The sequence below is a fragment of the Schistocerca piceifrons genome, chromosome X (assembly GCF_021461385.2).
Source record: "Schistocerca piceifrons isolate TAMUIC-IGC-003096 chromosome X, iqSchPice1.1, whole genome shotgun sequence".
Classification (NCBI taxonomy): domain Eukaryota; kingdom Metazoa; phylum Arthropoda; class Insecta; order Orthoptera; family Acrididae; genus Schistocerca; species Schistocerca piceifrons.
In genome coordinates this window covers 788,486,107-788,558,195 of record NC_060149.1, presented here as the reverse complement: position 1 = coordinate 788,558,195, position 72,089 = coordinate 788,486,107, and the positions used below count along the sequence as shown (strand labels likewise).

General features: G+C 44.2%; 1 protein-coding gene across 1 annotated transcript; it reads left to right on the top strand.

Annotated features, from left to right (window-relative positions):
• The first annotated feature begins 15,294 nt into the window (after window positions 1–15,294).
• On the top strand, window positions 15,295–64,943 carry LOC124722706. Its single transcript, XM_047247843.1, has 2 exons — window positions 15,295–15,401; window positions 64,264–64,943. Exons 1-2 carry the CDS (start codon window positions 15,295–15,297, stop codon window positions 64,691–64,693), a joined length of 537 nt encoding a protein of 178 aa, XP_047103799.1. The 3' UTR covers window positions 64,694–64,943.
• The last annotated feature ends 7,146 nt before the right edge of the window (window positions 64,944–72,089 follow it).

Below are 72,089 nucleotides of genomic sequence, written 5' to 3'. Positions count from 1 at the left end.
AGCGCGCCTCCAGCCAGCTACCACATCGCTAGGTTCAAAATGGCTCTGAGCACTATGGGACTCAACTGCTGAGGTCATTAGTCCCCTAGAACTTAGAACTAGTTAAACCTAACTAACCTAAGGGCATCACAAACATCCATGCCCGAGGCAGGATTCGAACCTGCGACCGTAGCGACATCGCTAGGTGCCAGCGGTCAATGCTGCCCGTGGGCGTCAATGCTGCCGTACCGCTTCAACGCGTCACCCGATTAGTACCAATAAATATTCTTGTGGTGAAGGCAAAAAGTGACTATACAGGGTGGTCCATTGATAGTGACCGGGCCAAATATCTCACGAAAAAAGCATCAAACGAAAAAACTACAAAGAACTAAACTCGTCTAGCTTGAAGGGGGAAACCAGATGGCGCTATGGGTGGCCCGCTAGATGGCGCTGCCATAGGTCAAACGGATATCAACTGCGTTTTTTAAAATAGGAATCCCCATTTTTATCACATATTCGTGTAGTACGTAAAGAAATATCAATGTTTTAGTTGGATCATTTTTTTCGCTTTGTGATAGATGGCGCTGTAATAGTCACAAACGTATAAGTACGTGGTATCACGTAACATTCCGCCAGTACGGACGGTATTTGATTCGTGATACATTACCCGTGTTAAAATGGATCGTTTACCAATTGCAGAAAAGGTCGATATCAGTCGTGAGACTGCTGCTTGGAGGCGGCAGACCCTCGACTTTTATTTCACCGTCCTTCGCTAATGCTCCTCCTTGCCACCTACACCAGAACGACAGATGACTACAGCGTGCGAAGGCACAGATCCTAGCCCACATGCGCCGACACCGCGAAGTGATGAACGTCCGAGCGCGAACACAAGACAGACTCGCAACGGAAAGACCCACCATGTGCCACGTCATTCGAGAGGGTACACTGCGAATACGGGCGCTGATACATGCCATCACCACTGAGGACGGCCGTCATCACACCACACAACGCGATATTGGTACAGCCTTCTTCGACCATTACGCACGACTTTATTCTACTCAATGTTCTGACCCGACGACGGTAACAGGAGTATCACAACTGCTTTACGGCCGGCCGCGGTGGCCGAGCGGTTCTAGGCGCTTCAGTCGGGAACCGCGTGACTGCAACGGTCGCAGGTTCGAATCCTGCCTCGGGCTTGGATGTGTGTGATGTCCTTAGGTTACTTAGGTTCAAGTAGTTCTAAGTTCTAGGGGACTGAAAACTCCCATAGTGCTCAGAGACATTTGAACCATCTGAACTGGTTTACGGCATTGTCCCACAGGATTTACAAACTGAATTATTGAAGGACATCACGGAAGACGTAGTTATCGACGCCATAGATAAAGGAGCGGCCAATAAGTCTCCTGGCCCCGACGGGCTCCCGGTGGAGTTTTATAGAACTTTCCAGTATTTACTGGCTCCCAAGTCGACAGACATCTGTTGGGAGCTTATGTCCCCCGTGGTGCCGCTCCCCGCAACCTTCGTAGAAGGAATAATTATACCGGTTCACAAACCTAAAGGTGGGGCTCGAATACAAGATTACCGCCCGCTAACTCTCGTCAACTGCGACACGAGGACATTCGCCAGACTATTAGCAAACCCTCTACGTCATCTCACCAGATCAGACTTCCCTAGGGGGTATCAACAACATCCACATAGCACTGTGTCGATACCGTGACATACTAGCCCTAGCAGGGCACGCCTTATCCCGGGAGCGCTGGCATCACTAGATTTTGGCCAAGCTTTTGATCTAGTGGATCACGCGTACCTAACGTCCGTTCTCCAACACATGCAGTTCCCACAGAAATTCACAGACGCCGTGATGCGCCTCCTCCGAAGGGCGACTTCCAGAGTGCTCGTTAACGGGCGTCTCTCGCAGTCCCTCCCGATTTTCCGATCCGTGCGTCAAGGCTGCCCCTTGTCGACGTTACTGTATGCTCTGGCACTGGAACCGCTCCTCTGTGGCCTCCGTCATTGTCTCACCGGTCTCACCTTACCTGACGTCACATTTCGCAGTACAGCATATGCAGACGACCTGGTTCTCGTGTTCCGCAATCGCGACGATGTAATCAGCGCACTAGAATGGATTACCACGTACGGTGTGGCTTCCGGCAGCTGTCTCAACGTCACCAAATCAGTCGCCATGGCCATAGGAGACGGGTTGACCCCAGCGTGTGTCGACCCCCTACAGCTTCGTGGCACTATCAAATGTCTCGGAATATAGTTTCACGACCTCATACGGCGCACTGCGGCCCTTAACTACAGCCGCTTATTACAACAAATTCGGGTCCAGATCTTCAACCTTCGTCTGCCTGCGAACCCTCGACATTCTTCAAAGGACACACTTTGTCAATGTTTACCTCGCATCGCGCCTTCCACACATAGCTCGTGTCCTTCCAATACTGTTACTGATGGCTCGACGTCTATTAGCGGCATTCGGAGCGTACGTCAGCACAGGCATGCTCTTCAAAGTCAGTTATGAGTCACTGACCCTTCCTCCAGAAAGGGGAGGTCTTGGTCTAGTCCATGTCCACGACAGAGCTGTGGCCCTGCATGTCAGCTCGCACATCAAGCTGTGGCGCCACCACCAGGAAAGTCTGACAGGTTTGCTGCTGGAGTCCTTAGCTCCGTCCTCCCTTATGCCCCCACTGACGACGCAAGACAAACCCCCACCGTTCTACTACTTCCGGAACTTTTACATTGAACACAGATATGTCCGTATCGCAGTACCACCGACGAAACAGGAGTCGGCGCGGTATATATATCGTGTCGTGCAGCAGAGGCGCCCACCAAACATCATGGAGACCAAAAGCCCTCAGGTTAATTGGAAGGTGGTGTGGCGGACGATACAAGCGGTTACACTGGATACAGACGTCCGATCCACATGCTACATCACAGTCAACGGTAAACAGATCACCCGATCATGACTCCACAAGACACAAGATAAATATGGCGGAATCGCCTCTATGTGCGGAATGCCAGACATGGACGAACACCGTCTCACATGTGGCGCGACAGAAGACGTATGGCGCTTGGTGCGACAAATTTTGTCGTATTTTCTACGAGTGTCTTCGGAACACATTATACCTCGGTTTCTACTATTTACGGATAAACAGTATTTCCCGCGCACCAAAACCAACGCAATCACGTGGGTCCGTGTGCAGGCGGTACATTACTTATTTCACGATGGACCTACAGATGTATTCGACTTTTGGAACTACCTACAAGAACGTCATTGCAAGATCGTCCGGAACACAAAATAGGGACAGTACTTTTCTAATTACTTAGGGAGTGCCCTATGCGACCCTCCACGCAGCTGGATCATCAACAGGTAGGAGAAGACACCCATTGACTGAGCTGACAAGACTAAGTCTGATTCTCGTTGGAATAACATACGACATACGTGAAGACGTACCTGGATGATGAAGCGTAAGGAGAGTAGCGACACACCCTTCTGCATCATGTACGCAGCACATTTTTTTGTCTTCCCCATATATACTACCTCGGTGTAGGAACGTGCCGAGATATTGTTTTGTTTACTCAGAGCACGATGCGGTGCTATATATATATATATATATATATATATATATATATATATATATATATATATATATATATATAAGTGGTCAGCGTGAGGGAGTGCCGTCCTAAGGGGCCCGGGTTTCATTCCCGGCTGGGTCGAGGATTTTCTCCACTCAGGGACTGGGTGTTGTGTTGTCTTAATCATCATTTCATCCCCATCTGGCGCGCAGGTCACCCAATGTGGCGTCGAATGTAATAAGACCTGCCCCGTAAGGGGCTTCCCGGCCAATGACGCCAAACACTCATTTCATTTCCATGGCCGCCGAGACAATAAAACCAAAACCAAGGGTGGTATAAATGAGCATCACTTACACCTCTTCTCCTAGGTGGACTGCAGCCACGTGGAAGTTAATTTTGTGAAGAACGTGAACGGTGTGAGTGTGTTAGCAGTGCTAATGTAATATTGTTTTGCAAATATGCACCCTTGCTCTAACAGTCTGCAGTACAACGAAATCTTAAATTTTAGTATGAACTGTATAATTTGTATCTGACTACCGATTACTAACATTACACAGACTATGAGATTATCAAATTGTACCTAAATACCTAAATAAGTGGCAAATCATGGCAAAGATATAAGTAGGCTGTTACAATAAAAAAGTATATATGAGTCTTCTTTATTGCTGAAGAAAAGAATTTTATCTATATGTAATGTGCCTACAAGTTCCTTTTCAATTCACAAAAGGAGGATACATTCTTGCTTTGGGTTTTTCACCTGCTGCATCGTCATAGACTTATTATCAATTTGAAAATTTCACGATAACTGGCAAGAAAGATAAGCATAAGTGTAGTAATGAAGCTAGGTACAAAGTATAAACGCAAGTGTCCCGGTTTCGTCTCTTTGAAATGTGGTCAGACTACGTATAGTAAGATTCAACCATCTGTTTTTTATCAGAATGTTGCAAGGTCTTCCCAACTTCTTTATTCTCTTTCATCTTTCGCACTTCTGAAATAAACATTTCTTTGATGTACTCACTGCTAGCCTCTGGTAACCGTTACATTCCCAAAAAGTGTATGATATGGATGCTAATACACCATCCTTTGCTTTTAGTTCCTCTAATTTATACACTCCTGGAAATTGAAATAAGAACACCGTGAATTCATTGTCGCAGGAAGGGGAAACTTTATTGACACATTCCTGGGGTCAGATACATCACATGATCACACTGACAGAACCACAGGCACATAGACACAGGCAACAGAGCATGCACAATGTCGGCACTAGTACAGTGTATATCCACCTTTCGCAGCAATGCAGGCTGCTATTCTCCCATGGAAACGATCGTAGAGATGCTGGATGTAGTCCTGTGGAACGGCTTGCCATGCCATTTCCACCTGGCGCCTCAGCTGGACCAGCGTTCGTGCTGGACATGCAGACCGCGTGAGACGACGCTTCATCCAGTCCCAAACATGCTCAATGGGGGACAGATCCGGAGATCTTGCTGGCCAGGGTAGTTGACTTACACCTTCTAGACCACGTTGGGTGGCACGGGATACATGCGGACGTGCATTGTCCTGTTGGAACAGCAAGTTCCCTTGCCGGTCTACGAATGGTAGAACGATGGGTTCGATGATGGTTTGGATGTACCGTGCACTATTCAGTGTCCCCTCGACGATCACCAGTGGTGTACGGCCAGTGTAGGAGATCGCTCCCCACACCATGATGCCGGGTGTTGGCCCTGTGTGCCTCGGTCGTATGCAGTCCTGATTGTGGCGCTCACCTGCACGGCGCCAAACACGCATACGACCATCATTGGCACCAAGGCAGAAGCGACTCTCATCGCTGAAGACGACACGTCTCCATTCGTCCCTCCATTCACGCCTGTCGCGACACCACTGGAGGCGGGCTGCACGATGTTGGGGCGTGAGCGGAAGACGGCCTAACGGTGTGCGGGACCGTAGCCCAGCTTCATGGAGACGGTTGCGAATGGTCCTCGCCGATATCCCAGGAGCAACAGTGTCCCTAATTTGCTGGGAAGTGGCGGTGCGGTCCCCTACGGCACTGCGTAGGATCCTACGGTCTTGGCGTGCATCCGTGCGTCGCTGCGGTCCGGTCCCAGGTCGACGGGCACGTGCACCTTCCGCCGACCACTGGCGACAACATTGATGTACTGTGGAGACCTCACGCCCCACGTGTTGAGCAATTCGGCGGTACGTCCACCCGGCCTCCTGCATGCCCACTATACGCCCTCGCTCAATGTCCGTCAACTGCACATACGGTTCACGTCCACGCTGTCGCGGCATGCTACCAGTGTTAAAGACTGCGATGGAGCTCCGTATGCCACGGCAAACTGCCTGACACTGACGGCGGCGGTGCACAAATGCTGCGCAGCTAGCGCCATTCGACTTCTAACACCGTGGTTCCTGGTGTGTCCGCTGTGCCGTGCGTGTGATCATTGCTTGTACAGCCCTCTCGCAGTGTCCGGAGCAAGTATGGTGGGTCTGACACACCGGTGTCAATGTGTTCTTTTTTCCATTTCCAGGAGTGTAGAATCTCTTAAAACGCCTGATAAGACTTTCTTTAATAACTTCTATCAACATACTCCAGTACTTAACGTTATCCACTTTCAAGCTGGTTAGTATTCTTTCCATTCTCATTAGTCCCGACAGGGTACATCCGTAGCAGGTACCTATGGCCCCTTCTTAAGATCTGATGCCGTCAGTAATAAGTTTTGAACAGCTTATGAATTCTTTCAGGCATTTTATTTCAATTTATTTAAAAGCGGCTGATCCGATTTTCTTAGTAGTTTCAATTAGAGTATCACTGACTACGGGTAGATCTTGAACACAATTACAGTGTGAATTACATCGTGTTGGACATGGATAAGTAGGGCATTTTTCCAGTTAAGTCTAAATAAGTTTCATAAGCATTAGGAGACCTTGGACACAGCTTCTAAAATGATTGACATTTTGACACGGCTGTGTCATGAAGGTTTTTGTATGAAACAATGGAGAATCCAGGATGAAATAATGACAATGTTATGAAAACGATAGGTTGTTCCTCACCATATAACGGAGATGCTGGGTCGCAGACAGGCACTACAAAAGCACCACTAAACATGTAAGCTTTCGGCCAGAAGGCCTTGTTCTGGATTAGACAACATACACACACACGGTCACGCAAACGCATCTCACACACACGTGACAATCGTCTCCGGCTGCAGCGGTCCCGGAACGCGTGTGCGAGCTGTGTTTGCGTGAATGTGTGTGTGTATATGTTTTTTTTTTTTATTTCAGAAGAAGGCCTTTTGGCTGAAAGCTTACGTGTTTGGTAGACTTTCTGTTGTGCCTGTCTGCGACCCATCGACTCCATTGTATGATGAGTAGCAGTTTTTTGTATGAATTGTTTGAGACATTGCTGAAAACCATCGATAGGCATAGCTCCACGTGTACTCATTACATATGTCGACTATTATAGTGAACTGGTACACAAATCAGGAGCCTAATACTTCTGAGAGTAACAGTTGCAGAGTCGATCTGCACAGCGATAGCTTCTAAAGCCGATTGCACTAGGAGAAAAACATTCTGACACAAATATGCAGTAACTTGGGTCATGTTTGCAATCCTTATGGGATTCATTAAAGAGAAAACGTTCTTACAACGTATTTCGTGTATCACAAGACAGACTCACACATTCCTTCCTACGAAGAAGAAGAAAAGGGCTATGGTCAGCCAACGTGTTGTACAAGGTAGCCTGATCAACATCGTGGTAGTGACTCTATTGCTGCTTCAACACATTTTTTATGAACCTTTATAGGTCCCGACTGTCGTTTTTTTTAAGTAGAGTATCGACGTATTACAGCCTACCATCGCTGAATAATCCATTAAAACTGCAATCTTTCACAACACGAACACATCCAGCTAAAAATATAAGATGTATTCGAATTTTAGTATCCATTACCAGAAAATCCATCATGTTCGACTCCATCTCAGCTGGTATCCCCAGCAGACAAATTGCGGAACGTTTTTGGTAATTTTAAAGGGTCTGGTTGACAAACAATATCTCCTATCCGTATCAGAAAGGCATAACATATTCTACATCACAACCAACTAGACCCACTGGAGCGGATGCATAGTAGTTCTTTGCATTCTCAGATTTACTCTCACTAGAATTTTCGATACTGATTTACATACCACGAATAGACAGTCATCTGTCAGTACACCCCTTATCAGTCCATTTTGGTGGGGGTGGACATGCTTTTAATAGGTCATTTCTACATTAATTCTCTGGGTGGTGGTGGGTTGACCTCACCTCAGTCTGTAATTTTACACACATGTCATTTCGCTATTATTGTGTAGGCCAATCCCTGGAATGCATATTTTGTAGTTTGATAACTATAGGAATACAGTTCTATAACCGATTATTCGACCTGGTTGTCAGGAATAGATGTGACTTTAGACATGTCACTCCTATCTACCTCAACTCCCCGGAACGTGATGTTTTAGATCTCTCATCGCCTTGTGACTTTTCTGTTATGATGACGACGAACGAGTCGTTGCCAGTGTTGAATGGTGGCCAATGCTAAGTAGAAACATATAAATAACATCAGGTTTGTCAGTAACGTCGATAAGGTGCTGGCTGTATGGTGTGGATCTGCAACGACTAAAATAATTAGAAGTCGTTGGTAAAATATAATATATATTGTACTTAACTGGTTGTACAGGATTCTTCTTGGCTGCATACATATAATTATAAACAGATAGCTATTGAGGCCTCACTTAGGCCATACGTTACTAAACACCTTGTTAGAGGTTGCTTCCTATCAGCTGAAGGCTATGCTACTTAACTACTTGACCTCCCGATCAACAGTGGGCGAGAACTCGCTAGAAACTTGATAAAAGCCGCCGAGAGGCGCTAGCTGCGCTGGTCACGACTCGCGGATCCAACAATACTAATACGGACCGCGATCGATAACTGCAACCCCTAACAAGCGTGGTATCGAACGTTGATACCACATTTACCACTTCCCTCCCTCATGTGTCATGTTTTGCGTGTATATTGTGAACATAGGACAACGGTTATTCGTACCGAGGACAGAAAACAACATCCGAGTAGAAATGGAAGCACTTTGGATCATATAGGCTGTAAATAAAGTTGCACTAAGTACAATGACGTTACTTCCAACCACAGAGAATTAAGTCAATAAAACTGTCCAAATCTAAAAAATAAAAAGTCAGTAGTCTTAGATGAAATACTAATGTGGGTACTGAAACACTGCATAGGGATTGTACAAGGCCTCTTGACAAATATAATAAATGAATCCTTCACATCAGGGACATTTCCAGAGCAGTTAAAACATGCAAGAGTTGTTCCTCTGCTTAAGAAAGGTGATGCAGAAGACATAGAAAATTACCATCCCATTTCCCTGCTGTCAGCATTCTCAAAAATAATAAAAGCGATTATGAAAGACAGATTAACAAATTACCTCAATAAATACAATATTTTAAGCGAATCACAGTTTAGTTCCCGAAGAGGCAAAAACACGGAGTCAGCCACAGTAGAATTCACAAAAGCTGTACATAATGCTCTTGATAAATATTAGTGTGTCACAGGCATATTTTTGGATCTTTCTAACGCGTTTGATACAGTCGACCACAAGATTCTATTAAATAAATTAGAAGCATTAGGAGTAAGAGGAGTAGCTAATGACTGGTTTCAATCATACCTAACAGATAGGGTAAAAAGAGTAGAGATAACACATATTCAAATAGATCTAAACATTTAGTAAAACACTTATCAGAATCAAAATACATTAATATAGGGGTTCCACAAGGTAGCATATTAGGACCAATACTGTTCTTGATGTACATCAATGACTTTGCCAGTAGTGCTAATCATGGTGAAAAAATTCTCTTCGCTGAGGACAGCAATATTATAGTAACTGAGAAAACAAGAGAACTCCTTGCCGAGAAAGCAAATGAAACTCTCAAGGAAGTTATGATTGGTCAATAAGCAATAAAGTGACATTGAACATAAAGATAACTAATGCCATGAATTTCAGTTTGAAGAGGAAAAGTGACACTGTTAAATTAAATGTAGATGGCATCTATATAGACCTTAACAGTTGCAAAATTTCTAGGAATGAATATTGATTCTCATTTGAAGTGGTGTGAACACACAAAGGTACTTGCAAACAGAATATCATCAGCATTTTATGCCCTTAGAATCCTATCATCAGTATGTAACATCCAGTGTCTTTTAGTTACATGTTATTCACAAGTATCCTCAATTCGTAGCTATGGCATTCTTTGTTTTGGGGGGGGGGGGGGGGAACAAATGCACAAAATATGAATACAATTTTCAAACTCCAGAAAAGAGCCATAAGAATAATAATCAAAATTACTAGTCGATCTCATTGTAAAGATCTGTTCAAAACACTGGGGATTTTAACTGCTACATGTGAATACATTTACCAGTCAGTTTTACACATCAAAAATAAGATTGGCAATTACTGCACAAATAGCTCTGTCCATGACCATGCAACAAGAGATAGACTCAACTTACATTTGTTGTTGTTGTTGTGGTCTTCAGTCCTGAGACTGGTTTGATGCAGCTCTCCATGCTACTCTATCCTGTGCATGCTTCTTCAACTCCCAGTACCTACTGCAACCTACATCCTTCTGAATCTGCTTAGTGTATTCATCTCTTGGTCTCCCCCTACGATTTTTACCCTCCACGCTGCCCTCCAATACTAAATTGGTGATCCCTTGATGCCTCAGAATATGTCCTACCAAACGATCCCTTCTTCTGGTCAAGTTGTGCCACAAACTCCTCTTCTCCCCAATCCTATTCAGTACCTCCTCATTAGTTATGTGATCTACCCATCTAATCTTCAGCATTCTTCTGTAGCACCACATTTCGAAAGCTTCTATTCTCTTCTTGTCCAAACTATTTACTGTCCATGTTTCACTTCCATACATAGCTACACTCCATACAAATACTTTCAGAAATGACTTCCTGACACTTAAATCTATATTCGATGTTAACAAATTTCTCTTCTTCAGAAACGCTTTCCTTGCCATTGCCAGTCTACATTTTATATCCTCTCTACTTCGACCATCATCAGTTATTTTGCTCCCCAAATAGCAAAACTCCTTTACTAATTTAAGTGTCTTATTTCCTAATCTAATTCCGTCAGCATCACCCGACTTAATTCTACTACATTCCATTATCCTCGTTTTGCTTTTGTTGATGTTCATCTTATATCCTCCCTTCAAGACACCATCTATTCCGTTCAACTGCTCTTCCAAGTCCTTTGCTGTCTCCGACAGAATTACAATGTCATCGGCGAACCTCAAAGTTTTTATTTCTTCGCCATGGATTTTAATACCTACTCCGAATTTATCTTTTGTTTCCCTTACTGCTTGCTCAATATACAGATTGAATAACATCGGGGAGAGGCTACAACCCTGTCTTACTCCCTTCCCAACCACTGCTTCCCTTTCATGTCCCTCGACTCTTATAACTGCCATCTGGTTTCTGTACAAATTGTAAATAGCCTTTCGCTCCCCGTATTTTACCCCTGCCACCTTCAGAATTTACATTTACCAAGAAAAATTAAACATAACACTCAAAACAGCATTTTCTACCAAGGAATAAAGCTGTGCAATAGATTACCAAAAGAGATTAAAGAAATTGCAAAAATACACTTATTTAAAAATTCAACTAAAAAGTACCTGTTATGCAATACATTTTATACATTGAAGGATTACTTAGATAAAACAGAGTAGGGGTTAGATAAAAATGTTATACAAATAAATAATAATAATAATAATGATTAAAAACGTCCTAAATTCCACATAACATCTTCACTTTATGTTTTTTCCTTATTTTTTCCTTTCTAGAAATACGTACCCCCAAGCTATGCATAGCACAATACTAACACCTCTTCCTCTTTCTGAGATCAACATCTCACTCATTATGGTGGAATGCTGACTCAGTTTTTCAGGATAGCAAATGGGAAGTTGTGGTACAGAAAATAGCCCAGAGATCACCAGTGTGTGTGTGTGTGTGTGTGTGTGTGTGTGTGTGTGTGTGTGTGTAGTGAATGAAGTGTTAAGAAACAATGTGTGTATAGTGTGTGCAGTGACTGATAGTGAGATATGAGTGAACACTGTGGCATTACATTATTTAATAAGTTATTTGTAAAAAAAAGTATTGTATACCAGGAGTAAATCTAATGATTGTCTCTAACTAGAAGTCTGTAAATATATGTGTATACGAATTAACTTATTTTAAATTGATCTAAGCTTTTAAATGTTTTGACATGTCCTATATCCTTGTAAAAAGAGATATACGGATGAATAAAGCTACTACTACTACTACTGCTACTACTACTACTCTATCTTTTTATCCACCTAATATACGTCTGCAAGGCGCATTACAGCCCTTAGTCACCTATACCAATTAGGCATCTCCTTTGCATTATCATAGTTATACTCACTAGATTTTTCCCCAAATATTGTTAATGCATTATTAAGAATCTCTGGGAAAGGCGAAGCTTTTGACGGTTTTGGAAACCGTAAGTAACAGACGTGTCTCCCAGTAGCGCGTACCAGACCCCCAGCTGTGACATGCCTCACGAACGGACGATAATCTCATCCCTTTCGCACTGAGAGACGGGGAAAAATATGTGTCTACAGTATACTATATTATTGACGAGGAATTTACGGCAGTGTCTGGATAAACAAAGCTCGTTTATGAGCAATAATTTTTCAAGTATTTTTACAGCCGGTGGACTATGATCGGAGAATCTAACAGGATGGCAGATAGAGCTGCCGTCGATCCTGGACGAACGGAGTATCAACGCTAACACCGCCTTAGACCATCCTCGCCATTACGATTTCACTCTCCACAGAAACACTCCATTGCATATTTGTTGAAAGCAGTAAATTTGCAAAAACTGATTCAGCCGGAAAGTGCAATCAACAGAAAATTTAAATGTACGAAAAATAGGATTGTAAAATTTGACAAACGCCAAGTAATAGTATCGGGAGCTAATATAAGTAATGTAGATAAAAATTATGGATTTGTAGATAATAGATTTCAGCTATCAGTCATCCTTTGGAATTTTTATTGGTAGATCTAGATTTCAGCTAGAAACTAGCCATTCTCAATGCACTATTATTTTTGGTCAATGCATGTAATGCCTGTTGGTCGGACTTTGTTCACAGTTCATTGCATTATATTCATTGAACTGTGAGGGAGGAAGGAGAATGTTCCTGACTGCTCTAGAAGGAGAGGGCTGTTGGGATGGATTTCCTTGGCGCTTGAATTGCTGGCAGTGTTCATCTGCAAAACCTTTGGCAAGTTACGACAGGTTTTTGCTGTGATGGGACACCTCTCCCTGGACGACTCAGAGCCATCTTCTGACAGCTTGAAGAGCGGAGGTGATTACACATACACTGTCTAAATTTCTCTACCATGCCTGGGGAGTTGATGTGGCGTAGTGTTACACACACATGTGTATCTTTCCCATTCGCTACCTGGTGGCCACGACCGTACATGGAGTTTCATACCGTATCATCATTGTTCGGCTAATACAGGTGAGGAGTTGGCTAAATGGCTCTGAGCACTATGGGACTCAACTGCTGAGGTCATTAGTCCCCTAGAACTTAGAACTAGTTAAACCTAACTAACCTAAGGACATCACAAACATCCATGCCCGAGGCAGGATTCGAACCTGCGACCGTAGCGGTCTTGCGGTTCCAGACTGCAGCGCCTTTAACCGCACGGCCACTTTGGCCGGCACAGGTGAGGAGTTCCTCATACTCTAGGTGTGTACCGTTCTCTGATATTTTCACCTAGGACTTGAGATCCGCTTGGAATTATTCCAGCGAGTGCGAGATCTCTAGGCCATTAATGTTACGTACCAGCTGCAATCTGCTCGGCAATTGCTGGGTAATATTGTACCAGCTATCATCGGTGTTCGCTAACACCCACACACACGTCAGAGTCTGTGGAGGGGGAGGGGGGGGGTGATCTACTCTACAGCAGGCGAAATGAATCTCTCCATAGGTGTGCTACAAATACAATATCTTCGATTCGAAGCCTCCTAATTTTACCTTGACGTCTAATAATCTAGTAATGTAGTGCAGTATTTCTTATCAATATCTTTGTCTCATAGAATTCTCTGTGACGTTACTACGTATTTCTCCCATCGTGTTCGTTTCTAACACTATGGCGTCACACTCTAGTAATGATACAGAAACTGGGACCGAAGCCGACATCATCGTGACGTCGATACGACGCGACCCGACGTTCTAAAGTAGGGCTTCACAACATACGTGCTCGCGGAGCAAGCTGTGAGCAGCAAGGCGCGAGCATGGAGCAGCGCGAGCACGCTACCCCCACTACCGGACCAGAGCGCAGAGTGGGGAAAGTCACGTGGGGCACACAACAGCTGCCGCCAGTCAATGTAAATCCGCGCCCAGCTGTAGGGATATCACTCACGAATTATTACTGCGACAAATGAAACAAATAAAGGAGAATGTACACATGCCACATAATTTTATTAGCTTAGTGTATGCCTCTACATTCGAATTAATTTGTGAACTGTTACACAATAAAAGGTGTCACTGAAGTGTGGGATTCTCGGTTATCTTGTACTTTTTGCTCTTTACAATTGCGTCTATGTTCGGAGTAATTGTTCTTGTGCATTTTAGGCGCAGCGTGCAGTTTAAATTTCGATCAGACAATGCGTTTTTCAGGCGCGTCTTGTTACATTTCATTGCAGAGAACAGTTGTTCACAAACATACGTGGAACCGAACATTGATATTATTGTAGCCGCCAGTTTGTGCAAACGAGGAAATCTATCCTGAGGGAAGTGTCTGTTGAATTCCAAAATGTTTTTCTTGTTCTGAAATTTGTCTCTGTATTCTCTGTCACACTGCAGGTCAATAATTTCTTGCTGCAGCTCAGGACGAATCTCTTAAATATTCGCTGAATATGGAGAGAACAAATCAAAATCACTGTCTAGTGCTGTCAGATCTTGAAAGCGCTGATCAAATAAACTATGTGAATAACGTTCACAGTCTTTGTGAACATCTTGCATGGATGATAATTTAGGAAAATGAGCTAGGTTTCCTGTTTCCAGCTGACTCACCCAAAGTGTCAATTTCATTTTAAAAGCTCGTATTCGATCTATGAAATGAGTAATTAGCAGATCTTTACCTTGTAGTAAAATGTTCAAAGCATTCAGATGGCTAGTTAAATCTGCTAAGAACGCGAGATCACATTCAAACGTGCGCGCGCATTTCCCCTCCCTCCCCTCCCTCCCTACTCCGCGACCTTGCACCTGCTCGCGAGCACGTGCCTGAGCAGACGCGAGTACTCGCGCTCAAAACCGGCCACTTGTTAAGCCCTGTTCTAAAGCGATTCTCTCGAACCCTGTCGCCCAATCTCAGGTAATACTCACCTTGGGACGAGACAGAAAGAAGTAATTTTGGTGCCAGGAGTGAGATGAACCAAAGGTTTTCAGTTAGGCATTTGGAAGGTAACCGACTGACTCAGGTTGCTAGCTTTACAGTTTTGGAAAATTTCAGAAAGTTGTGGCGACTCCCAACCTTCAGCCTAGCAGAGTTCGAGAAGGAGTCCGAGCAGGTACTGAGCAACAGTAGCCGAGGCGAACGACGTGCTCGGCACACCCAAGTAGAGCAATGGCAGACGCATCACAGACCGCACGCAGAAGAGCATGCCTGATAAGCCGGAGGTCAACGAGTTTGAGGCCGGGAGCCCAGGCTCAGTAGCAGCGCTAGCAGCCAGGGCGAGTGACGACTCGTCTCGAAGTACCACAATAAGGTAGTACCCATCCGAAGTGACCTGTAGTAGTTGTAACTGTAATTCTAAGTTATTAACTGTAAGATGTTAAAAACGGCTCCCCCTGTTGAAGTTAAGTTACGCAGGAAACGGTAACGTAAACTCTAAAGAGGCATTTTGCATTTTAGGGTTCAAATGGCTCTGAGCACTATGGGACTTAAAATCTTAGGTGATCAGTCCCCTAGAACTTAGAACTACTTAAACCTAACTAACCTAAGGACATCACACACATCCATGCCCGAGGCAGGATTCGAACCTGCGACCGTAGCAGTCCCGCAGGTCCGGACTGCAGCGCCTAGAACCGCACGGCCACCACGTCCGGCGCATTTTAGGGAAATCTTTTGCGAATGTCAAGCGGGATCTAAGGGAATTTATTGAAAATGTATATTTCGCGTTTAATTTAGTGAAGCCAGAGGCACATGAGATTTTGAAAATTCCTGGCAGATTAAAACTGTGTGTCGGACCGACACTCCAACTCGGGACCTTTGCCTTCCTCTGGCAAGTGTTCTACCATCTGAGCTACCCAAGCACAACTCACGCCCCGTCCTCACAGCTTTACTTCTGCCAGCACCTCGTCTCCTACCTTCCAAACTTTACTGAAGCTCTCCTGCGAACCTTCCAGAACTAGCACTCCTGAAAGAAAGGATATTGCGGAGACATGGCATAGAAACAGGCTGGGGGATGTTTCTAGAATGAGATTTTCACTCTGCAGCGGAGTGCGCGCTGATATGAAAATTCCTGGCAGATTAAAACTGTGTGCCGGACCGAGACTCGAACTTAATCTGCCAATTCATGAGAGAACGGGTACGTGGGTAGAAGTAAAGTGTGGTTTTGGAATGGGACAATACACTATTGTTCTTGTAGAATATTGCAAGTGAGGCAATCCCTGATTGTGGGAAAATGATGAAATGCAGAGAGATTTTCGGGAAGTTGTAAATAGTGTTAAGAGTAGAGAGAAATAGGTAGGTGTCATAGAGCTGATAGACGCTTTAGGAAGAGCATGTTTCATACAATGGTTGATTAACGATAGAAATCAAATAACAGAAGTCGCGGTGACGACATTGAGTAAGCTGGAGCTGTGGAGTTAGCACTTCAAGAAGAATATGTTCTACTGTCACTGAGAGAATGTGTAATAGCCCCACGGACAAGGACTGAGGCTGCGAACGAACTGGTAACGTCGCCTAAGGAAAGGAAAGAATTGAAATATTTTACACGTGGCTTGTGGGGGCATATAGCAAGCAAATGTAGGAAAAACAGGGTGGAAGGGAGGATACCCACTATGACGGCAGAACACTTCATAAATATTTGCTGTGGTTGTGACAAACCAGATCACGAAGGAGCGGAATGCATGCCACAGACAAGAAAAGTGAAGGAAGTAGATTCCAGTACGTTAAAAGGAAATTGTAGAGATGTCAGTGCACGTTAGTGATGGGATGGAGATGCTTGCAGTGTAATCTACGAGGCGTGTTTTTTTAAGTAAGTACCGTTTTGAAATTAAAAAAAAATACGTGCTAAGATATCTTAATAATTTTATTTTTACATGAAATCCTGTACCTTAATCTACTTTTCTACATAATTTCCGTCAATATTGAGGCACTTGTCATAACGTTGTACCAGTGTCTGAGTACCCTCCTCATAGAAGTCTGCCGCCTGGCTTGTTAACCACTGCATCACCACTGTTTTGAATTCGTCATCGTCTTGAAGACGCTGACCGCTCAGGTGTTTCTTCAAGTGCAGGAACAGATGGTAGTCACTGGGCGCAAGATCGGGGTTGTACGGAGGATGATCTAGAGTTTCCCATCGAAAAGATGTGATGAGATCTTTGGTCTGATTCGCCACATGCGGACGGGCATTGTCTTGCAGCAAAACGATGGCCTTGCTCAACTTCCATGGACTGTTGCTTTGATTCTGGTGTGACGTAGGCCACCCATGTTTCATCGCTCGTAACAATTTGGCTTAAGAAATCATCACCGTCGTTATGGTACCGCTCGAGGAAAGTCAATGCACTGTCTAAACGTTTGGTTTTGTGCCCATCCGTCAACATTTTCGGTACCCAACGTGCGCACAATTTTCGGTAATTCAAGTACTCGGTCACAGTGCCGTACAAAACACTACGAGAAACATTAGGAAAGTCATCCCGCAAGGAGGAAATCGTAAGGCGTCTGTTTTCTCTCATCTTATTGTCCACTTCCTGCACCAAACTTTCATTAGCGACCGAAGGACGCCCACTTCGTTGTTCATCATGCACATTTGTGCGGCCATCTTTAAATGCTCTCACTCACTTCCTTACCATTCCATCACTCATAACGTTTTCTCCGTAAACTGCACAGATCTCACGATGAATATCGATCGCTTTTAGGCCTTAAGCACTAAGAAACCTTTTAGCAGCTCGTGGTCGTGCGGTAGCGTTCTCGCTTCCCGCGCACGGGTTCCCGGGTTCGATTCCCGGCGGGGTCAGGGATTTTCTCTGCCTCATGATGACTGGGTGTTGTTTGATGTCCTTAGGTTAGTTAGGTTTAAATAGTTCTAAGTTCTAAGGGACTGATGACCATAGATGTTAAGTCCCATAGGGCTCAGAGCCATTTTTGAACTAAGAAACCTTATAACAGCCCGTACTTCACAGTCGGCGGGACTCACAACTATCGGAGACATCTTAAACAATCAGTACACAACGTAAACAAGGAAGAATCAGGCTGTAATGGAGTAAGTGCGTAGATTAAGGTGCAGGCTTTCATGTAAAAATAAAATTATTGAGAGATCATAGCACGTCTTTTTTTAATTTCAAAACGGTGCTTACTTAAAAAACACGTCTCGTACCTGGTAATTGTGGTGTACGAAGTACCCAAGTTAGAGACATGACTTGCTTCAAACGTAAATGAAGTGAGCACTACGCTAAGGATTGTCATGAAACACCTTGCCATGCATGGAGGAAGGGTAGAGAGTCAGAGGGCCAGCGAAAGTAGTCTAAGGAAACTAAAAATTGACAATGGCGCACAGTCGGTCATTGTCACATGTAATGCCCCAAATTTAAATCTAATTACCTGGTATTATCGCCTCATCTCATAATCGGTTGACTGTTTCTTCCAAGAATCGAGTGTATTTATTAGTTTGTAAAGTTTTCTTATAAGTGCGTGTGTTAAGATATTGTACATTTTGTCGTCTGATGTACTTGAAAATCATATTCCAGTCAAGTCAGCAAGTTTCCTACGCCCAGCAGACTGCATGGTGCCACGCGGTCTAGCCGCGAGGTCTCGGGCACCTTGTCACGGCTCCCCTCGTCTGGGGTTCGAGTCCTCCCTCGGGTATGTGTGTGTGTTGTCCTTAGCGTAAGTTAGTTTAAGTTATGCTAAATGGTGTGTAAGCCTAGGGACCGATGAACTAAGCAGTTTGGTCCCATAGGAACTTACCGCCACCACCAGACTGCACGATCACAGCCTGTGGCAAAGATTACAGCTACAAAGTAGCTGGCCTCTACAAGAGTACGCCGGCGGCTGCTAAGAAGAAACACCTATTGTTAAAGAGAGTTAGCGTGGTATGTACCTTCAGCCGTCAGCTGAGGGTACAGCACCAGCCGACCGTAGCAGCAACATTTGTTTAGCCTACAACTTCAGCTTCACCTTCTGGTATGGCTCCTGCACAACCGACGCCTGTGGCGGCAGCAGACCGGCCAGAGTGGCCGTGCGGTTCTAGCCGCTACAGTCTGGAGCCGAGCGACCGCTCCGGTCGCAAGTTCGGATCCTGCCTCGGGCATGGATGTGTGTGCTGTCCTTAGGTTAGTAAGGTTTAAGTAGTTCTAAGTTCTAGGTGACTGATGACCTCAGAAGTTAAGTCGCATAGTGCTCAGAGCCAATTGGCGGAAGCTGCGGTATCAGCTTCACCTATGGATGCAGCTACGGGATAACCTGCGACAGCAGCGGCCACGGCTCCGCCTGCGTCTTAGCCAGCGGCATCCACAGGGTCTATGGCGATGTATCGTGCTAATTACGACAAGGAGGCTCGACCGTAACAAACATAAATATTACACTATTGGCCATTAGAATTGCTACACCACGAAGATGACGTGCTACAGACGCGAAATTAAACCGGCAGGAAGAAGATGCTGTCATATGCAAATGATTACCTTTTCAGAGCATTCACACAAGGTTGGCGCCGGTGGCGACACCTACAACGTGCTGACATGAGGAAAGTTTCCAACCGATTTCTCATACACAAACAGCAGTTGATCGGCGTTGCCTGGTGAACCGTTGTTGTGATCCCTCGTGTAAGGAGGAGAAATGCGTACCATCACGTTTCCGACTTCGATAAAGGTCGGATTGTAGCCTATCGCAATTGCGGTTTATCGTATCGCGACATTGCTGCTCGCATTGGTCGAGATCCAATGACTGTTAGCAGAATATGGAATCGGTGGGTTCAGGAGGGTAATGCGGAACGCCGTGCTGGATCCCAACGGCCTTGTATCACTAGCAGTCGAGACGACAGACATCTTATCCGCATGGCTGTAACGGATCGTGCAGCCACGTCTCGATCCCTGAGTCAACAGACGGGGACGTTTGCAAGACTACAACCATCTGCACGAACAGTTCGACGACGTTTGCAGCAGCATGGAATAACGGCTCGGAGACCATAACTGCGGTTTCCCTTGACGCTGTATCACAGACAGGAGCGCCTGCGTCAGTGTACTCAACGACGAACCTGGGTGCACGAATGGCAAAACGTCATCAATCCAGGTTCTGTTTACAGCATCATGATGGTCGCATCCGTGTTTGGCGACATCGCGCTGAACGCACTTTGGAAGCGTGTATTCGTCATCGCCGTACTGGCGTATCACCCGGCGTGATGGTATATGGTGCCATTGGTTACACGTGTCGGTCACCTCTTGTTCGCACTGACGGCACTTTGAACAGTGGACGTTACATTTGAGGTTTGTTACGACCCGTGGTTCTACCCTTCATTCGATCCCTGCGAAACCCTACATTTCAGCAGGATAATGCACGACCGCGTGTTGCAGGTCCTGTACGGGCCTTTCTGGATACAGATAATGTTCGACTGCTCCCCTGGTCTGTGCATTCTCCAGATCTCTCACCAATTGAAAACGTTTGGTCAATGCCGCCAGTCACTACTCTTGATGAACTGTGGTATCGTGTTGAAGCTACATGGGCAGCTGTGCCTGTACACGCCATCCAAGCTCTGTTTGACTCAATGCCCAGGCGTATCATGGGCGTTATTACGGCCAGAGGTTGTTGTTCTGGGTACTGATTTGTCAGGATCTATGCACCCGAATTGCGTGAAAACGTAATCACATGTCAGTTCTAGTATAATATATTTGTCCAATGAATACCCGTTTATCATCTACATTTCTTCTTGGTGTAGCAATTTTAATGGCCAGTAGTGTAAAAATTATTTGCTTGAATATTAACTGTTCATTTTGAAGGAGTTTGCATTGCTAAGTGAAGTGGATACTTTGGTGACTTAAGTGGAGGAGTAGTGATTTTTTAATATTAGGAAGTGTTATTAATATTAATGGTTTTGAATTTCAATGAGTAATTAGTGGTTAATATGTCCGTTGATCTAAACGATGACAAGCTTACGCAGATTTTAGCTAGTACAAAGCAGCTTAATGATAAGATCGAAGTTAATGCGAAGGAGACTAATGATAGACAGAAGGTGGTGTGTAGGAGACTAATGATAAGATAGAAGTTAGTACGAAGGAGACTAATGGTAAGATAAAAGATATTCTGAAGGAGACTAATGATAAGTTCGAAGCTAATACACAAAAACTTAATGATAAAAAAGACGAAGTTAAAAGTGATTTAAAGAAGGAGTTTAGAAATGGTTAGGAAGAACTGCGAAATGAAATTACTATTTGAAACAGCAAATATGAAGCTGTTAATAGCGAAGTATCGTCGGTGGAGGGAGCGCTATTGCCACTTCCTGAGGAATCGGAGAAACTTAAGGAATATCAGGAAATTTCGATTAGTTTGCTTAGGCAAGTTGTTAAGAATCAAATCGAAAGTAATAATGAATGGGTTACGGCTCAGTTCATAAGTTTTAATGAGATCGTAAACCGTAAGCTAAGTAGTAGTGCGTAGCTAGAACCTTGTGGGATAGTAGATGGTAAAATAACAAGATATTGAACAGGGTGGAATATTCCCCTAGGGATTTTGATGAGAGGAGATTACTGGAATAGTGAATAAAGATCTGGCAGTGCAAGTTACCTAGCGAGTTAAACGCTTTCATTTTAAATAGAAAGGTTTAGGATGGTAAGATGGTAAGTAGGAGATTGGGTGTTAGTCACATGCCATTTAAAAAGCAGGAAGAGCCATAGACTTATCAAGAAATTCTTTTACTTATATGATGAGTCTTATGTGATAAATGAGATTCCACACCCGTCTACAGTGATTCTTTAAGATGTAGATGAGAGCAAAATATTGGCCAAGTACCATGTGAGTGACATAAGAAGGTATACTATAAGTAGTATAAAATTAGAAATGAACAGCAAGCCTTAGAGGATTTTCTTACTGTAGTATTAAAGGATAATGTCGCAGGTATAGTTAAGAATCTTCACTACAGTACACCAGAGAGATCTTAACGTCAAATGACGGAGTACATAGTCGATAATGAAATAGATTGCAATAGAGTAAGAGATGCATTATCTTCAAGTGTATTGTATGAGAGGAATGGTCGATGGTTACGGAAAAACAAACGAAGATGGAATAAAAAAACATAAGAGTGTTTGGAGCTTGAGGAGGACGTGGTGTATACTAAGGATGACTTGATATAAAAAAACATAAGACTAGAGAGTTTGAAATAGAAAGAAAAAGGCCTCGGGTTCATCAGAAGGAGTTATCTGAGAGTGTGTCGTTACAGGCTAGGTTTGTATCCATGACTCAAAGGACTCGGTAATAAATTTTCCGCCCCTAAGTTGTTATTTAAGTGTTAGTTGTGTAAAATTATGTTTGATATATTATTTTATTGAATTTCTTTTCGCTGTCCTTCGGGAGAGAATTGGTAGTTTTTCTGTTGGAATGTTAGCTGAATAATTTCTTCAGTTACAGGCAGAAGAGCATTGATTTATAGGGATAGAGGAAACAATTTGATTAGTTTTGTTTTGGTTCTTGAGCCTTCACATAGTTAAGGAAAGGTTACTCGTTGCCGTGTATAAGAATAGGTTAGCTTATCAATGCCTTCCATAATGAACAAACAACTGAACAGAGTATTAGAGATTAAGAATTATAACTAAAGAATAAGGATGAATAACGCAAATGTTACAAGACATACCCTAAAAGACATGTAAAAGATTTACATTGGAAGATAAGTTTTATGGTTGTTAATTGGTGGATAATAAGTTGAGCCTAGGAGGCTCTGTAGTGAGCCAAATTTTAAAGAGCATTATCTGGTGCTATCGCCTCATATTATTACCGGTTGACTGTTTTTGGGAAGAATCGAGAGTTTATTTATTACTTTGTAATGTTTTCTTACGTGTGTGTGTTAAAATGTTGTAGATTTTGCCGCCTGATGTATGTGAAAAACAGATTCCAGTCAAGTCAGCGAGCTACTACGCACAGCTGACTGCAGAGTCGCAACGTGCGGCGAAGATCACAGATACGGAGTAGCTGTCCTCTACAGGATCAAGCCGGCGGTTGCTAAGATGAAACACCTCCTGTTAAAGAGAGAACGCCTAACAAAAATGCTGACTTGTAACTGTACGCGAATTAAGAACAGGCAATAAAGACTGAGAATATCTGTTTTAAATTATAAAAACGAGTTCCCGAGTATCATTTATCCCAGAATTATTAGTGGAAACATATTTGAAAGCAAAGTTCGATCTTCAAGAAGACGATTAATCCGCATATATAGTAAGATACATAAAGAAAATGGTTGGCACTGTGTCGAAGTAAAAGTTCAGAGATATTAAAACTCAAGAGACTGAAATAATAACTTATATTTACTAGCTTGCGACGAGAGGAAAGACGTTAACGATTTAAGGGGAAGGTGGATAGGGGAGGGGGGGGGGGGGGTTAGGACGTCAAACGGGCTGGCTTGGAGCAGGAGAGGCACCGCGGAACATTTTAATTTCCATTGTCTATACTTTTAAAAAAATTCATAAAACTTTATCAGCATGACTAGGAAGGATTGAGGATTCACACTCATATCAGTGGAAGTTCAAAAACATAACAAAATATTTATTTTTTTACATGTGAAAGTTCATCGTTATTTCACTTACTGTTGGCTGAATTTGTTGCTATAAACTCTTAGATGAATTTTGCACAGCATACAAACTATACTTACAGGTGTATGAAACTCTAGAATTTTCCAAATCTGTTAAAAACTGTAGTAAAAATTGAGACAATTAACTACAAATTTTGAGTTTTTTCTAAACATGAAGTTTAAAATGAAACAGCTCATACATTTTTTCGTAAATTAATTAAATTTTAGAGTTTAATACACCTGTAAGTATGGTTTGTATGCTGTGCAAGATTCATCGAAGAATCTCTCTTACTTATCAATGAAAACGCACCTATAGAAACAAATGCAGCCAAAAGTACGTGAAAAAATGATGAAATTTCACATGTAAGAAAATTTATATTGTTATGTTTTGAGTGTGAATCCTGAATCTTTCCTGGTCATGTTGACAAAGTTTTATGAATTTATTTGTAAAAGTATAGACAGTGGAAATTAAAATGTCCTGTGATGCCTCTCCTGCTCGAAGTCGGACCGTTTGACGTCCTACCCCTCCCCTTATAGGCATTCATGACTATCGTCAAGTCACCATGTCCAGTTTCAAAGGTAACTAACGCTCATGATCGTTACAGTGTGTATTTAAAACAAACCTGATTTGTGTGTGCGTGTGGCTAGGGGTTGGGGAGGGGGAGGGGGGGTAGTAAGCGTGCTGTTGTTTTCTTGGCGAGTTTGGGTATGATCGCGAAGTCGACATTAGGGAACCAGTACACTTTGTGCAAAGACGTTACAGTACAGGTTTTCACAACATTGACCACCCAACTTGGACTTGTAAGACAGGCATCCACCCAGCAGAAATGAGTACTGTCGTGTCAGGCAGATGAGAGATGAAATTACGAAGGGCGCGATGACCAGGGAAGGGAAGTGGCGGATACTTAACCCAGAGCCACCTCATAACCGGATGAATGATGGGAAAGAAATGACGAGAGGTGTGCCTGACTGGCATCCTTCGTTGCAGCAATCTTTGCCCTAAGTGCAAGGGAAACAAACATGTTATATGTTGATCTCCAGGAGCTTCGACAAACTGTGTTAGGGCAGGGTGAAGAGGAAATTAGTTGTCCTTTGGTTAATTTAAAATAGGACATTACAGTGTATTTTGGGCACTGGAAGCCAGATATCGGTTTTAAATAAATATGTACACGATGTCTATGACAGGGAATGACATTGGCCGGTTTTAAAGGTGGAGGATATAAAGAATTGTGATGCTGTTCGCGGCAAAGCTGTTGAGGTCAAAGAACAGCTCCACATTGACTTCAAGTGTCAGAGGCACAAATTCAGTGTAAACTTTACGGTAATCCACGGGCTAACAGTCGAAGTCATATTAGGAAAATTTTGGAAATTTGTGGCAAGTTCTTATGGAACCAAACTGCTGAGGTTACCGGTACGTAGAGTCTCACGTTACTTAACCTAACTTACGCTAAGGACAACACACACACCCAAGAGGGAGGAGTCGATCTTCCGACGGGGGGAGCCACGCGAACCAGGGAAAGACGCTTCAGGCCACGCGGCTACCACGCGCGGCCATATTAGGCTTAGATTTTATACACAAGTATGAGATGCTGATGCAACTGTCGTAGAACTGCTGTGATGAGAGCTTCGGGCCAAAAAGTGACGTTACATGTTAATGATTACATAAGTTAAGATGAGGGATCGAATTACGTGGCTCTGATACTTGTTGGTTTGGGCAGCAATGAACCGCTAAACATATAGGATGAGACTATCAAGACAGTTCAGCATATTGAATCCCTAGACGAAAAGATTGAATTAGGAATGGTACTTCATGTATTCTCATGCATTGTCTCCGACGTACAAGGAAAAACGGGAAAACTTCACTACGAGTTTATAATATAGGAACATCGAAAATGCTTCGTTAAACCCTACCATATTCCATTGGCATATAAGGAGAAAGTGCAGAAAGAAGTATGGGACATAGTTCAAGAGTATGTCCTTGAAGACGCAGTCTGATCGCAAAACAACCCCTTCTATGTGTTGTAAAAAACGATAGGTCTCTTCCGTTGGTGTTAGATTCCTGACATGTCAACACAATCACTGAAACAGATACGGATAGGCCAGAAACTTTAGATGAGTTGCTGCTGCAGTTCTATGGTGTGCATGTACCAACATCAGTGGATATGGTTTCTGACGAGTTGACCTGCACACTGCATGTCAACAGTATACAGAATTTTTATGTTTCAGACGGTTGCTACCAGTCTAGGTGGTTGCCGTTCGGACTGAGTGTCTAGTCGGCTACCTTCATTAACGGTCTGGATTCCATGATCCTAGAGACAAGTTTAGGTAGTTGTTGTTATGACTAAGTGTGTGTTCGGCTGGCTTCATTAGGGGACAGGGTTCCATGATCCTGGAGACTCAAAGAGGCAGAGTGATGTACGTCGATGATTTACTCGTCACGGAGAAGACATGGGATGAATACAACGTAGTACTGGATTAGTTACTTAGTGCTTTGAAGGATCAGGGGATTATAGTCAATGAAGTCCGAGTTCGGATACCTGAGTCACATAATGTCCACAAATGGTATCCGAGTGGGTGCAAGTAAACTCGAGGCCATAGAGAATTAAGTGGTACAGTGTATCAAGAGGAAAGAATGCACCTACAGAGCCCAATTAACTTCTACAAAAGATTCATGGAGACAGTCACAACTACGAACTTGTGTTGACTGATGGGCAAGAACATGTGATGGAGTTGGACGGAAGTTGAGCAGCAAGAATTCGAACAGGTCAATGGGCACCACCTCTTCTAATCGACCCTTATAAGAACAAAGAATTCTCCGTGTCCATTGACGTGTCTGGTACTACACGTTTTCCAAGCGATGGAACAAGATGTGTAATACATAAACAGACAATAGCGTATGGCAGTATGGTTTTGAATAAAGCACAGAGAAACTACTCAGTGACAGAATTAAATGCCCTGCAGTAGTCCGGGGGTCAGTTAATTCAGATACTTTCTAATGGGAAAAATGGCCATACTCTATAGTGACCATAAGGCTTTAGAATTTCTTATAAGTGAAAAACCGACCTACTGATGGCTCTCTCGTTGGACTGTATACCTCCAAGAGTTTAGATTCTGTGTCATGTATGTCAAGGAAGGAAAATACGGTGGCAGAGGCCTTGACCCGCGCACTCACTGGGTAAACTACAGAAAACGAGAATGAGCTTAAGGAGGCAAGATTAGGTATTCTTTACATGAACGGCCTAACATCTCAAAAGTTTGTAAGGGCCACACTTGTTTATGTCGGCCGAGAACAGGATGAGGATCACATCTTGTCAAATTGAAATGGCAAGATAGTGTTGTTGTTGTGGTCGTCAGTCCTGAGACTGGTTTGATGCAGCTCTCCATGCTACTCTATCCTGCGCAAGCTTCTTCAACTCCCAGTACCTACTGCAACCTACATCCTTCTGAATCTGCTTAGTGTATTCATCTCTTGGTCTCCCTCTACGATTTTTACCCTCCACGCTGCCCTCCAATGCTAAATTTGTGATCCCTTGATGCCTCAAAACATGTCCTACCAACCGATCCCTTCTTCTAGTCAAGTTATGCCACAAACTTCTCTTCTCCCCAATCCTATTCAATACCTCCTCATTAGTTACGTGATCTACCCACCTTATCTTCAGCATTCTTCTGTAGCACCACATTTCGAAAGCTTCTATTCTCTTTTTGTCCAAACTAGTTATCGTCCATGTTTCACTTTCATACATGGCTACACTCCATACAAATATTTTCAGAAACGACTTCCTGACACTTAAATCTATACTCGATGTTAACAAATTTCTCTTCTTCAGAAACGACTTCCTTGCCATTGCCAGTCTACATTTTATATCCTCTCTACTTTGACCATCATCAGTTATTTTACTCCCTAAATAGCAAAATTCCTTTACTACTTTAAGTGTCTCATTTCCTAATCTAATTCCCTCAGCATCACCCGATTTAATTTGACTACATTCCATTATCCTTGTTTTGCTTTTGTTGATGTTCATCTTATATCCTCCTTTCAAGACACTGTCCATTCCATTCAACTGCTCTTCCAAGTCCTTTGCTGTCTCTGACAGAATTACAATGTCATCGGCGAACCTCAAAGTTTTTACTTCTTCTCCATGAATTTTAATACCTACTCCGAATTTTTCTTTAGTTTCCTTTACTGCTTGCTCAATATACAGATTGAATAACATCGGGGACAGGCTACAACCCTGTCTCACTCCTTTCCCAACCACTGCTTCCCTTTCATGTTCCTCGACTCTTATAACTGCCATCTGGTTTGTGTACAAATTGTAAATAGCCTTTCGCTCCCTGTATTTTACCCCTGCCACCTTCAGAATTTGAAAGAGAGTATTCCAGTTAACATTGTCAAAAGCTTTCTCTAAGTCTGCAAATGCTAGAAACGTAGGTTTGCCTTTTCTTAATCTTTCTTCTAAGATAAGTCGTAAGGTTAGTATTGCCTCACGTGTCCCAACATTTCTACGGTATCCAAACTGATCTTCCCCGAGGTCGGCTTCTACCAGTTTTTCCATTCGCCTGTAAAGAATTCGCGTTAGTATTTTGCAGCTGTGACTTATTAAACTGATAGTTCGGTAATTTTCACATCTGTCAACACCTGCTTTCTTTGGGATTGGAATTATTATATTCTTCTTGAAGTCTGAGGATATTTCGCCTGTTTCATACATCTTGCTCACCAGATGGTAGAGTTTTGTCAGGACTGGCTCTCACAAGGCCGTCAGTAGTTCCAATGGAATGTTGTCTACTCCGGGGGCCTTGTTTCGACTCAGGTCTTTCAGTGCTCTGTCAAACTCTTCACGCAGTATCGTATCTCCCATTTCATCTTCATCTACATCCTCTTCCATTTCCATAATATTGTCCTCAAGTTCATCACCCTTTTATAGAACTCTATATACTCCTTCCACCTTTCTGCTTTCCCCTCTTTGCTTAGAACTCGGTTTCCATCTGAGCTCTTCATATTCATACAAGTGGCTCTCTTTTCTCCAAAGGTATCTTTAATTTTCCTGTAGGCGGTATCTATCTTACCCCTAGTGAGACAAGCCTCTACATCCTTACATTTGTCCTCTAGCCATCCCTGCTTAGCCATTTTGCACTTCCTGTCGATCTCATTTTTGAGACGTTTGTATTCCTTTTTGTCTGCTTCATTTACTGCATTTTTATATTTTCTCCTTTCATCAATTAAATTCAATATTTCTTCTGTTACCCAAGGATTTCTATTAGCCCTCGTCTTTTTACCTACTTGATCGTCTGCTGCCTTCACTACTTCATCCCTCAGAGTTACCCATTCTTCTTCTACTGTATTTCTTTCCCCCATTCCTGTCAATTGTTCCCTTATGCTCTCCCTCAAACTCTCTACAACCTCTGGTTCTTTCAGTTTATCCAGGTCCCATCTCCTTAAATTCCTACCTTTTTGCAGTTTCTTCAGTTTCAATCTGCAGTTCATAACCAATAGATTGTGGTCAGAATCCACATCTGCCCCTGGAAATGTCTTACAGTTTAAAACCTGGTTCCTAAATCTCTGTCTTACCATTATATAATCTATCTGATACCTTTTAGTATCTCCAGGATTCTTCCAGGTATACAACCTTCTTTTATGATTCTTGAACCAAGTGTTAGCTATGATTAAGTTATGCTCTGTGCAAAATTCTACAAGGCGGCTTCCTCTTTCGTTTCTTCCCCCCAATCCATATTCACCTGCTATGTTTCCTTCTCTCCCTTTCCCTACTGACGAATTCCAGTCACCCATGACTATTAAATTTTCGTCTCCCTTCACTACCTGAATAATTTCTTTTATCTCGTCATACATTTCATCAATTTCTTCATCATCTGCAGAGCTAGTTGGCATATAAACTTGTACTACTGTAATAGGCATGGGCTTTGTGTCTATCTTGGCCACAATAATGCGTTCACTATGCTGTTTGTAGTAGCTTACCCGCACTCCTATTTTTTTATTCATTATTAAACCTACTCCTGCATTACCCCTATTTGATTTTGTATTTATAACCCTGTAATCACCTGACCAAAAGTCTTGTTCCTCCTGCCACCGAACTTCACTAATTCCCACTATATCTAACTTTAACCTATCCATTTCTCTTTTTAAATTTTCTAACCTACCTGCCCGATTAAGTGATCTGACATTCCACGCTCCGATCCGTAGAACGCCAGTTTTCTTTCTCCTGATAACGACGTCCTCTTGAGTAGTCCCCCCCCACCCCCCCCGGAGATCCGAATGGGGGACTATTTTACCTCCGGAATATTTTACCCAAGAGGACGCCATCATCATTTAATCATACAGTAAAGCTGCATGTCCTCGGGAAAAATTACGGCTGTAGTTTCCCCTTGCTTTCAGCCGTGCAAGATAGTGATGCAGCTGATATCAGACGGTATTATCTGTTAGAAACAATGTACTATTCACTCGAACTAATCTTGACAAAAATAACACAAACAGGCACAAACAGTGACAGAACAATAACGACACAAGCAATACAGGAAAACAAGAAAGAGGATTCTAGATGACATACAAGCACAAACCCTCACATAAAAAACAAACATTTTCAAAAGACAATGAATAAACATAGCAAAACAGACAATACAATCCAAAGGCACATTCCAAAAATAGCAAAAAACACAGATATCTACCAAAAAGCAGGAATATATCTACTGCAGTGCAACACATGTGATGGAAGTTATATAGGACACACCAGCAGAACATTTGACACCCGGTACAAAGAACATATCAGAGCATGGAAATATGGAATGAGTCACTCAACTTTTGCAGAACATTTAAGAGAAAATATTCACAAACCTACTACAAGAGAAAATGATATGAAAATAATTAGAATAAATAATGAAAGACATCGCCTAACATTACAGGAAAATTATCATATATACAAAACAAAGACTGAAAAGAAACAAGTACTAAATGACCAAGCAAATATGACTAACAACTCACTGTTTACACTGACTGATCATATAATAGACAGAAATCCCAACAAATGATTTCACATCTAATTCCTCTCATAAGTATATACAGGAAAATATAATAATAATTATTATTTTCAAGAAAATAAATGAATAAAAACTAGTAATAAAAATAAAATCAATAATTTTTATTTAAAAAAAGAAATCTCTCTCCCTCTCTAACACACAAACACACACACACACACACACACACACACACACACACACACACACACACACACACACACATTCACAAAACAGTTGAATGCAGAAAACTGAGAATGTTGGTAACACTTAGAAAAACAAATGAAACTCGGTATAAAAAGATGGCAGTTAACAGTGATGTGTAACGTAAACAGTGAACTGAAAGTGAACTGTAAGATGTCCACCTGGTTGCCTGATGAGAGAAAGCAGTTTGTTTAGATGCATTGAATTAGAAGTTACCTGTAAGTACCTTTCCGTTTTATAAAAAACGTTTAAGAACTGTTTTTAAATCTATAACCTAGACGTGAAACCATAACCTACGTGTAAAAATGGACAAATCATGTAATATTTCAGGAAACCCACTGAAGATGCCCTGTAAAAAGGCGAAACGCGTCTGGGTGCATAAATAAAAATAAACATTTCGATGTGCAGCATGCAAAAAAGGCATTTTCTTTGAAACAATTGCAATTTGTAATTGGTGAGTGTGTGAGAGAGAGAGAGAGAGTGTGTGTGTGTGTGTGTGTGTGTGTGTGTTTGTCAGACGAATTTGTTAACACATTCATGTGGCACACTCACCTAAGTCACGCACATTTCAGACCACGCAAGTACTTCCACAGATTGCGAGAGTCCTTTTATTTTAACAATTCGGAGTGGCACATTAGGAAAGTATTTGGCAGATGTGTGCCCTGTCATAAGGTGAAACCTACGACCATTACTCATTGTGCACCTATGTATCCAATAATGTTGAAGGGTCTGCACGATATTGCTGCCTCTGTTCATTTCTGCCCTACACCACGTTCACATACATGTCACCAGTGTTTTTGGCTACTGTTTAGTTCACTTGAAAATTTGTGATTCTCACCACGCTAAGCAATGCCACTGACAGCACAGTAACCAGGGCTTTTGAAAGCCATTTTCTGACTATTGTCGGACTAGTGTAAGAATTTTGACTGACAATGGATTCCAGACCTGCTCTCGAACTTGAAGAAGTTTCATGACGAGCAGGAGAAAACAGATAATTTGCATTTTGCACTATCACCCAGCGATGAACCCTAGTTAGAAGACTATTAGCGAAATTGTAAAATTGGGTCGTCTCTGTCGCCATAACCAATACCGGTCACAGGATTAGCATCTAACTGGCTTCCAGGATACCATCAGTTATCTGTCTCATGATGTGGCAGGGTTGGCTTTGTGTTCCATAGTAAATCTATTCACTTCATCGTGGTCTTTAAAAAGGTTGCATAATTTTCCTTGTACATTATCTTCTTCGCTAATTTGTAATGTTCCGTTGTAAGACGTACCCAACGATATTTCTTATATTTGTCATTTTCTCTTAAAAATACTACATTGTCTGTCCTTTGATCCAGGTTAATGTGTTTTCCTAGTTGTTAGGGTGCGGTATTTCGTCTTTGTTTAGGAAATACAATGGTTTTATAGCGTTGGGAGAAGTTTTGTTGATGCTCACAAGTTTCTGCCTGCCAATATTACAAACGTCTTACACACTTTTAGACATGAGTCTACGTTCCTCATTATCCCTTACGTTGCAGGTGGGACATATTGGTGAAACTGCTAGGTTCATCTTCTTAAGCTAAGAATTTGTAGGTATTTTTATGTTGACTGCTGCGTGCCACGCTGATCTCATTGCCGATGGGAGCTTTCGATCGTGGAAATTTGTCCAGATTGCTAGCCAGTTGTTAAGTGGGAATTTTAATGCAATATCACTCCTGTTCTCGCCTTCCATTAATTTTCTGTGTTCTCCTTTGACGTTGGTCATTTTGTTTTACAGAACGCTGAGTTGAATGTAGTTGCATTCAATTAGGAAATGTTTCAGATGGAATAGTTCGTTTGGTATGTGTTGGACATTTATTGGAGGGTTAAAACTTCCTGGGACTATTTCATTTAACAAGTGTGCAGTTACACTATTTGGTGTCATTTTCCATTGTCTATACATACTACACACATACAGGGCTGAAAGGTTAAATCTATGTCAGTAAGATTTAGCCCTCCGTTGTCAGAAGCGTGCGTTAGTGTATCACATGTGATTTTGACTATGTGATCTCGTGTCATGAAGTATCCTACCGTACACGTTGATTCGTTCCTCCATTGTTGGGGATAGCGGGGGAACTTGTGCCACATAATTATTTTTGTTTATAATAGAGATATTGAAGAGGATTGCTTTCTGGATCTCTTCTAATTGTCTGTGACTATTTTCTTGTTACGCTTGCTCGTATTTGTGTATAATCTGCAGGACTTCATCTACTTTCTTTTCACTTTTTACCAAACACCGTACGTCGTTTATGTATGCATTGTATATAATCTTTTTTTCATTTATGTGTGAACGTTGTAGTTTCTCTGTCAAGATGGTTCGATCGAACAACGAAGAGTGCCATTGACATTGTGCAACCTTGTCTCACAGAGATTTGCATCTCGATGTCTTTAATTAGCTGTCTGATAACCAAAATGTTTTTTACACCATTATGTAACAAATTTTTTGTAAAGTTGATAAACTGATGTGGAAAGTGCCTACTCTACATGAGTTTCTGTATGTAGTCCTATTATTGATTTACTTTATCAAATGTTTATTCAAGGTATAACGAAGCCATTGCGCGCCCGGGCTCCCGGGTTCGATTCCCGGCGGGGTCAGGGATTTTCTCTGCCTCGTGATGACTGGGTGTTGTGTGATGTCCTTAGGTTGGTTAGTTTTAAGTAGTTCTTAGTTCTAGGGAACTGATGACCATAGATGTTAAGTCCCATAGTGCTCAGAGCCATCTTTTGAAGCCATCGCGCACTGAATTTTGCAGGCTTCCGCAGTTTCTATGACGTCTCTAAATTCATTTATGGTATGCAGGAGTTTCTTAAGTTTGCCTTGTTTGGTACGGCCGTGTTATTGTGTCCGTTAACTTTTCCACTCTGTGTAAAGGATCCGCGCCATTATTTTATAATCCGTGTTCGGTAGAGTAATGGGTCTTAGGTTCCCAATTGTTTTATTTCCTGGATTCGTGGGACCTTTTGCTCTATGGATCACATGTTGCGCCTTCACTCTTACTTTACAAGTATATCCTGCTAGGCGTTTTCTCTTTAGTGCGATTAATTTGCCTTTAACCCCCGGAATTTTCGCGTGATTTTCTGTTACCTTTACGTCTCCTTGATGCAATTCCCTCAAACATCTGAGGTATAATTTCGTTGTTTCCTTGTACCAGAGGTTCTTTTCTTTCGTTTAGGTGGTGACCATCCTCCGTATTTTTGGTTCTGTACATCTAAGCCACCATTTAATTGCTGAGTTACTGACAGCTAATTTGTTTCCACATTCTGCACAGGTCGTATATAAGGCCTTTCGGTATTCCCCATCTTGCACGTGTGCAACATTAAACTTCCCCTCTCCTTTTGCACGGTTCGTCTTCCATTGCTCCATATTTATTAAGGCTACATATGAGGTAAGCTCAGAAACGATTACTGGCCAGATTTCAGCTTGTAGGACTCGATCATTTAGGCTACTTTAAATGTAGATTTTGTCTAACCTGCTGCCAGAGTGGGTGGTTATATGGGTGAATCGGGGCATTGTACCATGTTTCATTTCCCACGTACTCAAATGGCTCTGAGCACTATGGGACTTAACAGCTATGGTCATCAGTCCCCTAGAACTTAGAACTACTTAAACCTAACTAACCTAAGGACATCACACAACACCCAGTCATCACGAGGCAGAGAAAATCCCTGACCCCGGGAACCCGGGCGTGGGAAGCGAGAACGCTACCGCACGACCTCCCACGTACTCATTAAATACTTGAGTTATATGTTCTAATTACCTTGTTTTTGTGAAAGTACGTGTTTGGTCCGTTGGTCTTGGGACGCAACTGATGTCTCCTGTAAGGGGTCGGTGCTGCTGATGTTTTCGAAATAAGGGAACTGGTGTTGTATTAAAGAATTCCGACATTTTAAGGTTACTGTTATTTCCGAAATGTGCGTAAATACGAGGGCTATTTTTTTTATCAACTTTCGATCGGCCGCGAAATGGAAACCATAATGAAAACAAAAATTGTTTTATTTGCAACATTTAGCTACAGCTCCCAGCTGCTTGTCTACATAGTCGCTGCTCCGACATAGACATTAATTTTCTGGTACCGTGGTTCCAACTTTCGAATATCCACGTTATAGAAGGCAGTCGCTTGTGCTGTACTGAGAGAGGTGTTGCAATGGTTAGCACACAGGACTTGCATTCGGCAGGACGACGGTTCAGTCCCGCGTCCGGCCATCCTGATTTAGGCTTTCTGTGATTTAACTAAATCGCTTCAAGGAAATGCCGGGATGGTTCCTTTGAAAGGGATCGGCCGACTTCCTTCCCTAATCCGATGGCTCCGATTACCTCGCTGTTTGCCAGCCGCTGGTGGCCGAGCGGTTCTAGGCGCTTTAGTCTGGCACCGCGCGACCGCTACGGTCGCAGGTTCGAATCCTGCCTCGGGCATGGATGTGTGTGATGTCCTTAGGCTAGGTAGGTTTAAGTAGTTCTAAGTTCTAGGGGACTGATGACCTCAGCTGTTAAGTCCTATAGTGCTCAGAGCCATTTGAACCAACCTCGCTGTTTGGTCCCTCCCCAAATCAACCAACCAACCAATTCCCTATGCTGGTCTGAAGCTCGCAATCTATGCAAAAATGCTGTCCTAATAGCCAGCGGTTCATGTGAGCAAAGAGATGAAGGTCGGAGGAAGTTGGTTCAAATTTTGTGTATTTAGTTTCTTATTCGTGGCCTGGTTGTTAGGGATCGTTTCCGGCGGTTGGTTCGCATTGTTATGTTCATTAGCAACCGCTGCACAGGTTAAGTGTAATATTTACCTTGTCGGTGACTGTAGTCGAGCTCCAATTGGAATCTGTTGTATAAACTGTCGTCGCATTTGTCCAGCACGTTTCCTACTCGGTTGCCACGTTATACAGGGTGTCCCAGGAGAGATGGTCAATATTCAGGAATATGGCAGGAACGCTCATTTAAGGAAAAAAAAACTACGAATTAAAAAAAAAGTTTCCCCTGTCGACTGTGGTCAGAGTTGTGTGTGAAAGGAGAAAAAAGAGAATGAAACATTAAAAATAAGACATATCTTTATTTTTCTACTTAATTTCGAAGTACATTGAGAGATTCGTCATACAGTTTTATAAGCTTCAAAAAGCCTTCCAGGAAAAAATCAGGGCGTTACATATGGAAGAAGCGTTGAACGGCTTGTTTGACGTCAGCATTGCTGCCAAAGCGACTTCCGCCGAGAGTCTTCTTCAAAGCAGGAAACAGATGGAAGTCACTTGGTGCGAGATCCGGAATGTAAGGCGGGTGGTGGCGCTCCCAGCCGAGAGTTACAATATGGTTTTGCGTTGCCGTCGCCGTGTGTGATCTTGCATTGTCATCCAACAGCAGAACGCCATGTCTGCGAAGGCCAGACTGCTTTTTCCGAATCACCTCTTTCAGTTTCTACAGAGTGGCACAGTGCCACGCAGCAGCGATGGTTGCATCCTCCAGAAAGTCCAGCAGCAAAACAAATTTGGTGTCCCAGAAAACGGTGAGTAGCACTTTACCTGTAGACAGAGTGCATTTGAACTTCTTTCGGACAGGTGATTGTGGATGTTTCCACTCGACGGATGCGGCCTTCGATTCGGGCGTGAAATGGTGGATCCACGTTTCATCCCCCGTCAGAGTCCGAAACAGAAGGTCATTTCCAGATTCATGGCAATGCACGAGCTGCTCCAGGCTGAATGCCATGCGTTGTTCCATGTGTGTCGGGGTCATTTAGCGGGGCACCCATCGTGCTGACACCTTCCTGTGTCGAAGAATGTCGCGGATGATCTTATGAGCTCGCTCATGTCCGATTCCAAGTTCTGCCACTACTCCATCGATGGTGATACGCCGGTTCGCTTTAATCATGTCATCCACCTTCCTGGCATTTGCATCTGTAGTGGCCGTGCGCGTCCGTCCAGGTCTCGGTGTGTACTGCACCTGCTGACGTCCATCAGTGAATTGCTGGCACCATCTCCGCACCATTTGCTCTACATCACATCTGACCCATACACCTCCACAAGGCGGTTATGAATTCCTGTTCCTGATACTCCAAGTGCCCATTCATAGCGGATAACAGCTCTCACTTCCGCCTTTGACCACAACTCAAAACGCACCTTGTCTCCATAGCTCCGGGAAAATACTGAGCGTCTGGCCTCCGCTTTGCCCAGGCACCGTGACAACGCCATGTGCTCGATCGCGGTCGGTGTCTTGCACGTGCACGTTCAGCTGCCGTGTCGTCTTTCACCCATATCACACAACTCTGCCCACAGTCGACAGGGGAAACTTATTTTCCAACTCCACCTCGTATATGGACATATGCCCCATTCCGAATGGTTAGCGAGATGGAACACATTTAATGTATGTTTGTTTTTGGACTAGTGGCTCGCTCGCATGTACACTACTAGCCATTAAAATTGATACATCACGAAGATGACGTGCTACAGACGCGAAATTTAACCGACAGGAAGAAGATGCTGTGATATGCAAATGATAAGCTTTTCAGAGAATTCACACAAGGTTGGCGCCGGTGGCGACACCTACAACGTGCTCACATGAGGAAAGTTTCCAGCCGATTTCTCATACACAAACAGCAGTTGACCAGCGTTGCCTGGTGAAACGTTGATGTCATGCCTCGTGTAAGGAGGAGAAATGCGTACCATCACGTTTCCCACTTTGATAAACGTCGGAGTGCAGCCTATCGCGATTGCGGTTTATCGTATCGCGATATTGATGCTCGCGTTGGTCGAGAACCAATGACTGTTAGCAGAGTATGGAACCAGTGAGTTCAGGAGGGTATTACTGAACGTTCGACGACGTTTGCAGCAGCATGGACCATCAGCTCAGAGACCATGGCTGCGGTTACCCTTGACGCTGCATCACCGACAGGAGCACCTGCGATGGTGTACTCAACGACGAACCTGGGTGCACGAATGGCAAAACGTCATTTTTTCGTATGAATACAGGTTCTGTTTACAGCATCATGATGGTCGCATCCGTGTTTGGCGACATGGCGGTGAACGCACATTGTAAGCGTGTATTCGTCATCGCCATACTGGCGTATCACCCGGCATGATGTGATGGTATGGGGTGCCATTGGTTATACGTCTCGGTCACCTCTTGTTCGCACTGACGGCACTTTGAACAGTGGACGTTACATTTCAGATGTGTTACGAACCGAGGTATTTTATTGTTTTAGTTAGCTGCAGGATTGATGAAGTCAGTTCCCTCCAGCACTACTTAATACATTCATTCGATCCCTGCGAAACCCTACATTTCAGCAGGATAATGCACTATCGCATGTTGCAGGTCCTGCATGGGCCTTTCTGGATACAGAAAATGTTCAACTGCTGCCCTGGCCAGCACATTCTCCAGATCTCCCACCAACTGAAAACATCTGGTAAATGGTGGCCGTGCAACTGGCTCGTCACAATACGCCAGTCACTACTCCTGATGAACTCTGATATCGTGTTGAAGCTGCATGGGCAGCTGTACCTGTACACGCCATCCAAGCTCTGTTTGACTCAATGCCAGGCGTATGAAGGCCGTTATTACGGCCAGAGGTGGTTGTTCTGGGTACTGATTTCTCAAGATCTATGAACCCAAATTGCGTGGAAATGTAATCACATGTGAGTCTTAGTATAATATGTTTGTCCAATGAATACCCGTTTATCATCTGCATTTCAATTTTAATGACCAGTAGTGTACGCACTAAAAACAGCTCAGCTTTGTCAAAACGTACAACCGTCATCTATCCAGAGACGTGCGCACTGTTTTTCTATCTTTTATAGTTTGTGTCTGTAATAAACAACTGAAATTGTTCATTCTTTTTGAATCACCTGGTACAGGGCAGTTATAACAAATCTTTCCTTACTTTAGACGGCCCCTATAAAAAACGAGTGATCATAATAGGACAGTGAAATTTAGTGTAGACATTTTTGACGACATGCGGAAGAGAAATAACTATTAAAGCATTGAAAGAAAAACGTTATAATCTCCACACGAGAGGGTAACTTCGGTCACTTGCGGACCATGTATGCCCTCCAGGTTACAAACGTTGCTGAATGTCACGACAATCTACAGCCACGACGGTCTGGAACGGCACTAGAGATGTCATTTCACAATAGTTCGTAGGCGATCAATGTGGAGGAATGTAAGCTGATGTAGAAAACGAGGTGGAGAGAATGGCGTTCGACGATCTTAAGGAACTGATAGAACTTACGAGGGAGAAAGATCCAAGCAACGTTTGCATAGCAAAGGAAGGGGTAGATCAGGTATTTGTAAGTGTGAAGGAAAGTGGAGGGGTGTAGTTCTCATGTTTGGGCGATTAGTAGTTTTAGTCTCCTGTAGTCTTTCTGATGGATATTTAGTAGGTGAGGTTTCCAAGTTAGTTGTCGGTCAAAGGTTAGCTCAAGGTATTTTATTGTTTTAGTTAGCTGCAGGATTGATGATGTGAGTTCCCTCCAGCACTACTTAATACATTAGTCGAGTCCATACCACGTCGTGTTACGGTACCTCTGCGTTCTCGCAGGGGCCCTACACGATATTAGGCAGGTGTACCACTTTCTTTGGCTCTTGTGTAGATATCCGTTTACACTGGGTCAAGTAGGGAATGTTTAATTCTATCCACCCTGAAAGTAGCTGACTGAACTGCACGAACATGCTAAGCAGTGATGGCTCTCACTTAACATATGCGGTCATCAGTGCCTTGACTTAGAACTACTTAAACCTAACTAATCTAAGGACATCACACACATCCATGCCCGAGGCAGGATTCGAACCTGTGACCGCAGCAGCAGCGCGGTTCCAGACTGAAGCGCCTAGAACTGCTCGGCCACAACGGCCGGCTGGTAAGCAGTGAGAAACATATAAATTGGCATGAATAATATATGTGTAACCGAACTTGTAGCCAAGTTCCGTGCACTTGGCATGCTTAGCCCAGACAGTTAGCCTAGCCTTCCTAACTGTAAATATGAAAATTCCGTGACGTAAAACATGCACATTTTATGCAAAGTGACGTGCTGCCAGCTTTCTCCTGATTGTGACAGTTGACTTACCTTCAGTCCTGTATGAGCACGGAGAGAAAAATATGCGAACTGTTCCATTCACTTTGTTTTGATACACAGTGTGGTCAGAAACAGTCTGAAAAGCTTGTAAGGGTGCTGTAGGGTAAGCTGTACTCGGAAATAACTGTTAAGAAGAAAATTCTATAAATTATATATATTGCACCGTTTCTGGGTTAATGAGCGTTGAAGTTAGGCAATCAGGGCACTGCGCGCGGAAATTCAAAAAGGCCCGCCAGAGACGGTGTTGTCAAACGTGTTTTTAGTTTTGTTTCCTAAAACCAAACAAGAGAGATGCAAAAATTGGACATGTGAAAATAGTAACGACAGAACCAGAGGCAAGCACTGAGCGGTCTCGTGCGCTATCACTGCGCAAATGAGAACAACTAACACAAATATTTTACGTGACGGGCCTTTGCATTTGCACGTGCAACGGCCTGATTGGCGAACTTCAGTTCTAATTAACCTGTAACGGCGGAACGTATTTAATTTTGTTACTTAACAATTATGTATGAGCGCAAACTACTCTGCAACATCCCGACAAATTTTTCAAACTGTCTTGACCTCCTTGTATAGGCGTTGCTTGTAACAATAGTTCAAAGTTAATTGTAGCTCCGCTTATGGCTGATACAACATTACACGAGCGAGTTCAGTGCCGACTGGGAACTGAAACGCGGTCAACAGATACTGAAAGGATAAGTTAGCAGATGGAGAACTACAAATACTGACCTGTCTCAGGGATCAGCACTCGCCCACGTCCTTTTTAACTTATACATCCATGATATGTGAGACCCATGAAAGCACAGTATGCAGATAATCTAGCATTATTCTTCCAGAGCAAAAATCTACTGCACTGTTAGAGTGTGCTAACAAGTCATCTGCTGAAACTAAACGATTATTTCCGTAAATGGAGAATTCAACCTAACCCAAATAAAACTGTGGTTACTGCATTCCACCAAACTGATAAAAGAGCCAAAAGGGAGCCACATGTGATTTTCTGTGAAATCTAAGTACTACATAACTACATCCCAATATATCTAGGAATCACTCTGGATCGGTTCTTGGCATTCGAACAACAGCGCGTCAGTGTGTCTAAGAAGCCTGGCTCAAAAGTAAGTCTACCTCTCAAGATTGCAGAAAACAACTGGGGTGCAGTCTCCAATCTCTACGAAGAATTTGCGCTCCTGTGCGGGAAAACAGTGCTAACACAACAAAGATTGATGTGCTTCTTAATGAAGCCATGAGAGTTATTATTGGTACTGTTAGATCTAGTCCCAGTCAGTGGCTGTCTGGCTTAGCTAATACTGCTCCGCAAAATCTATGGAGAAAAGTACCCAAGACAAACTAGCCCAAAATGATTACTTCTCATAATAACTCTCTCTTGTATGATGCCCTACAAGGTCTACCAACAGTTCGTCTGAAATCGCGCAAACGAAGGTCGAGAGGTTCGAAGACTGGTGGAGGCTGAACCGCATTAGAACATCCCAAGGAAGATGTGATTACACCATGAAGAAGTGGGGTTTCCATGCATCTACTGACTGCGGCTCCGTAGCAGAGGAGCAAACTATTGTAATGGAGTGCCCTCTTCGAGTATTTGACGGTGATCTGAGGACTTTACATCAAGTGACTCAAAGTACTCTTCACTGGTCGTCGCATTTCTACTTGTAAAACCATACAATTAATAAAATAATAATAGATCACAGAACTTTAAAATAAAGGCATCATCATCATCATCATCATCATCATTTTAGACTGATTATGCCTTTCAGCGTTCAGTCTGGAGCATAGCCCCCCTTATACAGTTCCTCCATGATCCCCTATTCAGTGCTAACATTGGTGACTCTTCTGATGTTAAACCTATTACTTCAAAATCATTCCTAACTGAATCCAGGTACCTTCTCCTCGGTCTGCCCCGACTCCTCCTACCCTCTACTGCTGAATCCATGAGTCTCTTGGGTAACCTTGCTTCTCTCATGCGTGTAACATGACCCCACCATCTAAGCCTGTTCGCCCTGACTGCTACATCTATGGAGTTCATTCCCAGTTTTTCTTTGATTTCCTCATTGTGGACACCCTCCTGCCATTGTTCCCATCTACTAGTACCTGCAATCATCCTAGCTACTTTCATATCCGTAACCTCAACCTTGTTGATAAGGTAACCTGAATCTACCCAGCTTTCGCTCCCATACAACAAAGTTGGTCGAAAGATTGAACGGTGCACAGATAACTTAGTCTTGGTACTGACTTCCTTCTTGCAGAAGAGAGTAGATCGTAGCTGAGCGCTCACTGCATTAGCTTTGCTACACCTCGCTTCCAGTTCTTTCACTATGTTGCCATCCTGTGAGAATATGCATCCTAAGTACTTGGAACCGTCCACCTGTTCTAACTTTGTTCCTCCTATTTGGCACTCAATCCGTTTATATTTCTTTCCCACTGACATTACTTTCGTTTTGGAGATGCTAATCTTCATACCATAGTCCTTACATTTCTGATCTAGCTCTGAAATATTACTTTGCAAACTTTCAATCGAATCTGCCATCACAACTAAGTCATCCGCATATGCAAGACTGCTTATTTTGTGTTCACATATCTTAATCTCACCCAGCCAGTCTATTGTTTTCAACATATGATCCATAAATAATATGAACAACAGTGGAGACAGGTTGCAGCCTTGTCTTACCCCTGAAACTACTCTGAACCATGAACTCAGTTTACCGTCAACTCTAACTGCTGCCTGACTATCCATGTAAAGACCTTTAATTGCTTGCAAAAGTTTGCCTCCTATTCCATAATCTTGTAGAACAGACAATAACTTCCTCCTAGGAACCCGGTCATAAGCCTTTTCTAGATCTATAAAGCATAGATACAATTCCCTGTTCCACTCATAACACTTCTCCATTATTTGCCGTAAGCTAAAGATCTGGTCCTGACAACCTCTAAGAGGCCTAAACCCACACTGATTTTCATCCAATTGGTCCTCAACTAATACTCGCACTTTCCTTTCAACAATACCTGCGAAGATTTTACCCACAACGCTGATTAAAGAGATACCTCTGTAGTTGTTACAATCTTTTCTGTTTCCATGTTTAAAGATTGGTGTGATTACTGCTTTTGTCCAGTCTGATGGAACCTGTCCCGACTCCCAGGCCATTTCAATTATCCTGTGTAGCCATTTAAGACCTGACATTCCACTGTATTTGATGAGTTCCGACTTAATTTCATCCACCCCAGCCGCTTTATTGCACTGCAATCTATTGACCATTTTTTCCACTTCCTCAAATGTGATCCTATTTCCATCATCATTCCTATCCCATTCTACCTCGAAATCTGAAACATTACTGATCGCATTTTCACCTACATTGAGCAACTCTTCAAAATATTCCCTCCATCTGCCCAAGGCATCCACCGGATTCACCAGCAGTTTTCCTGACCTGTCCAAAATACTTGTCATTTCCTTCTTACCTCCCTTTCGAAGACTGCTAATTACACTCCAGAATGGTTTTCCAGCAACTTGGCCCATAGTCTCCAACCTGTTTCCAAAGTCTTCCCACGATTTCTTCTTCGATGCTGCAATTATCTGTTTGGCTTTGTTTCTTTCTTCAACATAACTTTCTCTAGCTACCTGGGTTCTGGTATGTAGCCATTTTTGATACGCCTTCTTTTTCCTTTTACAGGCTGCCTTGACTGTATCATTCCACCAAGCTGTTTGCATCATCCTACTTTTACACACTACTGTTCCAAGACATTCTTTAGCCACTTCTAGTACTGTGTCCCTGTACCTTGTCCATTCCTTTTCCAATGACTGTAACTGACTACATTCAACTCACTGGTACCTTTCTGAGATCACTGTTATGTACTTGTGTCTGATTTCCTTTTCCTGAAGTTTCTCCACTCTTATCCTCCTACATATGGACCTGACCTCCTGCACTTTCGGCCTCACAATCCCAATTTCACTGCAGATTAAATAATGATCAGTGTCATCAAAGAATCCCCTGAATACACGTGTGTCCCTCACAGCCTTCCTGAATTCCTGATCTGTTATTATATAGTCAATGACAGATCTGGTTCCCCTGCCTTCCCAAGTATACCGGTGAATGTTCTTATGTTTAAAAAAGGAGTTTGTGATTACTAATCCCATACTGGCACAGAAATAAAAAAATAAAGGCAGGGGATTAAAAATAAACTTAAGAAAGTATGTACAAGAAAGAGTCAAATGAAAACGAGGGAGAGGAAATAAAGAAAGTAATCCGTTTATTATATCAAAAATAATCGTCATAACTGTTAGGCAAAAGGATCAATGCCTCCATGAAAAAATATTTGTGGTTGCCTAGGGAACCACGATTATACTGAGACCTGCACTTCTTCGTCCGAGGCAAATCGACAGCCACGAATTTCTTTCTTCCTATCGAAACTCCTTCAGCAAGTCGAAACATCTCTTGCAAAATGTGGATGAGCATTATGATGCAACAGAATCATGCCATCTGTCAGCATTCCTGGAAGTTGCATTTGATGACACGCTTAAATTTTTGCAAAGTGGCAGTCTTGGTACAACCACAAAATTCATACAGAAGTTATAATCTTGAGACGGAAATTGACCACCTACTTTCCTCTTCACCACACATTAATAAAACTCATAACAGAACAAAATTACTTCCATTTCAATAATGGATTTTACTAACAAAAAGATGGCCAACAGTTTCAACCAAACACAAACACAAAGTACAACATCAACAACAACACAGAATATTCAGAAAAATGTGAAGAAAACGCAAGATGGTACAGAGTGACATACAAACACAGACTCACACATAAAATCACCAACATTTTCAAAAGACAGGGAATGAACATAGCATACACAACAGACAATTCTATACAAAAGTACCCCAAAACTGACAAAAAACAGAGGCATATAACAGAAATCAGTTATATATCAACTGCATTATAACTCTTGTTATGGCAGATGCATAGGACAAACAGGCAGAATATTTGATGTCAGATGTCAGATGTCAGAACACATGAGAGCCTGGAAGTATGGGACAAACTACTCCACATTTGCAGAACACCTAAAGGAACATAACAACAAACCAACCACTAGAGAAGAAGAAACGAAAGTAATTAGAATCAACAATGAAAGACACCTCCTAACCTAGCAAGAAAATTACCACGTACAGAAAACCAAAGCAGAAAGGAAAATCCTGTTGAATGATCAAGAACACATGCCAAACAATTCATTGGCTACACCAACAGATAAAATAATAGAATAACACTCCAAAAGAGGATTATTATCATAATAATAATAATAAGTAATATAATAATACCACCCAAAACATTTTTCATTCACTTCTCCATGAACCCCTCCAAAAAACATATAAACCAAAACTCAAATTAGATTATCACCAAAACTTTCAACCACTCTCTAACAGCTATTACATTCATTTCCAACACTCCACAACTCAAACCACCAACACCCCAAACCCCCACCCCAACCACTCTCTCAAAAAATTAAAAAGTAAAGATAGAACTATATTTCCTTCATCTCACCCTCTCACTCTCTGTCTCTCTCTCTCTCTCTCTCTCTCTCTCTCTCTCTCTCTCTCTCTCTCTCTCTCTCTCTCTCATACACACACATACACACAGATATAAACACGGGCACACATACATAGACACACACACACACACACACACACACACACACACACACACACAGAGAGAGATATACCCATCGTGAATGGACGTTAGTTTTCCACATGTACTTCGTTAGGTTAGCAACATCCAGGTAAACAAACCAAACAGGAGGAAACATATAACAAACTCGCTATACTTACGTCGTGAAGAGCACAGAGTTCGAACAAATAGCTATAAGTAGTGGCAAAGGAATAATAGTGCACCACAAAGAAGAAGGAGCAACATGGAGAACAGTGTGAAAGAAAAGTTCGGAAGAGAAAACTTTGCTATATTTTGGGAATGAAGTGGTAGAGCGACCTCCAGACCAGATGAGAAGAAACATAGATGCAAACAAACTGTAAGTAATTACTTATCTACATAAATACTTGGCGTGAACTGTTTGAGACTCTAGAAATAACAAAACTGTATCGTTCTAGATCCCACTGAAGATGCCTTAGAGTAAGAAAAAGGCGAAACGTGTCTCGGAATAATAAATTAAATTGCAGCAAGAAAAGGCGGTCTTATTTACAAAACAAGTATTTCTGTGCTTGCTGCGGAAGATGACCCGCAAATAACTTGTTCATCCTTAAAACATCCAGAAAGATTCATTTGCCAAAACAGCTAATTCTATCAAACTAAAACAAATTAATTCAGCAGGAGTGTAGGGAGTATAAAAGAACCGATTTTTTAAAAGCATACTCTCAAAGAATTGACCATAATTTCTTGCCCAATTCATGCTTGAAGTTTTGCATCATAAATGTTCCATGTTTTACTGTCTTTTGAGCTATTTTATACATATATATCGACAAAAACAAATGATGAAACTCTTCTTACAAGTCACAGTTACAAAGATAACATGTACATTCGTATTGTAGGTTTGCCTTTCAATAACCACCCACACAATTAGTCTTATGATCAGCATGCCAAATGGGAGGAAGTGTAAAATGAAATTTCTCTAACCAAGTATAAGGATCAATATTATCTATTGTGTTGTGAAACAACTGAAATTTGCTTATTGAGACGAAATGATTATACCCGAAGCCGGCAGTCTTCCTCAGTTCGCATCTTGACAAACTAAATTGTCTTCTGCTACAACGAGTCCATCCCTCCTCATATTGAGGTTCCGATTCTGGTTGATCTTCATCACCTGAATCAGTGTCATCAGGGACCTGACCTATGCCATAGCAGTTACTTCTGGACACAACATTGCTTGTTTTCTCCTGTCTTAAAAACGCTCCATTATAATTGCTTACCCAACTGTTTCCTTCTTTGTTTGTCTCCATTAGTCTTCTTTGAACCTAAATAACAATCTAGTCTTTTCTGAATCAGCACCAACTATTGGCACTGTGCCACTTGAAATCGGCTCAGCATTAACAGTTCAGCAGCAATTTGAATACCCTTCCACCCTTCCTCTCCGTTCTGTGAAATCTCCCTTCGACTAATGAACTTTAATTATTTTGCTTCCTTCTCAAGACTTAGCATTCTTGTCTTGTGATTAGGCGCTTGTGCCTATGTATGACTCACAACTTCTTGGTTTGAAACAGCATCCAACCACTCTGACAACTGTCTTACTGTCTTATCTTTTCATGGACCTCTCTCAATGCCTGTAAATTCCCTTGCAATGATTTATTCTCACGAACCGAAATACTTCCCTAATGGCTTCAAATTTACGTTTCTAATTTTTAATTTGTACTTTCAACGCAATCACACTAGCTTGTTTTTCCTTTAAATTACACTACTGGCCATTAAAATTGCTACTCTACGAAGATGACGTGCTACAGACGCGAAATTTAACCGACGGGAAGAAGATGCTGTGGTAAGCAAATGATTAGCTTTTCAGAGCATTCACACAGGGTTGGCGCTGGTGGCGACACCTACAACGTGCTGACATGAGGAAAGTTTCCAACTGATTTCTCGTACACAAACAGCAGTTGACCGGCGTTGCCTGGTGAAACGATGTTGTGATGCCTCGTGTAAAGAGGAGAAATGCGTACCATCACGTTTCCGACTTTGATAAAGGTCGGATTGTAGCCTATCGCGATTGCGGTTTATCGTATCTCGACATTGCTGCTCGCGTTGGTGAGGATCCAATGACTGTTAGCAGAATATGGAATCGGTGGGTTCAGGAGGGTAATACGAAACGCCGTGCTGGATCCCAACGGCCTCGTGTCACTAACAGTCGAGATGACAGGCATCTTATACGCACGGCTGTAACGGATCGTGCAGCCACGTCTCGATCGCTGAGTCAACAGATGGGGACGACTGCAAGAGAACAACAATCTGCACGAATAGTTCGATGACATTTGCAGCAGCATGGACTATAAGCTCGGAGACCATGGCTGCAGTTACCCTTGACGCTGCATGACAGACAGCAGCGCTTGCGATGGTGTACACAACGACGAACCTGGGTGCACGAATGGCAAAACGTCATTCTTTCCGATGAATCCAGGTTCTGTTTACAGCACCGTGATGGTCGCTCAAATGGTTCAAATGGCTCTGAGCACTATGGGACTTAACATCTGTGGTCATCAGTCCCCTATAACTTAGAACTGCTTAAACCTAACTAACCTAAGGACATCACACACATCCATGCCCGAGGCAGGATTGGATCCTACGACTGTAGCAGTCGCGCGATTCCGGACTGAGCGCCTAGAACCGCGAGACCACCGCGCCCGGCGTGATGGTCGCATCCATGTTTGATGACATCACGGTGAACGCACATTGGAAGCGTGTATTCGTCATTGCCATACTGGCGTATCACCCGGCGTGATGGTATGGGGTGCCATTGGTTACATGTCTCGGTCACTTTGAACGGTGGACTTTACAGATCAGATGTGTTACGGCCTATGGCTCTACCCTTCATTAGATCCATGCGAAACCGTACATTTCAGCAGGATAATGCACGACCGCATGTTGGAGGTCCTGTACGGGCCTCTCTGGATACAGAAAATGTTCGACTGCTGCCCTGTGCAGCACGTTCTCCAGATCTCTCACCAATTGAAAACGTCTGGTCAATGGTGGCCGAGGAACTTGCTCGTCACAATACGCCAGTCACTACTCTTGATGAACTGTGGTATCGCATTAAAGCTGCATGGGCAGCTGTACCTGTACACGCCATCCAAGCTCCATTTGACTCAATGCCCAAGCGTACCAAGGCCGTTATTACGGCCAGAGTAGGTTTTCTGGGTACTGATTTCTCAGGATCTGTGCACCCAAATTGTGTGAAAATGTAATCACATGTCAGTTCTAGTATAATATATTTGTCCAATTAGTACCCGTTCATCATCTGCATTTCTTCTTGGTGTAGCAATTTTAATGGCCAGTAGTGTACCTTCCACTCATTCACTTCATGTATCTACAGTAGACTCCGTTCATTCTAACTCCTCAGATTGTTTTGCACTAGTCCTGCTTCCCTACCTTGGCTTCTCATGTTGGTCTTTGGTATTGGCCTCAATATTCCCCCTCTAGATGCTATTAACATATTGATGAACACCTAATTAAAAGTAATATCAATAGCTGAAATAATCCTCCTATGATTCATTTGAACATTGCTGGCAGTAGTAACGACGAATTGTATGACAAATTTTCATAGCTCCTAGAGGATTCAAGTGGTAATTCCACTTCAGAATGACATATGTCTCTAGTCACATCAATACAGTTAGCCCTCTGAGTCATAACATCGGCATTATTGACCTCAAAGCTGTGCATTTGATTGTCTGACATTATATTTGAATCACAAATTGATTAGCAAGAGAAACCAGAGTATCACTAGAAGCAGACTGTACACCCAGCTAATATTTCTCACACCTACCCAAGCCCCTCCTTAATTTAATGCTCCTTGTCTTCCTTTGGTTTTCAATAGTCCTCTCCATTTAGTAATAAAAATTAAGAGAACCAAGAGAATAACCAAATTTCTTTAACAGTGTCGCACTGAATCAAACACAAATGCAATACGTACAAACCAGACATCTGGAAATAAGGGAATAATCTTCCACTGTGCCATCAAAACCTCTGTATACACCACAAGGACAGAAACATGAAACAACGACACTCAGTATTGTCATTAAAGAAGCAGCAGTATGTTCAAGGACAAAGAATGTATCCAGGAATACATTCTAAAAAGTAAACAATATCCTGCTCACGTACATGTAAAGAATAAATAATAAATCCACAACCTCTTATTGTTAAACGTAAGCAGTACACTGATGTGACGAAGTCTTGGGATAGCTATATGCGCGCATACAGATGGCCGTAGTACCGAGTACGCAAGGTATAAAAAGGCAGTGCATTGGCAGAGCTGTTATTTGTATTCAGGTGACTTATGTGAAAACGTTCCCAGTGTAGTTATGACCGCATGACTGGAATTAACAGACTCTGAACGCGGAATGTTGGTTGGGGCTAGACGCATGGAACATTCCGTTTCGGAAATCGTTTGCGACTTCAATACACCGAGATCCACAGTCTCAATAGTGTGCCGAGAGTACCAAATTTAAGGCATTACCTTATACCACGGACACTGCAGTCGCCAATGGCCTTCACTTACCGACCGAGAGCAGCGGCGTTTGTGTAGATTTGTCAGTGCTAGCAGACAAGCAACATTGCGTAAAGTAACAGCAGAAATCAATGTGGGACGAACGACGAACGTATCCGTTAGGACAGTGCGGCGAAATTTGGCGTTAAGGGCAGCAGACGACCAACGCGAATTGCTCTGCTGAAAACACGACATCGCCTATAGCGCTTCTCCTGGGCTCGGGACCGTATCGGTTGAATCCTAGACGACAGGAAAACCATGGCCTGGTCAGATGACTCCAAATTTCAGTTGGTAAGAGCTTATGGTATGGTTTGAGTGTGGCGCAAGACACCATGAAGCCATGGACCCAAGTTGTCATCAAGGCACTGTGTCAGCTCGTAGTGGCATCTTAATGGTGTGGACTATGTTTACATGAAATGTAATGGGTCCTCTGGTCAAACTGAACCGACCATTGACTGTAAATGGATAGGTTCAGCTACAAGGAGACGATTTGCAGCCATTCATGGACTTCATGTTTCCAAACAACGATGTAATGTTTATGGATGACAGCGCGCAATGTCATCCGGCCATAAGTGTTCGCGATTTGTTTGAAGGACATTCTGGAAAATTCGTAGGAATGATTTGGCCATCCAGGCCCATTGCGTTAACCGAAAGCGCTAATGCGCCGCTTCGTGGACTCGGACAGGCGCGCCGGCCCCGTATTGAATCCGCCCTGCGGATTTACGACGACGGTCGGTGTGCCAGCCAGCCTGGATGTGGTTTTTAGGCGGTTTTCCACATCCCCCTAGGTGAATACCGGGCTGGTCCCCACGTCCCGCCTCAGTTACATGGCATGCAGACATCTGGACACCATCGCATTATTCCATGGATTACACTAGTTGCAGACATTTGGGGTGCACTAATTCCGTTCCGGGCGGTACGGGGTGGTGACAGGAAGGGCATCTGCCCACCCCTTGATCTAACACTGCAAAATCCGATTAACCATGCCGACCCTGCGTACCTGTGGGAAAAAGGCACAAGCAAAAGAAGGAATAGAAAGAAGAATTTGGCCATCCAGATCGCCCTACATGAATGCCATCGAACTATTTTGGGACGTAATCGACAGGTCAGTTCGTGCACTAAGTCCTGCACTGGCAACACTTTCACAGTTATGGACGGCAGTTGGTCCTAGTGTGACCCCAGAACCTTACACCTGAATCCGTCTCCCTCCTCAGATCAGCGACCCTCCAATCTCTTGCCTTTTACCCTCTCCACAAACCCAACCCCACAGGTCTCCCCACTGGTCGCAGTGTACAATGCTCCCACTGAACGAACCTCTGCCTTTGTTGTACACAACTTCCAAACACTGTCCCTAACCTCCCATCCGACATTCACTACTCTGCTCACATCTTTCACCGCCTTTCCACTGTTCCTGTCCTCTTACAATTGCAACTTCATTTACATACATACCTCACAAATCATCGTACGATGCATGGCGGAGGGTACCTTGTACCGCTACTAGTCATTTCCTTTCGTGTTCCAGTCGCAAATAGAGCGAGGGAGAAGCGACTGTCTGAAAGTCTCCATATAAGCCCTAATTTCTCGCATCTTATCTTCATTGACCTTACGCGAAATGTACGTCGGTGTCAGTAGGCTCGTTCTGCAGTCGATCTCGAATGCCGGTTATCAAAATTTCCGCAATAGTATCTTGCGAAAAGAGCATTGTCTTCACTCCAGGGATTCCCATTTCAGTTCGCGAAACACCTCCGTAATACTTGCATGCTGATCAAATCTACCGCTAACACACCTAGTAACATTCCTCTGAATTGTTTCCATGTTTTCCTTTACTCCGAGCTGCTGGGGATCCCGAACACTCGAACAGTACTCAACAACGGTTCGCACTAGCTTTCTATAGTCGTCTCCTTTATGGATATATTACACTTCCCCAAAAGTCGAGCATTCGCCTTCCCTACCACGAATCTGACCTGCTCATTTCATTTCATTGCACTCTGCACGCTGCGCCTAGATATTTAATCGATGAGACGGTGTGAAGCTGCACCCTGGTAATTCTCTCTTCGAACGTTACAGGATTGTTTTTCCCACTCATCCGCATTAATTTACATTGCTTTACATTTATAGCCAGCTTTCATTCATTACACCAACTGGAAATTTTGTCTAAGTCATCTTGTACAGTCCTACAGTCACTCAACAACGACCCTCCCCGTACACTGCAGCGTCATCAACAAACAGTCGCCGGCCGAAGTGGCCGTGCGGTTATAGGCGCTGCAGTCTGGAACCGCGAGACCGCTACGGTCGCAGGTTCGAATCCTGCCTCGGGCATAGATGTGTGTGATGTCCTTAGGTTAGTTAGGTTTAACTAGTTCTAAGTTCTCGGGGACTAATGACTTCAGCAGTTGAGTCCCATAGTGCTCAGAGCCATTTTTTGAACAAACAGTCGTAAATTGCCGCTCACCCTGTCCGTCAAAGTTATTTATGCATATAGAGAACAAAAGAGGTCCTACCGCACTTGCCTAGCGCACTCCTGACGATACTGTTGCCTCTGATTAACATTCGCCGTCGAGGACGAAGTAATGGGTTCCTTTACTTAAAAAGTCTTCGAGCCACTCACATATCTGAGAATCTAAACTGTATCTTGGACCTTCGTCAGTAGTGTGGAGTGAGGCACAATGCTAAACGCTTGCTGGAAATATAGGAATATGGAATCTGCCTACTGCCCTCTATCCATGGTTTGTAGGATATCACGTGATAAAAGGAAAGGTGAGTTTCACACGAGCGATGCTTTCTAAATCTGCTCAGATCTGTGGACAAAATGTTTTCTGTCTCAAGGAAATTTATTGTATTTTAACTCAGAATGTGTTTAAGATTTGTGCAGCAAACCGACGTTAAGGATATTGTTCTGTAAGTATCTTGGGTCAGTTCTTTTACTTTCGTATATACAGGAGTCACCTGCGCATTTTTCTATACGCTTGGGACTTTTCGCTGAGCGGAAGATTGTTATAAATGCAGCCTAAGTATGGGGTCAGTACCGTAGAGTACTTTATGCCATTGCCAGCCTACATTTCATATCCTCCTTCATTTTTAGAAGTGTTAAAAAAATCAAACCTATCACGATGCCTTATGCTATCAAAGAAAAGTGTGCTGCTTTTTCACAGTTCTAATAGTTGCTAAATGCTTCATTTCTCATCTATGTGTTCCTCGATTTATTACATGATGTGCACCAACACCATTTGTAGTCCTTCTCCCCTTATCTGCAATAAGTTTGTAAAACTCATAGAAGACATGTTTTATGGTACATATGTAAATAAATTAATGAAGTTTACTCTAAAGTCATTTGTTTAATATGTTTTGCTTTACTACGATTTATTTCCTCTGGGAATTGTTAATCACATTTCATGTTTCGGGAGTCATTTTAGACAATGACTGGCGCAATACCACTGCACCGAATTTGCTATTCTCGTGACTTCCGTCAGAAATAAAAGCCGTAATGCAACTAACACCATCTCCTTGCAGCTTACAACTTCACTCACGGCTGTATTCTTTTTCATCAAATATCAAGTTCCGAAAAGCATGTTTCCTCCATTGTTGAATAATTCCAAAACTCTTCGGCTCCCAGCTCCTTAAGTAGCAGAGCGATGGCGAATTTCTTCCTTTGCGTTAGCCATTTCTTTGGCCGCTGCTCTATTTCTGCTGTTTTGGCCTTGTTACCTCTAAAACAGCCAAGGAAAATCCCAGTTTTTGTGTCTGTGTAAAGCGGCATCTCGTAGAACATAGCCTCAGTCAATGTAAGATCAACGGTTCCACATTAGCAATAAAATCAGGGCGGTACCGCATTCTCTGAGTGCAGACGGTCGGGCAGTGTGTAGGCTGCCACAAAATTGCTCAGTCGGTCCTTCGGCCGACAAACTGATGCCTGTGTAGGACCCTTTAAGCAACTATCTCTCCCCGTCATCACAGCGAATTGATGCATTAGATGAGTATGTGCCAAGCAAGATCGTAAGAGATGGAAAAGAGCCACCGTGGTGCAACAACCGAGTAAGAAAACTGCTGCGGAAGCAAAGGGAACTTCACAGCAAACATAAACATAGCCAAAGCCTTGAAGACAAACGCCGGCCGAAGTGGCCGTGCGGTTAAAGGCGCTGCAGTCTGGAACCGCAAGACCGCTGCGGTCGCAGGTTCGAATCCTGCCTCGGGCATGGATGTTTGTGATGTCCTTAGGTTAGTTAGGTTTAACTAGTTCTAAGTTCTAGGGGACTAATGACCTCTGCAGTTGAGTCCCATAGTGCTCAGAGCCATTTGAAGACAAACAAAAATTACGCGAAGCGAAATCTAGTATCAGGAGGGCTATGCGAGAGGCGTTCAATGGATTCGAAAGTAAAGTTCTATGTACTGACTTTGCAGAAAATCCTAAGAAATTTTGGTCTTATGTCAAAGCTGTAGGTGGATCAAAACAAAATGTCCATACACTCTGTGACCAAAATGGTACTGAAACGGAGGATGACTGACTCAAGGCCGAAATATGAAATGTCTTTTTCCAAAGCTGTTTCACAGAGGAAGACTATACTGTAGTTCCTTCTCTAGAGTGTCGCATAGGTGACAAAATGGTAGATATCGAAATAGAGGACAGAGGGATAAAAAACAATTAAAATAGCTCAAAAAAGGAAAGGTCGCTGGACCTGATGGTATACCAGTTCGATTTTACGCAGAGTACGCGAAGGAACTTGCCCCCCTTCTTGCAGCGGTGTACCGTAGGTCTCTAGAAGAGCATAGCGTTCCAAAGGATTGGAAAAGGGCACAGGTCATCCCCGTTTTCAAGAAGGGACGTCGAACAGACGTGCAGAACTATAGACCTATACCTCTATCGTCGATCAGTTGTAGAATTTTGGAGCACGTATTATTTTCGAGTACAATGACTTTTGCCGGCCGGTGTGGCCGTGAGGTTCTAGGAGCTTCAGTTTGGAACCGCGTGACCGCTACAGTCGCAGGTTCGAATCCTGCCTCGGGCATGGATGTGTGTGATGTCCTTAGGTTAGTTACGTTTAAGTAGTTCTAACTTCTAGGGGACTGATGACCACACGTATTGCTCAGAGTCATTTGAAACAATTTGAACAATGACTTTTCTGGAAACTAGAAATCTACTCTGTAGGAATCAGCATGGGTTTCGAAAAAGACGATCGTCTGAAATCCAGCTCGCGCTATTCGTCCACGAGACTCACAGGGCCATACACACGGGTTCCCAGGTAGATACCGTGTTTCTTGACTTCCGCAAGGCGTTCGATACAGTCCCCCACAGTCGTTTAATGAACAAAGTAAGACCATATGGACTATCAGACCAATTGTGTGATTGGATTGAAGAGTTCCTAGATAACAGAATGCAGCATGTCATTCTCGATGGAGAGAAGTCTTCCGTAGTGAGAGTGATTTCACGTGTGCCGCACGGGAGTAACGCAACGGAAGTTCATTGAGGCTTTTTGCGGATGATGCTATAGTATATCGAGAGGTTGTAACAATGGAAAATTGTACTGAAATGCAGGAGGATCTGCAACGAATTTAAGCATGGTGCAGAGAATGGCAATTGAATTTCAATGTAGACAAGTGTAATGTGCTGCGAATACATAGAAAGAAATATCCTTTATCATTTAGCTACAATATAGCAGGTCAGCAACTGGAAGCAGTTAATTCCATAAACTATCTGGGAGTAGGCATTAGAATTTATTTAAAATGGAATGATCATATAAAATTAATCGTCGGTAAAGCAGATGTCACACTGAGATTCATTGGAAGAACCCTAAGGAAATGCAATCCGAAAACAAAGGAAGTAGGTTACAGTACACTTGTTCGCCCACTGCTTGAATACTGGTCACCGGTGTGGGATCCGTACCAAATGGGGTCGATAGAAGAGATAGAGAAGATCCAACGGAGAGCAGCGCGCTTCGTTACAGGATCATTTAGTAATCGCGAAAGCGATACGGAGTTGATAAATAAACTCCAGTGGAAGACTCAGCAAGAGAGACACTCAGTAGCTCAGTACGGGCTTTTGTTGAAGTTTCGAGAACATACCTTCACCGAGGAGTCAAGCAGTATATTGCTCCCTCCTACGTATATCTCGCGAAGAGACCATGAGGATAAAATCCGACAGATTAGAGCCCACACAGAGGCATACTGACAATCTTTCTTTCCACGAACAATACGAGACGGAAATAGAAGGGAGAACCGATAGAGGTATCAAAGTACTCTCCGTCACACCGTCAGGTGGCTTGCGGAGTATGGATGTAGATGTAGATCGGAAACAAAAGGTAATATGTGGTACAATATGAAGCATCAATGCTATGCGCTTCACAGTGGTTTGCAGAGTATAGATGTGTGTGTTCGATGCCCGAGAAACCGCCTAAACGAGGAGTAATTGACTGAGTAGCGGCAAGGTTAGAACCAGCCAATGTCAGCTCTAGATTCACGACGGCTGGCGACGGCCGCTGATCTGAACGCGGCAAGCAGCTCGATATCCTCGCCTGGGGCGCAGCGACGGGCCCTGGGCGCAATGAGTTCGTTTCATCATCGCCTGGCAGTGCTGGCGATGCGAGCAGCGAAGCTGCAAATAAACGTGCCCTAAAGAATAGACACCCTTTGTCTCTTTGGGGATAAGGTGAGGTGCAATCTGGGGCTGTTTGCTGATGGTGCTGTGGTGTACAGGAATGTGTTTCAGAGTAGGAGCATACAAGGTGACTTAGACAAAAATTTTCTAAATAAAGAAAATATACGCTATTGCGGATGAGTAGGAAAAGCAATCCTGTAATGTTCGAATACAGATTTTGTAGTGTAGTGTTTAACACAGTGACGTCGATTAAATACAGAACGCCGTGCTGGATCCCAACAGCCTCGCATGACTAGCAGTCAAGATGTCAGGCATCTTATCCGCATGGCTGTAACGGATCGTGCAGCCACGTCTCGATCCCTGAGTCAACAGATGGGGACGTTTGCAGGACAACAACCATCTGCACGAGCAGTTCGATGACGTTTGCAGCAGCACGGACTATCAGCTCGGAGACCAAGGCTGCGGTTACCCTTGACGCTGCATCACAAACAGGAGCGACTGCGATTGTGTGCTCAACGACGAACCTGGGTGCACGAATGGCAAAACGTCATTTTTTCGGAGGAATCCAGGTTCTGTTTACAGCATCATGATGGTCGCATCCGTGTTTGGCGACATCGCGGTGAACACACATTGGAAGCGTGTATTCGTCATCGCGATACTGGCGTATCATCCGGCGTGATGGTATGGCGTGCCATTGGTTACACGTCTCGGTCACCTCTTGTTCGCAATGACGGCACTTTGAACAGTGGACGTTACATTTGAGATGTGTTACGACCGGTGGTTCCACCCTTCATTCGATCTCTGCGAAACGCTACATTTCAGCAGGGTAATGCACGACCGCATGTTGCAGGTCCTGTACGGGCCTTTCTGGATACTGCCCTGGCCAGCACATTCTCCAGATATCTCACCAATTGAAAACGTCTGGTCAGTGGTGGCCCAGCAAGTGGTTCGTCGCAATACGCCAGTCACTACTCTTGATGAACTGTGGTATGGTGTTGAAGCTGCATGGGCAGCTGTACCTGTAAACGCCATCCAAGCTCTGTTTGTCTCAATGCCCAGGCGTATCAAGGCCGTTATTACGGCCAGAGGTGGTTGTTCTGTGTACTGATTTCTCAGGATCTATGCACACAAATTGCGTGAAAATGTAATCACATGTTAGTTCTAGCATAATATATTTGTCCAATAGATACCCGTTTATCATCTGCATTTCTTCTTGGTGTAGCAGTTTTAATGGCCAGTAGTATAGGTAAGCAAAACGTTTCACTGCAATACGAAACGAAACAAGCGTGTAGGTAAGGTAGTACAGAAGGCGAATGGTCGACGTCGATTCGTTGGAAGGTTTTAGGAAAGTGTGGTTCATCTGTTAAGGATAACTCGGATAGAACATTAGTGCACCGCTTCTCGAGTACTGCTCTCGTGATTTTGTATTCCCACCAGGTCTGATTAAAAGAAGATATAAAAAGCAATTAAGAGGCGGGCTGTTAAATTTGTTGCCGGTAGCTTTGATCAACAAGCGAGTATTACGGAGATGCTTCGTGAACTAGAGTGTGATTGGCTGGAAGAGAAGACGACGTTCTTTCTGCGAAAATTTAAAGACCGGAATTTGCAGCTGACTTCAGAACGATTTTTCTGCCGCCAGCTTACATTTCAAGTATGGACCACAAAGATAACAGAAATTAGGGCTCGTACGGAGTCAGTCGCTCCTCCCTCGCTGTGTTTGCGAACGGAACAGAAAAGGAAATGACTAGTGGTGGTAATAGGTACCCTCCGCCACACACCACAGAGTGACTTGTGGCGTATGTATGGGGACGTAGATGTAGACAAAAGCGTTAAAGCTATAAAAGATACGAAACTGCGGCGCCGCTGTTTCATTGAGCTAGCCGAGATTGCTAATAGGCTGGGTTTATTTACGAGAGGTGGAACACCGGTGGTTGGTGCAGCGCGACGCGGATGAGTCACGCGAGGCTGGGGTCACGTGGGAGGTCTACCGCAATGCGCCGGCGGCCGCCGCCACCGCGACGCCGCCTCCGGCTCCCTAACTTACACCCCCCCCCCCCCCCCCCCAGACTCACAGCCGCGCCGCTTCACATCACGGCCACCGCAGACCTTGTCAAAGTCTCCAATCACGGCCGCCGGGATTCTTCCCTGAAAGTTCCTTGCGAATTGCATGTGGAAGTGCGGTGCGGGAACTTCCCGGCTAGCCAAAGGAAACGTAATATGTAAACATTTCTCCTAATACACTCTCTCTGTCGACCAGTACACTGATGGCCATTAAAGGCGGCGAGAAACGAACTTCAGATTAGAAATACTTATATTTGGGTACACGATGGACAGTTTTCATAAATGTTAGAAACAGCAACATGTAATACACAGCTGTACTCAGTACTTCGAAAATCGATTTCTGTGAATTGCAGTCATCTGTGTCGAATGAGAGCAATAGCAACTTTACATTTTTCATCGAGTACACACACATTTTACATACTGTGTCACCATTGCATCAGGTGCGCCTAATACGAATACCTCTACTAGCCACTAAAATTCCAACACCAAGAATAAACGAAGATGAGAACCGGGTATTCATTGGACAAATATATTATACTAGCACTGACCGGTGATTACATTTTCACACAATTTGGGTGCATAGCTCCTAAGAAATCGGTAGCCACGACAACCCCCTCTGGCCGTCATAACGGCCTTCTTGATACGCCTGGGCATTGAGTCAAACAGAGATTGAATGGTGTGTACAGGTACAGCTGCCCATGCAGCTTCAACACGATACCATAGTTCGTCAACAGTAGAGACTAGCGTATTGTGACGAGCCAGTTGCTCGGCCACCATTGACCAGACGTTTTCAATTGGTGAGAGATCTGGAGATCTGGAGAATGTGCTGGCCAGGGCAGCAGTCAAACATTTTCTGTATCCAGAAAGGCCCGTACAGGACCTGCAACATGCACTCGTGCATTATCCTGCTGAAATGTAGCGTTTCGCAGGGATCGAATGAAGGGTAGAGCCACGGGTCGTAACACATCTGAAATGTAACGTCCCCTGTTCAACGTGCCGCCAATGCGAACAAGAGGTGACCGAGACGTGTAACCAATGGCACCCCATACCATCAGGCCGGGTGATACGCCAGTATGGCGATGACGAGTACATGCTTCCAATGTGCGTTCACCGCGATGTCGCCAAAAACGGATGCGACCATCATGATGCTGTAAACAGAACCTGCATTCATCCGAAAAAATGACGTTTTGCCATTCGTGCACCCAGGTTTGTCGTTGAGTACACCATCGCAGGCGCTCCTGTCTGTGATGCAGCGTCATGGGTAACCGCAGCCTTGGTCTCCAAGCTGATAGTCCACGCCGCTGCAAACGTCGTCGAACTGTTCGTGCAGATGGTTATTGTCTTGCAAACGTCCCCATCTGTTGACTCAGGAATCGAGACGTGGCTGCACGATCAGTTACAGTCATGCGAATAAGATGCCTTTCATCTCGACTGCTAGTGATACGAGGCCGTTTGGATCCAGCACGGCGGTCCCTATTACCTTCCTGAACCCACCGATTCCATATTCTGCTAACAGTCATTGGATCTCAATCAACGATAGCAGCACTATCACGATACGATGAACCGCAATCGCGATAGGCTACAATCCGACCTTTACCAAAGTCGGAAATGTGATGGTACGCATTTGCCCTCCTTACACTAGGCATCACAACAACGTTTCACCAGGCAACGCCGGTCAACTGCTGTTTGTGTATGAGAAATCGGTTGCAAACTTTCCTCATGTCAGCACGTTGTAGGTGTCGCCACCGACGTCAACCTTGTGTGAATGCTCTGAAAAGCTAATCATTTGTATATCACAGCGTCTTCTTCCTGTCGGTTAAATTTCGCGTCTGTCACAAGTCATCTTCGTGCTGTAGCAATTTTAATGTCCAGTAGTGTACATAGACAACTGACTGACAATTTCTAGTGAAATTTTGAGCTGCGTACAATCCGAAGTTCTAATTAGGCAGTAAATGAATTTTCAGCTTTTAACTGTTTGGAATACCTTGAACCTGTGCCTTAAGATTTTTGGATAATTGTAACACTAGACTCGATTCTAAGGCTGTTTCTGTCACGTTAATGTTTTTTTTAGGACATGTTATACTTCATCATAACATTTTATGAAAGATTTATCACTGCAGTAGCGAAATACATAGTTGATAACCTTTTAGTAAGTATATTCTCTGTATAATAGACAATTTGCATGCAATGCATGTACGCCCAATGGAAATATTTTCTCAAGCGGCACATAAAGCTGTTATATGCACTTTACGTATGATGAGCCGTAGATGGACTACATTTGAGCAAAATCGTTGGTTGAAATTAAATGGCAAGTGTAGTTGTGTCTTATATGTTGCATTTCCTAAAAAAACGTCAACTTACACTGAAGCGCCAAAGAAATTGGTATAGGCATGCGTATTGAAAATCAAATACAGAGATATGTAAACAGGTAGATTACGGCACTGCTGTCGGCAACGGCTATATAAGACAGCAAGTGTCTGACGGAGTTGTTAGATTAGTTACTGCTGCTACAAACCAAGTTATCAAAATGTAAGTGAGTTTGAACGTGGCGTTATAGTAGGCACATGTGCGATGGGACACAGAATCTGATCAAACATCAAATCTCTGTGATCGCCGCGGCCGGAAAAAGATCCTGCAAGAACGGGACCAACAACGACGGAAGAGAATCGTTCAGCGTGACAAAAGTGCAACCCTTCCGCAAATTGCTGCAGATTTCAATGCTGGGCCATCAACAAATGTCAGTGTGCGAACCATTCAACGAAACATCGATATGGGCTTTCGGAGCTGAAGGCCCACTTGTGTACCCTTGATGATTGCATGACACAAAGCTTTACGCCTCGCCTGGGCCCGTCAACACCGACATTGGACTGTTGATGACTGGAAAAATGTTGTGTGGTCGGACAAGTCTCTTTTCAGATTGTATCGAGCGGATGGACGTGTACGGGTATGGAGACAACTTCATGAATCCATGGACCCTGCATGTGAGCAGGAGACTGTCCAAGCTGGTAGAGGCTTTGTAATAGTGTGGGGCGTGTGTAGTTGGAGTGATATGGCTCCACAGATATGTGTAGATACGACTCTGAAAGGTGACATCCTGTCTGACCACCTGCATCCATTCATGTTCATTCTGCATTCATACGGACTTGGGAAATTCCAGTAGGACAATGCGACACCCCAACGTCCAAAACCGCTACAGAGTGGCTCCAGGAACATTCTTTTGAGTTTAAACTGTTGCTTTCGCAGTATCAGTGTGAAACTGTGTACAGATCTACGGCAAAGCATGAAATGTAGACGCCCTATCTCGCTTTCCGTTTGGCCCAGAGTCTGATTTTGGTGCATCTTCTGCATTTTGTTGCCAAATCGATGCGCAGGATTCTGAATTGCTGGACTCTTTTTCCTTGAAGTCTTTTTCCTTGAACTACAGAAAAATAACATATTACACTGCAGTAGATTTTGTTGCAGTACATGCCTAAGAATTGTACAACGTCACGTAGCACCATTCAAGCGTTGTCCCCCATATTTTGCATCGAAGGTTTGCCAGAAGTACTTGTGTCGGACAACGGACCGCAGTTCACTTCAACTGATTTTGAACAGTTTTGTGAACACAATGACATTCGTCATCTAACAAGTGCTCTGTTCCACCCGCAGTCTAATGAAGAAGCAGAATGCTTCGTACGCAATTTCAAGCAACAGATGGCCAAGATTCGCATCACCCACACACTGGAATAGGCGCTGCAACTCTTTCTTGCCTCCTATCGCTCCCACCCACTAGACGGACCACCACAGGCGGGATTTCTGCGTGGCCGCCGCCATCGGATGCTGCTACACTTGCTCCACCCACAACAGCATCTGGCGCTACCAATGGCCCGCAAGCATCGCTTTGCGCCGCACGATCTTGTTCCTTTCAGTGTCTATGGCAACCGTGGGTGCTCGGAAACAGACATGATCCAGGAACGCATTGGCTCTTACATGTACACTCCTGGAAATTGAAATAAGAACACCGTGAATTCATTGTCCCAGGAAGGGGCAACTTTATTGACACATTCCTGGGGTCAGATACATCACATGATCACACTGACAGAACCACAGGCACATAGACACAGGCAACAGAGCATGCACAATGTCGGCACTAGTACAGTGTATATCCACCTTTCGCAGCAATGCAGGCTGCTATTCTCCCATGGAGACGATCGTAGAGATGCTGGATGTAGTCCTGTGGAACGGCTTGCCATGCCATTTCCACCTGGCGCCTCAGTTGGACCAGCGTTCGTGCTGGACGTGCAGACCGCGTGAGACGACGCTTCATCCAGTCCCAAACATGCTCAATGGGGGACAGATCCGGAGATCTTGCTGGCCAGGGTAGTTGACTTACACCTTCTAGAGCACGTTGGGTGGCACGGGATACATGCGGACGTGCATTGTCCTGTTGGAACAGCAAGTTCCCTTGCCGGTCTAGGAATGGTAGAACGATGGGTTCGATGACGGTTTGGATGTACCGTGCACTATTCAGTGTCCCCTCGACGATCACCAGTGGTGTACGGCCAGTGTAGGAGATCGCTCCCCACACCATGATGCCGGGTGTTGGCCCTGTGTGCCTCGGTCGTATGCAGTCCTGATTGTGGCGCTCACCTGCACGGCGCCAAACACGCATACGACCATCATTGGCACCAAGGCAGAAGCGACTCTCATCGCTGAAGACGACACGTCTCCAGTCGTCCCTCCATTCACTCCTGTCGCGACACCACTGGAGGCGGGCTGCACGATGTTGGGGCGTGAGCGGAAGACGGCCTAACGGCGTGCGGGACCGTAGCCCAGCTTCATGGAGACGGTTGCGAATGGTCCTCGCCGATACCCCAGGAGCAACAGTGTCCCTAATTTGCTGGGAAGTGGCGGTGCGGTCCCCTACGGCACTGCGTAGGATCCTACGGTCTTGGCGTGCATCCGTGCGTCGCTGCGGTCCGGTCCCAGGTCGACGGGCACGTGCACCTTCCGCCGACCACTGGCGACAACATCGATGTACTGTGGAGACCTCACGCCCCACGTGTTGAGCAATTCGGCGGTACGTCCACCCGGCCTCCCGCATGCCCACTATACGCCTTCGCTCAAAGTCCGTCAACTGCACATACGCTTCACGTCCACGCTGTCGCGGCATGCTACCAGTGTTAAAGACTGCGATGGAGCTCCGTATGCCACGGCAAACTGGCTGACACTGACGGCGGCGGTGCACAAATGCTGCGCAGCTAGCGCCATTCGACGGCCAACACCGCGGTTCCTGGTGTGTCCGCTGTGCCGTGCGTGTGATCATTGCTTGTACAGCCCTCTCGCAGTGTCCGGAGCAAGTATGGTGGGTCTGACACACCGGTGTCAATGTGTTCTTTTTTCCATTTCCAGGAGTGTATTTAATTGCAGGTCCCGATGGTTTGCAGCACCGCCAACAGGACCAAATCCGTGTATGTCATTTGGCCCGTGATTCTGCTGCTTTCCTTCCCCAGATTCAAGTCTTCATGGGACCACACGGCCTTTGTAGCCGCCCGCTGGTGCCACCAGGGCACTCCAGGAGGAGCGGATGGACGATGCACCCTCGCTCCATCCGTCCCTGCTCGCCAATCCCGTGGACCTGGACCCAACATCGCCCTCGCCGTCGCCGTCGCCGTCATCGCACCAGCACACGCCCTCAGGCCTGGATGTGTGCCCTGGCAGCCGTTTACCAGAGGCTGTTTCTGTTGCCTCGCAAGCCAGATGCCGTTGTACGGTCAGGAGTACAACGCCCTCCACAGTCACGGCTCCTGGCCCATCGTGACATCCAGTGTCCCACTTCCTTACCCACTGTCGTCTGCAGCCTCACTACACGACAAAGGTGCAGCATTTCAGGGGAGTGGAATGCGCTGGCGTGAGCTGGTGCCAGCACAGCATGCGACATAGAGTTTACAAGAAGATCGATCGAGGCCAACGACATACTCACTGGGAACACGCCGCCAACGCCCTCTCGGCCGCCAGTATTTATTACCGCCGCCGTGGACTGGAGGGCCAGTTAGTTGAGTTAATTCGAGTTAGTTCGAGTCAGTACGCGTGTGAGTTCCAGCATGTCACCAAGATGGAGCCGCAGTCACAGCCTCTAGCTCAGATCCAGAATAGTGAACATACTGAACTTTGTACTTCACGAGCAGGGAGACTAACGTGAACTAACAGAAGAGCTTGTACCACAAGTTAAGTAGATTTCTTATTTTTGTGAATAAAGAACCTAGTTAATATCTGCGTGCAGTTTGTGTTTGAGAACGAGGATGCCGGCCACCAACCAACATCCTCTCCTTGGTTCCCATGGTACAGCTCTACAGAGACAACGAGACGACATAAAAGATAGTGACAACGAGCATTCAACATAAACACTTCCGCTGGCCACCAGACTCCCCAGACACGAACATTATTGAACATATCTGGGATGCCTCTTACTCTTACGGATTTATGGACAGCGCTGCAGAATTCATGGGGTCCTCCAGCACTGCTTCAGACATTATTCGAGTCCACGCCATGCCATGTTGCGCCACTTTTACGTGCTGGTGGGGACCCCACATGATATTAGGCAGGTCTACCAGTTTTTTTGGCTCTTCAGTGTATGATGGTCCCCTAGTCGTTATAAAAGGGGTAAGTGTTCCTTAACAAGGTGTCTGATCACCACGGACGGCAGTGCATGCTCTGCAACGTGCTCCCATGTTGTCCACAAGGTTGGTAAGGAGTTCTTGTGGCAGGGCATTCCATTCCTCCACGAGAACGACTGAAAACCGCTGGATGGCCATTGGCGCATGTGTAGGGACCCGCCAGGTTAGCTGAGAGCGCTAATGTGCTGCTTCCTGGACTCGGGTAGGTGCACTGGCCCCGGATCGAATCCGCCCGGCGGCTTAACAATGGAGGCCGGTGTGCCGGCCAGCCTGGATGTGGTTTTTAGGCGTATTCCCACATCCCACTAGGTGAATACCACGCTGGTACCCACGTCCCACCTCAGTTACACAGCTCGCAGACATCTGCACACATTTGCACTATTCCATGGATTACACTAGTCACAGACAGTTGGGGTACACTAATTCCGTCCCAGGGGGTATGGGGTGGCAGCAGGAAGGGCATCCAGCCACCCCTTAAATTAGCCTTGCCCAATCCGATTAACCATGCCGAACCTGCATCATTGCAGGAACAAGGCACAAGCAAAAGAAAGAAAAGAAACGAAGGTCATTGGCGCCTGTGAACGTGCAGCAGAACATCACCAGGCAAATTCCCTCTCATTTGAGCCCGTCCATCTGTGCAGTTCGATGTGATCGCGCATTGTCATCAACGAAAATGAAGTGAGGGCAAGCTTATACTTTAGAGATATCGACTCTGTCTTGTTTTGCCCATCTTCTTTGGAGTTATTTCAACTCTGTCATTCACTTTAGTTGTGATATGTATCCAAACAAAAGATTAGTTCTCGTTTGTATTACGGAAAAATATCCAGTTTACTTGTTACAGCGCAATAAAATCGTCAAGTAACGTTCTTCCTTTCTCCCTAATACAAGATTTGCTCAGTCTGTTTGTCTTTTGTTTATGTATTGCATATTTGTGAGTGTGGTTTCACATCACATAATTGTGGTATCTGTTGGTGTTACTTTACACTTAGTTATAGGAAATACAGTTTATAAACGTTTAGAGAGCCCTGACACCAAAGATGCGATTCGTAAGTACTGCATCCGTCGTCAGAAGTTGTTACTGTACATAATAGCCAGTAGACCTGAATCATGAAAGTTGTAACTGTCAATCAATATCATCGATTATCTATTTCTAGTATATAACGTGATGCATTACCTTTGTTCTTCCCAAAATGGGGCTTCAGAACAAATTAGATGTGGACATATTTAATTTGAGGTCATATTGTGACTTACACTAAGAGAAGATCTAATCAATTACATACTTGCAGTAAACCAGACTGCCTATTTGTTTGGGTGCTTGATGGAATGCTTCAGGTAATATGTATTTTCTGCAGTTATAAGCGTGGTTGGGTTAGTTTTACGACATCAAACTTTTCTGCTTAACCTCTAATGTCAACTGATACTTTGTACTGCTATTTTTAACTACACCGAGGTGAGAAAAGTGGTATGATAGCAGTAGGCCATATACTGATCAGCTATAAAATTATGACCACCGACCTACTATCGATATAAACCCATGCAGGGGATAGCAGCAACACGGGGTGAGGAAGACTGCTGGTCAGACACGCATATGGTGCATCATGTAGTATCAGTGAGCCTGCTGTCTGTGTGTACAATGGACAAGGCACGCAATCTATCTGAGTTTGAACAAGGGCAGATTGTGATGACCTGGAGACTCGGCACGAGCATTTCAAAAACAGTGCAACTTCTCGGGTGTTCAAGGAGTGCAATGGTGAGTGTTTTCAACATGTGGCGAATCCAAGGTGAAACCACATCCAGACTTTATGGGTTTGTGTGGCCACACCTCATCACAGATGTCAGACACCAGAGACTGAGTATGCTTGTAGAACAGGGCAGACTGCAAACTGTGGCACAACTAACATCAGCCTTTCATGCTGGCAGAGTACAAGTGTGTCTGAACACACATTGCACTGGACATTCCTAATACTTGGCTTTCGCAGCCGACGACGAGTGCATATGAGACTGTTAACACCACGACATCTACAACTACAGCTGAAATGGCCACGTGACGATTGGCGCTGGACGATGGCGCTATGGCAGAGTGTTGCATAGTCTGATGAATTGAGATACCTTCTTCACCATGCCGATAGGAGGTCGCGAATCCCTGGTCATCTAGGGAAACAGCACCTTGACAACTGTACTGCGGGATGGAGACAAACTGGCGGCGGCGCCGTTCTGCTCTGGGGAACATTCAAGTGAGCATCAGTAGATCCAGCGGAGCTCATGCAAGGCACCATGATGGCCAAGGACTATCGTAGACTGGTTGCAAACTCGTACATCCCTTTACGACGATCATGTTTACTAACAATAGTAGAATTTTTCAGCAAGATAATGCGCTGTGTCACAAGGCCGGGAGTGTGATGGAGTGGTGTGAAGAACACAGTGTCGAGTTCCAGTTCATTTGCTGGCCCCCATACTAGCTAGATCTGAACCCAGTCGAACACATCAGGGACGTTTTTGAACGTGGTGTCAGAGCTCATCGTCCATCGTCCCCTACCCTTGAACTTACGGGAATTAGGTGACTTGTGCGTTCAGATGTGGCGCCAGCTCCCTCCAGCGACCCACTAAGGCCTCACTGCTTCCATTCCACGATGCATCGCTGCTGTTATTCGTGCCAAAGGTGGATATACTGGCTATTACGCAGGAGGTCATAATGTTTTGCGTGATCAGGGTATAAACAGACGGCTTTATATCGCGTGTACAGGGTATAAAAGGGCAATGCATGGGTGAAGTTGTCATTTATACTCAGGTGATTCACTTGAAGTAGTTTCCGACGTGATTATGGCGCCGGCCGGTGTCGCCGTGCGGTTCTAGGCGCGTCAGTCTGGAACCGCGAGACCGCTACGGTCGCAGGTTGGAATCCTGCCTCGGGCATGGATGTGTGCGATGTCCTTAGGTTAGTTAGGTTTAAGTAGTTCTAAGTTGTAGGGGATTGATGACCACAGATGTTAAGTCCTAAAATGCTCAGAGCCATTTGAACCTTTTTTTTATTATGGCAGCATGAAGGGAATTAACAGACTTTGAAAGTGGAATAGCAGTTGGAGCTAGACGCATGGGACGTTCCATTTCAGAAATTGCTAGGAAATTCAATATTCCGGGATCCACAGAGTTCCGAGAATACCAAGTTGAAGGGATTACCTCTCACAACGAACGACAGTGTCTGGTGGCCTTCACTTAACGACCGATATTAGCGGTGCGTAAAATACCTGCAGATATCAAATTGGGACGTAAGATGAACGTATCAGTTAAGACAATGCTGCGAAATTTAGCGTTAATGGGCTATGACAGCATACGATCAAAGCCTTCGATAGCGGCACAACATCGCCTGCAGTCCCTCTACTGGGCTCAGGACCATATCAGTTGGTACACAGACGACTGAAAAACCATGGCTTGGTCAGATAAGTCCAGATTTCAGCTGGTGAGAGCTTATGGTAGGGTTCGAGTGTGGTGTAGACTCCACGAAGCTTGGACCGAAGTTGTCAACAAGCCACTGTTCAAGCTGGTTATGGCTTCATAAAGGTGTGGGCTCTATATATATGGAATGGACTAGATCCTCTAGTCAATTTGAACCGATAATTCACTGCAAATCGTTATGTTTGGCTGCTTGGGGAACATTTGCTGCCACTCATGGACTTCATGTTCCCAAAAAACAATGGAACGTTTATGGATGACAATGCGCCATGTTACAAGGCCATATCTGTTAGCGATGTCTTTGAAGAGCATTTTGGTAAATTCGAGCAAATGATTTGGCCATCCAGATCGACCGACAAGAATCCCATCGATCATTTATTTGACATAATCGAGAGGCCAGTTCGTACACACGAACCTGCAGCGGCAGCACTTTCGCTATTAAGGGCGGATGTAGAGACAGCATGGATCGACATTGCTGCAGGGCACTTACAACGACTTTCTCAGTCCATGCCAAGTCGAGCTGCTGTATTACACCGGGCAAAAGGATGCCCGAAAGATACACGAGGTACACCATCACTTTTGTTACCTCAGTTTATTTACACATGGATATAACATTAGGTGAATTACTTTAGAGATCACAGTCACGTTTTAGGCAGTAATCTGGCGGTTATTTCTGTATGTGGAAAGTAAAATAGTAAAATCTAACGAAAACATAGTACTTTTTGTTACGTATTTACACTACTGGCCATTAGAATTGCTACACCACGAAGATGACGTGCTACAGACCCGAAATTTAACCGACAGGACGAAGATTCTGTGATATGCAAATGACTAGCTTTTCAGAGCATTCACACAAGGTTGGCGCCGGTGGCGACACCTACAACGTGCTGACGTGAGGAAAGTTTCCAACCGATTTCTCATACACAAACAACAGTTGACCAGCATTGCCTGGTGAAACGTTGTTGTGATGCCTCGTGTAAGGAGGAGAAATGCGTACCATCATGTTTCCGACTTTGATAAAGGTCGGATTGTAGCCTATCGCGATTACGGTTTATGGTATCACGACATTGCTGCTCGCGTTGGTCGAGATCCAATGACTGTTAGCAGAATGTGGAATCGGTGGGTTCAGGAGGGTAATACGAAACGCCGTGCTGCATCCCAACGGCCTCTTATCACTAGCAGTCGAGATGACAGGCACCTTATCGGCATGACTGTAACGGATCGTGCAGCCACTTCTCGATCCCTCAGTCAACAGATGGGGACGTTTGCATACAACAACCATCTGCAAGAACAGTTCGACGACGTTTGCAGCAGCATGGACTATCAGCTCGGAGACCATGGCTGCGGTTACCCTTGACGCTGCATCACAGACACGAGCGCCTGCGATGGTGTACAACGAACCTGGATGCACGAATGGCAAAACGTCATTTTTTCGGATGAATCCAGGTTCTGTTTACAGCATTATGATGGTCACATCCGTGTTTGGCGACATCGCGGTGAACGCATATTGGAAGCGTGTACTCGTCATCGCCATTCATTCGATCCCTGCGAAACCCTACTTTTCAGCAGGATAATGCACGACCGCATGTTGCAGGACCTGTATGGGCCTTTCTGGATACAGAAAATGTTCGACTGCTGCCCTGGCGAGCACATTCTCCAGATCTATCACCAATTTAAAACGTCTGGTCAATGGTGGCCGAGCAACTATCTCGTCATAACACGCCAGTCACTACTCTTGATGAACTGTGGTATCGTGTTGAAGCTACCTGTACACCCCATCCAAGCTCTGTTTGACTCAATGACCAGGCGTATCAAGGCCGTTATTACGGCCACAGGTGGTTGTTCTGGGTAATGATTTCTCAGGATCTATTCATCCAAGTTGCGTGAAAATGTAGTCACATGTCAGTTCTAGTATAATATATTTGTCCAATGAATACCTGTTTATCATCTGTATTTGTCCTCGGTGTAGCAATTTTAATGGCCAGTAGTGTATGAACACATTTCAGACTTGGAAAGAACATTGTGACACATAACAAGCATCATAGATTTAATATGAAGTTCTGTTTTGGTTTAAACAAACTGTCAGGTCGAAAAATCTCAAGGCCAAGAAGGAGGGTGCGACATAAACGAAAGTTGGTAGGCGTGTTTCTACGTCTGAAAGAAGATGTATATTCAGATTTCAGGCCAGAAGCATAAGAGTGCCGCCAGTGGCGTCACTATGAGGATGAAAATTAGGTTTGCCTTAAGTTCACACTGTAACGGTAATGAACGTTAGTTACAGCTGAGACTGGACGTAGTGGGTTAGTGTTACTCAAGAATGCCTTAAAGTCGACGAAGACGCCATTATCAGCAGCTCACTGAACTTGAACGAGGGCGTGTAAAAGTGCTATGAGAAGCTGGATGTTCCTGCTGCGATATTGCAGAAAGACTTGGCAGAAATGTATCCATCGTACGTGATTGCTGACAGCGGGGCGCTGGACGGCCACATGGCACTACCGGAAGGGAAGACTATCGTGTTCGGCGTATGGCTCCAGCGCGTCGTATTGCACCTGCAGCAGCAATCCTACGAGGGTCACTCCAAAAGAAATGCACACTATTTTTTTTTAAATCCATCTTTTATTCTACATGTTTCAAATTTTTACAGTGTGTAGATACATCCTTTAAGAACAATATTTTCATTTCCCCACATAATTTCCATCCCTCTCAACTGCCTTACGCCATCTTGGAACCAGCGCCTGTATACCCGCACGGTAAAATTCTGGAACAACCTGTTGGAGCCACTGTTTGGCAGCGTGCACAAGGGAGTCATCATCTTCAAACCTTGATCCATGAAGAGAGTCTTTCAGTTTCCCAAAGAGATGATAGTCACATGGAGCCAGCTCAGGACTGTAAGGTGGGTGTTTCAGTGCTGTCCATCCGAGTTTTGTCATCGCTTCCATGGTTTTTTGACTGACATGTGGCAGTGCATTGTCGTGCAACAGCACATAGCTTTTGCCAATGTGGTCGAACACGACTCAGTCGAGCTTGAAGTTTCTTGTGTCATCACATATGCATCAGAATTTATGGTGGTTCCACTTGGCATGATGTCCACAAGCAGGAGTCCTTCGGAATAGTAAAACACCATACCCGTAACTTTTCCAGCAGAAGGTGTGGTTTCTTTTTTTCTTTGGTAAATTTGCATGATACCACTCCATTGATTGCCTCTTCGTCCC

Excerpts from the sequence above, each read along its gene's own strand:
- LOC124722706 (XM_047247843.1), top strand. The coding sequence starts at position 15,295 with ATGCCTGATAAGCCGGAGGTCAACGAGTTTGAGGCCGGGAGCCCAGGC. Across the intron at positions 15,402-64,263 it reads TCTCGAAGTACCACAATAAG|ATTCAAGTCTTCATGGGACC; the intron begins GTAGTACCCATC and ends TTCCTTCCCCAG.